Here is a 72,089-nt window from a genome sequence, read left to right on the forward strand (position 1 = left end):
AGACTGAAGTTTCGGATAAAACTTATGACAAAATTGTAGACTGCATGATAAAATTTCAGCATGTTTTGATTTGAAATTTTAGCAAATGAACTAAATAATTTCAGCATGCATTAGCAAAAACTCATTAGAAAATTACGTACTGCAAGACAAAAACTTAAGCATGTTTAGTCTGAAGTTTTAGCAAATAAACGAAAAAATTTCAGCATGTTTAGACTGAAGTTTCGGATAAAACTCATGACAAAACTGTAGACTGCAGGATAAATAACTTCAGCATGCATTAGCATGAAGTTTTAGCTTCAATGTAAAACAACTCCATGCTATATTAGCATGAAGTTTTAGCTTCAACATGAAACAACTTCATGCTACAATAAACATGAAACAACTTCATGCTACATTAGCATGAAGTTTTAGCTTCAAGGTGAAACAATTTCATGCAAGTGTGATTCTGAAGATGAATCTGCACAAGTTTCTGGTTTTTTGATAAAGCTGCTGAGAGGAGAGGGGGAGATCTTTTTTCACGAATAAGGTTGCCGATCACGCGATTAATGTGTGATGCAGGTTTTATATCTTTTGTTAGGGGTGTAATTGTCATATTATTACCGATTTTTTGTCAGCTGGCTACCAAATCAATAATTTTTAAAAATAGGGTACACGTTAAATGGTGGCACAAATATAGGGTACGACTGCAAATCCTCCTTCCCAACTAGTAGTATTATCTGTATAGATCTTATTCTTCCATTGTGTCCTACTTCAGCTAAGCCCGTACTGATTCAAGAAAGTATAGGTCTTTTGACACAATTGTGATTTTAGGTCTACCTCGTCTCCTTCTAACACAGTAATTCACCATAATTTCAAACCTAAACTGGTGCATCGGGAAATCGATGCAAGACATGACCAAACATTTCAAGCCAGTATTTAACAATGTATAAATTCAAATGACGAAAGCAATAAAGCAAGCACTCAAAAATGAGCAGAGTAACAAAGTTTCGATTCCTATGACGAGCTTATCAAGACCCAAGAACAAATACACAAATGTATTTAAGTAAAACATAGAGAATTACCAGAAACGGTGGTATTAGTAGTAATAAATTTTGATGGGAATAGCCATTCTTATTCTGGTACGATAAAAGGGACCCAGTTGCCTGAGTTAGTCGCTTCAGGGGTCCCATGTGTTGGAGAAGAGAAAAAGAGGTTTTAAAGTTTGTCATCTTCAGAAATAGGCCGTATTAAGAACCAGTTTAGTCCCAATTTTGTAGGTAAATAAACTAGTCTTTTCCTGCATAGTGTAGGTAAAAGCTGGATATTTCACAACTTTTGGAGAGATTATTTTGCTCGTGAAGCTGATGAAGCCCTTCAAAATTATACACTTTAATGTCAAAGTCTCGTTGATATAAAATTTTTGGTATCAATTACAATTTGAAGAATGAGGCAATTGCTGCAGCTATGAATTAGCAAGTCAAGTTGCAATGACCTACATCAGCTTGTATCTCTTCTCCTGCACTCCTGTAACCCCCATTTGTATCTCTATGATTGTGTGAAGTGGCGTCTGGAAGTAAAGAAGGAAAATGGTAAGACAAAATGACAGTTCCATTTTTATACCAGATCAGCAAAGCAAATAGCATAGGTTTCTACTTTAAGTTCGCTAAAATGAAGCATAAATGAACAAACTTCCTCGATAGCCACTACATACTTTAACCTTGTCTTCCAGCCACTAGAATAAAATCAGTAGACCAGTCCAAGTTCAAGCCATTTTCCCTATTAAATCATGAGTTGATAAAACCTCAACTATCATTTAGCACCAACTGTTTCTACACCCAAGGATAACACCCCTAACACGTTTTTTTTTATGTTCAACATCTTTTAGAATCATGTCAGCAGAGGCGGACCCAAGATTTGAGCATCACGGGGGCACCACTTTTTAAAAAAAATTATGCATTGTAGGAACCCGGATTCGAACCTGGGTCATCAAGAGAGTGAAGGTACTTAAGCACTTCTACAAACCAGCTTCTCTGTCTAGATATTGGGATTTTAGGGGGTCGCATAAAATATTCTCTCTCTCTCTGATTTTAAGGGGCCGCATAAAATATTTAAGGGGTCCTCAGTGTATATAAAGAAATATATATATCTAGAGTCTTTTTTGCCGAAGCTAACGAATTCCGGTGACCCTCATCCCCCAACGTAGGTCCGCCCCTGGTAATAACCTGTGAATATTACCATTAACAACAAAACTTCTAGACCTCAAACTGGCAAAGAACAATCAAACTAATTACATAATCTTTGAATCAAACATTGGCATATAGGCTCTTTTTGAATAGTGCAGCACCTTACTCTTGGGGTGACTCGAACTCACAACCTCTTGGTGCATACCCTTACTAAAACCTGGGTGCATATTTTCATACGAGATGCCTTAATGAACTTCTTGCAGCATCTCAAATATATCATGTATGTAAACAATAAACTTCAAATGTACCAATAAGCAAGAATGGATATGCATTTCTGCTCATGATATAACGCTCCTCATCAAATTCTTCACATGCAAGTGCTGCCTTAAAAATAAATAAGTTACCAGTATTTCAAGTAATTACCTCAATGTGTGGGACTTCTTTCAAAGGCCTATCGGCAAAATAAGCATACAAAGCCCTCAATACTGCCTACAAGAGAAATCAGAAAGAAAATATTCAAAGTCAAGCACATTTCTATTGGCATGGCAGCAAGTTAATCTTCATGTATCACAGTATCAGCACATTTACCAACCTGGTGAGATACCACCACCACTGGTGCTCTCTGTCTTTCAAGCTCAATAATCACCGGCTCCAACCTGCGTGTTGAATGTTCATTAGAATGACATCAGAATTTTGCAGATACCTAGACTTAATTATTGAAGGAACAAATCTTACATTATAAACGCTTAAATAACAAACCTTTGTATGACGTCAAGATAAGATTCACCTCTAGGGTATCTATACCTCAGCTTGTCCTTTTTGCGTGACCTGTATGCATAAACAAGTAACAAGCAATATTTGACAACTAACAAGTAATTGTGGTTTAAGATGAAAAAGACAATATTGTTCATTAATGCATCAGTACAAGAGAATGGTGCAGACCAGCTTCATTCTTCTGACAAGTCAACGATACACTATTTATAAAAGCATACGAAGAGGAAGAGTAAATCACAGGCAGTTAGAAGATAATGAAGCAGATGAGTCTGTTGATTCCATGGAGATATTCTTACTCCAGACATGAGTCTTTAAGATCAGTTATTTCACAAATTACTCACAAACTAGGAAGGTGAGGTTCGTGTTAATTGCTTAATATTTGAATTTCTAGTCCTGCCATCATGGAAGACCTTAGCTTACTACATATCGAAGCAGTTTAATCCAGTTGCATTGCCTATACAGATAGATTCTGGAAAAATAAAAAACAAAGCCATGGGACCAATCAATATCATATTAAACTCGTTAGGTAGACACCAAACTAACTCTATGGTCAATTCCTTGTCATAGCAATATCACCTTTTGATAACTGGTGAGGCTTATTTCCCCTTCAGCATGTGTAAATAGTTTGCTGAATGTTTCTATAAACATTATATAAAATTCTACATGGATAAAATCCTACTGTGTCGCAGACAAATGGATAAGTGTGCATCACGAAAGGTAAAAGAAGAGTTATAGCATACTCATATTCTTCAGGCATATTTTTCTTTATTTCTTCATATGTCATTCCGTCACATACGCCAGCATTTATTTCATCAAGGGCTCGCCATTGTATCTGTAAAAGGAGTAAGGAAAGAGGAAGAACCATACTTCACCAAAGTCAAGATTAACAAAAGAAAACAAACAGTTCAACAAGCTAACCTTGGGAAACCCAGCAATTGGACTAGCTGTCAGAATTGTTCTTTGCAATGTGCTGGTCCATATCTAAGCCAAAGAAAATATAGGGTATTTTATACAACATTCTCTAGCATATATCTAACAATTTGTGCAGAATAAGCACTACCAGCTATCTTTAACTACTAATGCTTTATGCAGGGTCAGCACCACCTACTAAAGTCTTAACAAACAATTAAGGAACTAAAAAATGCATTTTTCAAGGTTTATGGAGAAATGAAAAAAAAATTGAAACTTTTGAGCTTTTATGCTGATTTTTCTTCATGTGCATTATGTTCTTCAGAAAAAGCAAGCTTTTAACCTTGAAACCAAGAAAATTAAGATACTATAACATGGCACAATCCCAAAGATCAGTCACAAGACTGCAACCATACAAAAAATCAAAAGAAGATAGCACCTGAATCTATTTTATTATTTCTTTGATTTCTTTTTTGAGGAGAAAGCGGGTCCTCTTTTGCGCAAACAGGAGTATCAAGCTGCTACGAGATCACATTTTCCACAGAGGGATTCCTTATATCTTAAGATCGGTATAAAAGTTTGGCAGCTGCCCCGCTAATTAAGAGTAACGTAGTTAAGGCTAATACTAATTATTTAAATTTTGGAAACAACATAAAATGGTACTCCCCATACGTTCCAAAATAGTTGGCAGCTAATGTTTTCAACTTTTCATACACGCCTTTGTAATTTTCAGCTACCCTTAATTCTGCTTCAAGTTTGTGTAAGCAATGATAGAAGTATAAATACTGCTTTGGATTCTTTTAGTTCAAAACTACATCTGACATTTGCAACTGTTAGAATAGCTATGTGAATATATATGTAATTAGTCCTAGTCCCATAGGTAATAGGAGTATGTTATATATTATGTGTACTTATAAATAGGGTTCATTGTATTACAATTAATATCAATAATAGATTTTTCTCCCGTGCATTCTCACATGGTATCAGATATTAGTGAGAAACTTATCGTTGTGAATCATTCCAGCGACTTCCAGGAAGAAAGACCTCGTCGCCGTGCAATTTTCCGGCGACTTAGAAGGTTGTCCGTAAGCAAATCACTTTTCGTTGGTGTTATACAAAAACCAACACCACCACAAGACTCCTCAGGCTCAGGCGACCAAACCCCAGTCAACCCCACCGGAAAACACACATCCACGCGCCCTCACGCGCCGGAAAAGGAAGAAAATTTCCGGCGAGATTTGACCCACGCGCGGCGCGCGAGCCCTTTCCGGCCAGATTTTGAAAAAGTTCCTATTGAACAATCGGATCGACTAGTAATTTCGAGCCTACCCATACATTTTTCTTTTTATTCTGATCGCTTTGAGATTTTTCAGTAACTACACCGACTTTCCAGCGGCTACAGTGATTTTTCCGACGAAACTTCTTTTGGACAGATTACTCAAGACGTTATTCCGAGTTTTTTCATTCAAGTTTCATTAAATTCCGACAATATTTTCCGGCGAGTGAACAGTGTTTTCTCAAATAAAAAAAAGGAAAAGGTGTTCTGATTTGGCATTCCAAAGTTAACGATACAACTTTTAATCAAGAATTTGAGAAATTGATTGTAGAAAAATGGGATCCAATACTATGAATAGTTGGATGGTTTCTCTACCGGATTATATTGAGTTCCTTCAGTACAAAGCATGTAAACAGACATCTTCAGAGATAGCTTCCGTTGTTCAAACAGGTACTAGTGTGACTTATGTCTCCCAATCTTCAACCTCCGAGTCTTGGGTCATTGATTCGAGTGCATCTGATCACATTTCTAATAATAAATCTCTTTTTACTACTATTTTATATTTTCAATCTCTTCCAACAGTCACAATGGCCAACGGATCTCAAACCATGGCAACTGGAATAGGTCAAGCAAGTTCACTTCCTTCTTTACCTTTAGATTCAGTTCTTTATGTTTCTTGTAGTCCTTTTAATCTCGTAGTCGTTAGTCGCTTAGCTAAATCACTTAAATGCTCTGTTTTATTTCTTGATGACCTTGTTTTTATACATGAACGTAGTACAGGACGGATCATTGGTACCGGGCATAAATCAAACTTTATTACCTTATCCTTGCAAAATCATATGGACTCACATGTTGTCTTCCTTCAAAAACTTGTCATGTTACTGATTCACCAATTTATTACATAAACGGTTGGGACACCCCAATTTGTCAAAACTTCATAAAATGGTACCTGGTTTATCTCACTTGTCCACTCTAGAATGTGAGTCATGTCAGCTCGGTAAGCATACTTGCTCCCATTTCCCTCGACGTCTTGATAATCAAGCAGAGTCACCTTTTACTTTAGTCCATTCAGATGTTTGGGGTCCTAGTAGGGTCAGTTATACCTTGGGATTCCGCTACTTTGTCAGTTTCATTGATGATTATTCCAGGTGCACTTGGATATTTTTTATGAAAAATCAGTCTGAGTTGTTTTCTATTTTCCAGATCTTCCACGCTGAAATTCAAAATCAATTTGGGGTTTCTGTCCGCAGATTTCGTAGTGATAATGCCCTAAAGTATTTGTCTTCTCCATTTCAGCAGTTTATGAACTCTCATGGGATTATTCATCAAACATCTTGTCCGTACACTATAACAACAACAACCCAGTGAAATCCCACAAGTGGAGTCTGGGGAGGGTAGAGTGTACGCAGACCTTACCCCTACCCCACATCTCAACAAAATGGGGTAGCTGAAAGAAAGAATAGGCATCTTATCGAAACTGCTCGTACCCTACTCATACAATCTCATATTCTGTTGCGTTTTTGGGGGATGCAGTTCTTACATCTTGTTATCTTATTAATCGTATGCTATCTGCAGCTATCCAGAATCAAGTTCCATTCTCTGTCTTGTTTCCCCACTTACCTTTGTTCTCTCTTCCACCCCGCTACGTCTGGATATTGTGTTTTCGTAGGAGGTAACTTGGTGTCTTGGAAGAGCAAGAAACAGAATGTCGTTGCTCAATCTAGTGCAGAAGCAGAATATCGAGCAATGGCTATGGCAACATGTGAGCTAGTTTAGATCAAACGGTTGCTCAAGGAGAAAACGTTGAGAAAAAGAAGAAAACAAAACATGCATACTCGCCTTGGGGGAAAAGGTCAAAGGTTCCTGTTCCTGGCACAGTTTACTATCCATAGCAGGAAGTTTAAACTTTTTTTTTTTTAACTATTGAGATGCTTGGAACTGAGGCGTAGTCGTCGTGGTTTTTTTTATTATTGAGATCTAGTTACTCAGACAGACCCTGGAATCTAAAGTTTCATGTTGAGCAGGACTAAAACAGAATACTTGGAGTGCAAGTTCAGTGACATTACTCAGGAGCCAGACATAAAAGTAAGGTTGGATTCACAAGTCATCCCTAATAGAGGTAGTTTCAAGTACCTTGGGTCAGTAATCCAAGGCAATGAGGAGATCGACGATGATGTCACACATCGTATTGGAGCGGGGTGGATGAAATGTAGACTAGCATCCGGTGTCTAGTGGGTTAAGAACGTGCCACCAAAACTTAAAGGTAATTACAAAGTGGTGGCTAGACCGACTATGTTATATGGGACTAGGGTTGTGCATGGATCGGATCAGATCGGATTTAGCACATTTCGGATTCAGATTTCGGATTCTACAAAATGCAATCTGAATCCGATCCGATTTCGGATTTCGGATCGGATTATTATGCCTCAAAGTTGCAAACTCGTATGTATATTTTCTTTGTAAAAGAGGCAATACAGTAAGAAAAATTTATGTTTCTGCAATTATGAGAGTACTATGGTGCCAATATAGCTAAATACAGCAATTGTAAAGGTAATAACTTGAAGGAAGATGTAAAGGAAGTACTGACTATCCGAAATTAAAGTTTAATATTTATACACGCCCTAATAATTTTGGATTTCGGATCGGGTTACAATTATACCAATTCGAATCCGATCTGAATATCCGAAATTTTAATAAACACAATGCGAAATCCGATCCAAATATCCGAAATCCGAAAGTGAGCGGATCAGTTCGGATTTCGGATATCCGATCCAAATGAACAGCCCTATATGGGACGGAGTGTTAGCTAGTCAAGAACTTTCCTGTCCAAAAGATGAAAGTAGTGGAGATGAGGATGTCGCGATGGATGTGTGGGCATACCAGGACAGACATGGTCAGAAATAAAGATATTCATGGACAAAATGCGGGAAGCGAGGTTGAGATGGTTCGGGCAGGTGAAGAGGAGATGTCTGCATGCCCCATTGAGTAGGTATGAAAAATTGACGATGGTGGGTTTGAGGCGAGGTATAGGTAGGCCGAAGAAATATTAGGAAGAGGTAATTAGGCAGGACATGGCGCATTTCAACTTACGAGGACATGACCCTTGATATGAGCATATAGAGGGTGGGGATTAGGGTAGAAGGCTAGTAGGCAGTTGAGCATTTTCCTTTCCAATAGTAGTAGTAGCATTATTCTAGTATTCCCATATTCTTAGAATTCTATTACTACCTGATGTTGCTTGTATTTTGGTTTTTCTACTATCTTGTGGTTGTTACTACTTCCCTGACTTTTACAGTACTGTATTTTTGGATGCTTGCTTTGAGCGGAGGGTTTATCGGAAACAACCTCTTTACTTGCACAAGGCAGGGGTAAGGCTGCATACTCGTTACTCTGCATACTCATTACTCTCCCCAGACCCCACTTGTGGGATTATACTGGATTTTTTGTTATTGTTGTAGCAGTTACTCAGAAAAAGTTTTCATCGGCAATTAGAGGAAGCTTTCTTCTTTAGCCAGAGAACAAAATAATACAGAACAGGTTTCAAAATGAAGAACTAGTTTTTCTGAATATGTTAACAGTAACACAGCAAAAGGTCAAAAAAAGCAGAAAGCTAGGCTCTCAAGGTTGTACCCATCTGATTCAGTGGCTTCTAATGCCTTTCCAATCCTAATGCTTTCTCCTAAGTGTATGAGTCACTCCTATTGCTTTCTCAATTGCTTTAAGCCCTATCTTTTTCCCAGCCCTCCCTCAACTTACCTGTGATACCCCATACAGAAGCTGTAGGTCAATCCCTATTTTTCAATTAATAAAAGCACAACTCAAAGTCAAAAACGAAAAGGAAAAAAAAAAGTAGACAATTGAATCATCAATAATGGAACTCACAGAAGCGGCCTTCTCATTTTTCAGTCGTTTTTCAACAAAATTGGCAAGCTTCTTCGCATAGAGCTCCCCAGCTTCACTGTCAGAGAAAATTTTCAATGTGTTATTCCTCAAAAACATAAAGCTTCTTCAAGGTGTTCAGAGGATAAAAACCTTATGGCAGTGTCACCCCCAATTCTGCCTCTAACATTGTATAGACTCTCTCCATGCCTTGTTAGAAAAATTGGACGGGGTGTCAAATGTGTATTGACCTGCATATCATGTCAATCTGTTGGGCACTTCCAACAAAATTTAAGAGCAAATGAGAGAAGCAAATTAAACAAAAAGGTGTCTAGATCAAGCCAATTGCCATCTTGCAATGACTGCTAGTGTGTGGCCAAATCTCTATCTTTCCTTCCTTATTTTTCTGGGATAAGTAGAGAGCCCATGACATATATGAAGTTCACTCTTCGGGAAAATGTGAAGCCCCACCCTTCCCCACAGGATGTTCCAGATCTTAGTTATACATTCAAATGATGAAAAGAACACCACTAAAGAGGACACGTTCTGTACAGCATGGAAATTTTCCATTTACCAGTCTGTACCAGTAGTGACATCAGAAAATAGCAAGAATACTGGCACTGCTGCCAAACTCTGAATTGTTAATCTCTCCTTTTCTTGAAACCACAAGAACAGATGCTGAGTCTTGAAGACTAAACTAAGGCAGTAACCATCTGTGGATGCGTCTTATCGCAGTCTTTGCTTCTTTTTCTTTTTTCCTTTTGTCTGTATTCCATGGAGAGGAAGGATACCAAAGAGGTTACAGGCGTTAAGAGAAATAAAAGCAATTCCTTCATGGCTAACAATTTTATTCAACCGGATTCAGGAGATGCCTCAAAGACACAGTAGTCTGTTGGAAGAAAAAAGAGACCACTTAGTAGGAGAGCAGTAACTTACCAAGAAGAAGACAATCCTCCCAGGAAGATAGCCACTAATATTATTCACCTGCACAAATCAAACACTCTTTAAGGAGTGTGAGGCTGTATATATAATTTCTAGAGACTGATTTGGTAGGATTCTATTTCCTCCTTTAGAATGTAAATTGAGTTGCACAGAAACTTAGTCTATAGTTGCAGGAAGTCTAGCTGCAACAACAACATACCCAGTATTATTCCACACCGTGGGGGAAGTCTAGCTGCAATCGACTTAAAAGAAAGTAGAATTTTATTTAAGGGCATGCATGTCTCTGGCAAAAAAGTAAAGCAGAGTAACTCAGATAAAACTAGAAGAATCTTGACAGAGGCACAAACTTCCATCAATTTTGGAAAGTAAGTCATTTACTTATATAAGCCTATCTCCATACTCTACTGGAAATGCTACTGACTATGAACTCAAAACAAGGCTAGCTAAAAAGATGGACAAAGTTGCAAACTGCTGCACAGGCATATTAAGAAAGAATGAGAAAGTCCTACAGCCAGTTCTGAATTGCTCCGACCTCTCTTTTCTCTTTAATTAACTGGATATTCCACTGTCAATAGCTTTTGAATTTCTTACTGAAGCCAATCTAAATATCGTCTGCTCCACAGATTACACCTTTTCTCCAACTCCTAAAATTCAACCCATATGAAATGAAATTGGCATTCAAAATTCTATGTCAGCCTGTGAAAGCAGCTAGAATAACTTTAGACAGTCCTTCTGCTCGTTATCAAAATATTTACCATCTCTGGACCATCAAAAGATATATAGCTACCACAGAAGTTAAATGTGATGAAGACCTGAAGAAGCCAGGGGACTTCATATTCCTTCACAAGATAGAGCATATAGAAAATATCAAGGTGATAACCCCTAGTGGAAGAGTTAAGAGGTACAAGGTATTAAAAATCAAATCGCCAATCACAAAGTTAGCCAGATATGGTGAAAGAAGTAAACCCCCATAGTTAAAAGAATCAAACCTAAGACCTAAAACCCTTCAGAGGCACAGTCTACCACTTGAGCCAGCCTCACATGTGACCTGCTGTCACTGGAATTACTCAAAATCATCATGAAGAAATCAAGACAAATTTGTTTGAATAAAGTCTGCCTTGGAATTAATTCCTTGGATGGAAAATGCAGTGTTTGCTACAAATGCTTGCATCACAGACTTTTTGAAGTGTCCTCCAATAAACGATGCATGAAATGTATAAGTGTGAACTTTGTAAACAAATGAACTACAGTCACTTACTTGTATTTGTCCTCCATTACCACTGACCATATCAATCATTTTGATATAAGAACCCTCCTCTACTGGCTCATAAACCTTTAAAAAATGATAACCATTACATAACATGATGTTAAGCATTCATAGCTGAATATAACAATAACAACCATGATAAAGAATCACCTTTTCATAATTATCAAGGCGATTTTTGAAGTCTCTGTATCCAGCTTCAAAATCTGGCCTGTACAACAATGCCAACAATGTAAGTTTTCCTAACTAATAAGAGAAACACCAAAAGACACAGCAAGTTATCATACTCTTCAGCATAGTCCGGGCTTTGTTGAACTTTCAGACGTATGTTTCTTTCAATTATTTTACGATCATTACAGATTGTTTCCAAGAAAATAATCTGCAAGTAAAGCATTACAGACATCAAGACAGAGTACTAAGAGCAGATAAACTCAAGCTTCTGCATGTGGATCCATCAAATCCACCAACAAGTATCACCATACGAATTACATTTAATAAAAGGAATCTATTAAAAGAAAGTACTTAGATGCATTAAAGCGCTGAGATACATAAGCAACCCAGCCAACAAGTCGGGGTGATTTCACGATGCTGCACTTTTTGAAGTAATAAGAAACTAAAAACACAGCCTTGATGATCCATATGTAATAGTCCTTTGTGAATTTTAATATTCTTTCGACAGACAAAGAATTGATAGTTTCAACCTAGAAATTCATAAACATGCAACTGCCCAAAGAGAAATAAGGGCATGTTGACTTCATCACTTTGAGGACTTACTATGTTATCTCCACCTCCCCCCTCCCAACCATGGAAACAAGATAAGGTATAGGATTAGCTGACAAATACTATTTGTTAGTAATCCAGCACTTGCACTTGCATAGGCATGAATTAAACACATCTTACAGTTCTTTCTTTTTTTTTAAGTTGATAACCAAGAAATCACCGAGGGACGTGGAGCACGGTTCGAAACTTGGTGGATAATGGGCCCGCCCCTCTACTCCTCTCCAGGCTTTTGTAGCCTGCACCAGGAATCGAACCCATGACTTGCGCCTGACTCACTCATCACATGTTGCATTCTTACCACTAGACCAAAGCCTGAGAAACACATCTTACAGTTCTATTAAAGGAAACTAAGCCTGAGAAACACATCTTACAGTTCTATTAAAGGAAACTAAGAGCAGTAATACTACATGTCCGTTAATAAGACTTCACCTTGCATTTTCCCTCAGCCATTTTCATAAGCATATTCCTTCTTTGCCTCGAGCTATTTGTGGCGTCGAAAATTCCTACCTGCATTCAGTAATGGATATTGTTATTGGAAACTCAGAAACAGGTATTGTTCATTAAAAATAACACAAGACTCACCTGACCACCCTCTTGCATCCAAGCGATCATATCTTCCATTGCAAGGGCTGCTACCTAGTAGCATGTGATGTATTAAAACTATGTGAAAAGAAGAAAGTTAATCCGACGAATAAATTAAGTGCAATGTAACTATATGAGAGATTAATGATACACTAGAACTCAAATTTTTCTGCACATTAGCCCTAGGGACGATGTAACAATGAACTCTTATCATGGCTACAACAAGAAGAAGATTAGAAATTTCCTCAAATATTAACAGACAGACTGTAAATATATGGGCCTATGGCCATCCATATCTAAACCACAAATTCTAGAAAGTAGCTTTTACAGCAAGATATGAAAGCAATCTGTCCCTATCTACAACTCCTTGAAAGTAGATATAACACAAGTCAAATGTTCCCCTAAAAATGAATGGTCCAATGACCAATTAATGGGTGCTGGATTGGCAATAGAGAATATTGATGCAAATTGAAAATTTCCCATGCATGGTATATGAAAAATCCCTATCCATATGTTCTATTCTCTGGGACGCCAGGAGATTAGGGATGTTGGGGCAGGGCAATCAAGAACCTGTCCATAATTGGATAGAGATTATAGATTACATGGGAAATGGGGCACTGTCAGGGAATTTTTTTCAATGCACTGTGCGGGGGTCTGAGATAGGAGTTCAAAAGTTTATACGTAATTGGTCATAACTTATCTGGGGTTTTGATTCAAGTTAGCTAGTGCACACCCTTACCTCTCCAAACCAGACCCTACTCTTTCTTCATTCCTCATTTCACAAAACAGATCATACCAGAGGACACCCCTCCACCCTCTTTCATTGATCTCTCCTGTCTTTCAAGACACATAAGAACACGTCTGACACTCCTTATGGTTCTTTTGGGACACAGAACAAATAACAGAGAGAACATAGGAGAACCTTAATTTCCCAACAGAACACAAAACACGAAAGGGGAGAAAGCCAACGTTATTGCTACTAGTTATGACTGAACCTCTCGGATTTCACTTTTTCTCTCTATCTTCCTCTTCTCCCATCCCTCTCTTTCCCAATCTCAAACCGATATTTAACCCCAGTTTTAAAACATGCTGAACAACGGACAAGGAAAGGGCAGATGGTGACCTCCTCTGACCACATTAGGGGGCGCCTACATCTTCATTTCAACAGCTCTATCTATCATGTTTGACATGCAATCTTCCTCGTCAACTTCCAATTAAAAATCCCAAATCCACCTGTTTGCATATTAGCAAAATACACAAGCACAGAGCTGAATGTACTGCCCTTTTAATGCTCAGCCTCTCATCTTCCTGGTCTCGCCTCTTTCCTCTAAATCTCCCATTGCTTCAAGTGGTGTCATACGACACTACTTCACCGAAAAACACAACTAAATGTATATGTGTACATAGTACACACATACACACACGATAGACTAACACTGTTTGAAAAATAATGTAAAGTAAACATCAGTTCGAGATAGAAGTAAAGCCTTATTGAAACCCACCACCTCAACCCCAAACATGGTACTAGCTGAGTTCTAACAATAGGTAGGTGTCAAAATCCTATGTATGCCATTGTCAACTTAATAAATGTGGAAAGGACAGAAAAGAGGCCAAAATGGGGTCGTTACAGGGATAGCATTTGGTATGCCTGCCCGATCACTGCCTCATTGCCACTCCTAATTAAGATGATTTCAGGCTTCTAGCAAACAGACAATAAACGACACCTATTCTTTTTCTTTATGCTGACAGACGTTACCTCATTACGAGCCTCCAAGCCTTCTGGATTGTCACCTCGGAAGAAATCAGCAGACTGCATCAACAAGATACACAAGAAAATGAAGTTTCACAGTTTCTATTTCAATTAATATGAACTTAAAGCTCCAAGAGGGAAAAGATCCAATAAGTCATCACCAAGACATATGTAGTTGCTTCATCACTATGTGTAGAAAGGGAGAAAGTAATAGCACCAAAAAGAAGAAAATGTCAAGGATGACAACAACTGGTAAAATTCATTCAAGAGTTGAGTTTTCAAGGATAACTACAAGTGAATCATCTAGCAGTCTGACGAACAACGAAATCAAGAACAGAAACAGTTTTGACAAACAACATATGACAAATTCCTCTAAAAGGAAGATTGTTAAATTGTTTCATTTCCAGAAATTGTCATGACAAAAAAAATGAATTGGGACATCTAGATGAAGACCGGTTTTATCCACAAGGTCCACTTGTACGAGCATGTTTCAATTGTTTTACTTTTAGAATTAGAGTTTTCTCACTTCTATAAGCATTTGTCAATTTTAAGATATTTTGTTATTATTCCGGAAATGAGGCATATAGGTAATTTTGTGTTCTCCATGAATCATGGAGGAAGTTGTTTAATGTTCTCTAACAGGCCCCTCATCCACCTTGAATCACCGTAGTTCACTTACCCTTATAATCTAACTCTTCATATAAATTGTAACAACTAGAGTGCTCATGGAAGCCTCTAAGCGCATATGCTCTCCAAATACTATCTGGCAGGAGCTACATAAAGACCAATAATTACATTTAGGATATTAACCAAATATTAGTAAGCATTTAGGATACAACAACAACAACAACAACAACTCAGTAATAATCCCACTAGTGGGGTCTGGTGGTAAGCATTTAGGATATTAACCAAATATTGGTAAGGCCCAGCAGGAGTTAAACAAACTTACTAACGATGCATTTTTCAAGTCCGGGCTTCTCTCATAATTTTTACATGGTAGTACAGGTCCATACAGTTGATAATTTCTGATTACAACACATTCATTTCATCTCCCAAGAATTTTCCTTCCTCGGAGGAAATTGTTCCTAGGAGTTTTGGATTAGATTCCAACACCTTCCTCCATGGTTCCTCTTAGTCTCTGCTGTTATGTCGTAATAATGCCAAGCAGTCCGAAAATCTTCTCTGGGACTCTTCCCTATGATACCATGAAAGCTCAATACTTTTTCTGTTCTTTACACCACATAACAAACCCTAGAATACTATTTTCCTGCCCACAACTAGGCATGACATACTTCAAATTTGTTCTATATCAGCACACTACTAACAAATGTAAGGAATATAAGCGGCCACTTTATCTAATCTCGGTGGCTTAAAAATATAAGCCAACAACAACAACCCAGTATAATCCCACTAGTGGGGTCTAGGGAGGGTAGTGTGTACACAGACCTTACTTCTACCCTGGGATAGAGAGGTTGTTTCCGATAGACCCTCGGCTCCCTCCCTCCAAGAACTCCCTACCTTGCTCTTGGGGTGACTCGAACTCACAACCTCTTGGTTGGAAGTGGAGGGTGCTTACCACTAGAGCAACCCAATCTTGTCAAGAAAAGTTATAAGCCCAGTAGTGAAATTAGAAAACAGTGCAACACAAGCAGCATGCCCAGCATCTGGACTGTAATGCATCCGTGAGGTTGAATTCTTTAATATCTTATTGGGGGAAATGATTTTTCAACTCTATAAATCAGAGTAAAGTAAATCAGCAGGCAGAACCTAATATAAGGAATAATTTAGAATTTCTGCATTTTGTGCATGGATGTCTGCACATGTTGTATATTTTCTACAAAAAGAATGTCCAAGTCCAAGGACTACTACGTTTTGTCTCTACTCTTCAGAACATAAAGCTTTTAGCTCAATTGATACAATAGCTAATTGTAGTACCAGTTCTTTTTTTTTCTTCTTTTTTTTTTGGGGGGGGGGGGGGAGGGGGGAGGGGGGTATTATATGAGACGGCAGTTCTTTTTGACTGGAGCAATTAAGAAAAACAGTTCAATTCAGGCAATTAAATTACCTGGTTACTTCCGTGCTTGAGTCGGCGGTACTGTCACAGAAAAAGAGTGGTTAGTTTCCTTACTTTTGCAAATTTAGAAAGACATTGAAGAACAACTGCTATAATTTACCTTCCCAACATTGAAGTGCTTGGTATCATGACCTAACCATCGAAGATACCTAGTTAGCTTAGCAGCAGTAAAAGTTTTTCCACGAGCTGGTAAGCCAACCTGCAGGCAGCATATGTAAATCCTAAGATCATTTGTTGCATAAGATACTACTCCAAGAATAAGGAAAGTCAATTCAAAGCTAATTAGTGCTTATCAGTTCTTCATCAGAAAATGAAAATACCAAAACGATTGCTAGATGCCTGTCTTCCTTTGGCCCAAGCATCTGATCTGCTACAGCTCCAGCCGCAACGGCTCCTGCAGCAGCTGGCATCATATTCTAAAAAATTAAAAAGAAAGATATATCAGATGTGTAAACCACTCCACAGCAGAGATTTTGTTACAGTATTCATCACAATGAACACATTAGATTTCTACACACCTTGGCATCTGAATCAGGCTTGAGATCAAGAGTAAAACTGGTTGTACTGGGTGATTTGACTAGTCTAGGAGATCCCACACCCCTATCTACAAGGAGTCCTCTGTAACTATCTTGTTTTTGCAAAGACGAGAACGTTCCCACGGACTTGGATTCAGCCATGGCAGACCCTGAGGGCATTCTACTTAGATCTGGGACAATCACTTCTATCTCCTGAATGATAAAAAGACGGCACAATGTGAATCAAGTGCAGCTCCTAACCTACGAGGTACAATTTTAAAGCAAATGGTAATACACTTAGAACGATAAGAGCATAAGGTTGGTAAAGTAAGTAGGGAGAACATCAATAACATAATACGCATGTCACCATCAAATGTGATACCTGTCATACATAACATGGGATATAATTTTAAATAGCATCTACGATTGGTCATATGATCAGCACATACAGATGCCTATTACACAAGAATTTTAGTTGGGGGATGAAAAAGATTAAGTGCCAGAGTTGAATAGCTTTGTCATTTTACTGAGTATGATAATGATCATTATCATGTACAAATGCTATGCTAATGTTGAATTCGCTTAAATTATGGGAATGCATTACAGTTAAGCACTCAATCAATAAAACAAAATAAAGGAAGAATTAGCAAAACTCTGAATCTCAGTGCATTTTGGGGTTTTATTCTGTTTGATAAGAATGAAACAAAAACAGAAACAAAAGGCACCAAGAGAACCTTTATTGTAGCAGGACGATCATTTGAAGTGTGACCATCCTTTGAGGAAGGCCTGGGAATGGTAGTGCCATCTGTCCCAGAAAATACCCCTGTACGTTTTAGTGACCTAGGAGTTTCTGTCAAGTTAGCTGCGTAAACCATTGCAGATGTTGTTGGAGCAGGGACAACATAATGTTCAAGATCAAGCTCTAGACTTGCTGAAGAGCCATTCTGCCGAGAAAAATTGTTTAAAATGTAATTAATAGCATTAAGGCATACATGACAAACATATACAACTACAAGAATTTATAGAAGACAAGCCCTAGTAAGCAATATTCATCCACAAACATCTGCAGAAGCTAAGAACATGATCAATTTGACCAATAGACAAGAGCAGAACAAAGAGGAGCACGGATTAAAAACACAAAGACCAAAAGCTTCCTCAAAATTACACCTATACTAACAAACACGCATAGGCTAAGCATCTATATTCAAATTTAAACCTCTTGAATATCAAAATCTGCAACCCCATAATGCTCCTAACAAAAAGGAAGTTTTCTGCCTTTAGTTGTACAACATTTATTGATCCAATAGCATGTACGTAGATCAGTTTATCGCATTTGCTCCAAATGAAAATGCACAAGGCACCTGGCTCCAAAAATGCTAGACAAACACTAATTGACACGGAGAAACCACCAACAAGATAGTAAGGACAGGCTTCTAGTATGAAGGTTTATAAAGCAGCACTTATGATTAGCAGTCAAACTGACAATGGCAACATCTTACCTCTGCGCCCATCGCTGGTGTTGAGTTTATGCTAACATCCGGTATTCCTCGAACAGTGGAAGGCTTGCGATTTTCCTGAAAGGCTCTCCAACTAGCCGCAAGGTCAAATGGTGAAACTCTATCTGCTTTAACAAACACTCTATATTCAATAATCTCTTCGTTGTCCAGCCTAAACGAAGCTGAATGGCCGTCCCCTTGTAATGTTCCAGCAATTAGGACACGGTTTTGACCTTCTTCCACTATATAAGGCTCATGGTTGTATTTTGGCTTCAACAGGAACTTAAAGTCCAACGTCTCTTCATAAAGAAAAGTCAATTGATCAATAACTCCTCAATCTCAATCTAGTTGAGGTCGGCTATATTAATCCTCCTATATCAATAGAATTTACGTTATATGCACTAAAAGTGTAACGACTCTTTAAACTATCAGGTTAACTTACCTATGGTAGCAGGTGCCTTATTTTCAATATTACAACTCTCACTTTTTATGGAGTTTTATCTATGGATATCTTTTGATTGACTTAATAGTGTAAAGAAAATTTACACCATCGGTGCAAAGTATTTAACAAGTTAAATGCACTGACACTGTGTAAAGATTCTTCTACACTATTAGGTCACCTTGCTTGTAGTAGGTAACTTGACTTACTCTCACTATTAGAATCTCATTTTTTTACGATTACCTATACATATGTATCTTTTGATTGATCCTGATAGTGTAAAAGTTTTTTTTATACTGTTGAGTAGGGGAAAGGGCAATTCTATGAAATCAAAGAGTTGAAGAAAATAACAACAGTAAGAAAAAGGAGCAAACCGTGATTAGGAGGAACGACGAAACTGAGTTCCCACATAGAGGTAGATTCGCGTTCCATAGGAAGCTGATGATGAAAAATGAAATTCGCATTAGAATTAGTAAATACTAGTAGTTCAGATTGGGGGAGTAAAAAATGAGAGTTGGTTAATTAAATTTACAGCTTTAGAAGAATCCCAGGAACCAATGAGGGGGACAGAGCCATAGACATGAGGAATGAGTTCGCCTTTGAGTTTGTAATTTTCCATTTTGAGAGAGACGTAGAGTTGTCCTCCTCCATGATCTTCGGTGCCGTGAGAAGTACAGTCTGGGTTCTTTGATGAACCAGTGCCCATTTTGCTCAAGCTACAAAAACTTGTAAAAAATAAATGTTGCTTATGTTATGTCAAACTGAAATATTATAATAATAATAAATAAAAAATAATGGTCAGTTTGTGGATAGGTTAAGAGAGACGGAGATTGCAAGATGTGGAAACTTGGGAAAGAAACAAAAAGAATGGTTGGTTGACTTTTTTCCTGTTTCGATAAGAATGGAGGGGGGCGGAAAAAAGGTAATGTTACTCGGATAAATTAGACTTGTAGGTTATGGGAAATGCAGGTTTAAATATATCAAGGGCTTCATCTAATTTAGTCATTTAACAATGAAACTAACGTATTTTTTGTTAATAGATTGGAGCTGCAGCCTGCAAGGTTAATAATTGCAACTCCAATCTGGATTAATTCAGCTTCAAATCTATGGAGGTTTTTTCCTCCTCTTGTTGTTTTCACAGTTATATATATGCCTCTCCGTAAGAATTACTCTGTGTAAAAGAGAATGACGGTATTCCGAGTCTAAGGGCCAAGCAAAATTTTAGGGGGCATTAAAAATTTCTTAATTGCTTAAATAAAATTTATATATATATATATATATATATATATATATATATATATATATATATATATATATATTAAAGGAATAAAGTTGTCATATATAATTGACATTGTGGTTAAGCCAAGTGGCATATTCTATATTCTATATATATATTAAAGAAATAAAGTTGTCATATATAATTGGCATTGTGGGTGGTTAAGCTAAGTGGCATACTGAGAAAAAGCCACTTGACATTTTAGGATAAAAATTAAAAACTTAATGACAATCTATATAAATAATTCGAATTGATAATCTAAATCTAATCAATGAAATTTCCAAATGGTAACTTTGTACCATAAAAAAGAAAGGAGCTTATATTGTGGAATCTGTTTGCAAGTATATTTATTAATTGGATTTTCATTCAATTAAAATTAAGTACTTAAAAATCAAATTAATAGCATTGCTTTAGTATAATCAAATTAATTGAATTTTACATGTATACAAATTGAAAGCCAAATCTCTTAGCATCGATTTATATTTTTGAAGAAAAAAATAAAAAAAATTGAGTAGTGTAAAGTTATCCCCAAACTACATTTTATATTTATACCGTTTTCAAATTACACAAAGATCATAATTACACAAATAAATTTGAGCTAAATTACACAATTGGAGGTGAGCATATAATCTAAGACAGGTGATTTTATGGATGATTTTGAGTTGAGTTTTATTTTCTGTATGTTTAGGAACTAGAAATCATGGAAGGACCTTTTCAGTTAGTAGCACTAACTGAATAGAGGGTATCAATAGTTTTATAGTAAATTAACATAACTATGTATATTTTGAAAAAATTTAAATTATAATTTAATTTTAAACGTGATAGTTAGTGATAATTTAAAGATAAAAATATTTGAATATAAATATAAATATAAATATAAAAATAAAAATATTACCCGAGGGTGTGGGATTGTTATTGTTGTAAATATAAAAAGAATTTGCTTATGGCACGTAATACAAAGTAATAGTTATTAACAAAATCAGTAGTTTTATGATAAAAATCATAAAAAAGAGGATAGTCGAGCTTAATATTAAGTTAAGTGGCGTACTAAAAAAATCACTTGGTACTTTTAGGGCAAAATCCAAAAATATTTAGAGACAAAATCTAATAAGAATTAAGGCAAATTAGATTTGATCAAATTTAATTTAAAGGTATAAATCAATTAAGATTGAATTTTTGTTGCAAATAGATTCCAAAACTTTCCAAAAATAAGAATTTCTACTTTAGTAATTATTTACTAACCACATAATTCATTTTCTTTCATTTCATAACTTTTTTTAGAAACATCATGTAAAAAAACCATAGTGGAACTATTGTTGTAAAAATTTGAGATAAAATTTTCTTCTAAAAAACTATGATATACACAGAGTTTGAAATATGAGTAGTAGAGTCAAAGTTACTATTGAATAACTTTTATATTTATTTGTATTTGTACTAGAATGTGTATGGTAAAAATGAATAGTAAATGTAAACATCTATATATATATAGAGAGAGAGAGAGAGGCGGGCCCAGGATTTGAACGCGGCAGTGGCATCACTAACCTTAAATATGCCAATAATTAACGATAAAATTATGTGTGCAGTTCTTTAAGAAATTAACAAGTATGACAACTTATCTGCAATCTATAAACAACCATCAATTTTTAAAGAAAATGTTAATAGAAGCGATATCGCCCAACACTGCTTCGTTAATTTTTCTTATTATATATATATATGTATAGGTAAGTAATATGCAAAAATAAACATTGTTATCAATTCTTTGATATAAATCCTTTTCACAAAACTGGTTTTCAAAAAGTAAAAGAAAACAAAAGAAGAAAGAACAAAATGCTAATTTTGTTGGAATTGCATCTCAAACACAAAATCGAATTAAGGGTAGCATGTGGGCCGGTTAGGACCGAAACCGGCCCAGGATCGCAATCCCACATGGGCGGTGGGCCTAAATGGTCCTAACCGGATAGGATCGGGACCGTGGGGTGGTGGGCCGGTCTCATAGGCGAGGCCCGCGAGACCGGTACCGTTTGGGACCGGGACTGACTGAGAAGTGATCCCGGTCCCGGACCGATTTCAACAAGAAGCCCGCGAAGTCCGGGACCGGAAAGCCCACTTAGGACCGGGACCGCGAAGCCCACTTAAGACCGGGACCGGCCCACATGCCACCCCTAGATCGAATGGTGAGAAAAGCTCGGAAGGTGGTGAAACTAGCAACTCAACCACTGCTGCCGTCCAACTTTTATTTTCCAGGGGGACAAGTAAATTATTTAAGGGGTCCTATCTGGATATACATTACAAACAAGATATGTATATATATGGTTTTTACCGAGACTAACGGGTTCCGATGACCCCGCACACTCCATCAGTAAGCTCTCTCTCTATCTATCTATCTATCTCTCTCTCTCTCTCTCTCTCTCTCTCTCTCTCTCTCTCTCTATATATATATATATATATATATATATATATATATATATATATATATATATATATATATATATATATATAAATAAAGTTTGCAATTTTAATTAAGCAAAGTGGCAAGATTAACAAGACAAGTGAAAATTTATTAAGAAACCACTTGGGAACCTTATTAAATAAACGGCAAATGGCCAAATATACCCATTATTTTCGAAAATGGTCTAAGAATATCTCTCGTTATACTATTGGGTTATCTATACCCAGACACTCATACTTTGGGTTCAAATATAACCCTCATTTAAACGGAGGGACACGTGTCATAGTCCTGTTAGCCAATTCTAAATATCTCTTAATTAATTAAAAAAATAATTTTATAAAGCAATTTGTTTTTTGTAAAAACTGGAAAAATGAAATGTTATTTTACTAAAAACTGAAAAAACGAAAAATATTTTTTTTCCAGATTTTACAAAAAAAACTGCTTTAAACAAAATTGAAAAATATTTTCTAAAACAATGTTTTTGTAAAAAGTGGAAAAGAAAACTGTTAAATAATTTTCTACAGAAACGTTTTTGTAAAAACTGGAAAAAACTATGTTCTTATATTATTTTCTACAATGTTCTTATATTATTTTCTTAAACCAAATCAACTAATTTCTTTTCCAAGATTTTGAATTGAAAAACAAGCAAACCAAATATTATCCAATCTTTTGAATAGGAAAGGAAAACTATAAGGACGAAAAAAACACCTCAAGTTTTTGGTGAAGTATAAGAAAATATAAACGAATGCTCCTTTTTAATCTATTATTGAATTAAACACTTAATAAAATATACAAAAATTTTATAGTAAGAAAAATAATATAAGAAGATAGGGTATAGATAGTGCGAGAGAACATAGTTTCACATAAATAAATAAATAAAATAAAATGATAAATAAATAATACTGCATATTATTATTAGTAAATTTAAATATTAATATGAGCAGTAGAATAAAAGAATGAAAGTAAATAAAAAAATCTATATCTATAGTTATATCTATATTAAAGGAATACATCTACTATATATATTGGCATTATGGTTAAGCCAAGTGACAAGGTATTAAAAAGCTACTTGGCAATATTAAGGAGAGGGGTATTGTCAAATAAGGAAAATCAGTTAAGAACTATATATGCAATCCCATTTAATAAATTAATTTTTTTATTATTTAATTTTGGTTTGAGTCTTATATGGTAATAATAAAATAATAATAATCTATATATCTTATATATATTTATTTTGTTAAATCAAATCATATTCAAAACTTATCCAAACTTTTGAATTGAAAATTAAAATAAATCAAATCTTATCCAAGCTTTTGGATTGGAAAATAAAACTCCAAGGATGGAAAAAATACCTTGAGATTTTGATAAAGTATAAAGTATGGGCATATGCACTTTTATTTATGTTATCTATTATTGGATTAAACACTAAATAAAATAAATATATAAAATTTATAATAGGGGAAACTAATACAGAAAGAGGGGAAGAGGGGAAATAGAGATAGTGTGAGAGAATTTATACTTTGAATTAATTTAAAAATAAAATAAAAACAATAAATAAACATACTCAAAAAGTATTATTGATAAGGAAATTTTTTGTATAGCGTGTGTGTATATATATATATATATATATATATATTAGTTAATAAATAGAATTCATAATTCCATATTGAATAATACAAAAATATAAAAATATTATTAGGATATTTATACATAAGATAAGGATATTATATATATATAACATAAAATAAAAATTATTTAAAATATTGGTAGATTTTTTGCAAAAATAATAAAAGGCTTATCTCTTTTTAGTTTTGATGAATTAAAAGTTATAATGTCACGACCCGAAATTCCCACCTTCGGACCGTGATGGCGCCTAACATTTTACTTGCTAGGCAAGCCAACGTTAGAATGATATTAACCAATTTTTAAATAATTTTTAAATTTATTAATAACAAATAAATGAACGCGGAAGTAAGGTCTGAAATATAGTGATTAATCCATAAAGACAATAGTGTCAAAATACCATCCCATAATTAGTGTCACAAGTGCACGAGCTTCTAGAATAAATACAAATAAAGGTCTGAATAAAATAAAGCTGTCTGGAAACAAACACACAGCTAAAGTAAAGTAGACGGGGACTTCAGAACTACGAACGCCGTGGAGTTATACCTCAAGTCTCCTCTGAGTAGCTAAAATCCGAGCAAGTCTAAGGCACGCCGCTGGGACCAACTCCGAAATATGCACAAGAAGTGCAGAATGTAGTATCAGTATAACCGACCCCATGTATTGGTAAGTGCTGAGCCTAACCTCGACGAAGTAGTGACGAGGCTAAGGCGGGTCACTTACATTACCTTTACGCAATATTAGTAACAACAACAATAATAGAAATAAATCATGTAACTCATTTATAATAATTGAAGCCAACTCAGTAGTCATAATCAGTTATCATTTTCATCAATTCTATTGCAGCGTGCAACCCGCTCTCACAATATATTCACATTCAATTCTGTTGCATCATGCAACCCACTCCTCCAATATATTCATTTTAATCAAGTCTGTTGCGCGCGTGAAACCCGATCCTCCAATATATTTATATGTATGTCGACTTTTAAATAAGTATGTTGCGGCGTGTAACCCGATCATCTAATATATTCATTATAATTAATTATGTTGTGGCGTGCAACCCGATCCTCCAATATATTCATTATAATCAATCATGTTGCGGCGTACAACCCGCTCCTCCAAAATATTCATTTACCAATTCTTATAGAAGAAATTTCCTCAATAAATGCAACAATTAATATAAAATTATAAGACAACAAGCATACAATAATTATGATTTAATTATGAAACAAACAAAGGCAAATAGCAAATTATTATGGAAATCAGAGAGAAAATATGCAGTTTAATATTTAATGTGCTAAATGTCAAATAACAATTAAGGCACCTAATTCAAATAGCATGTAACAATTAATGCAAGAATTCAAGAATTAATATTTGACAAAGAATAGGAGAGAAATAATTATTATAATAATTAATTCATGATTTAAAATAATTTATGATTTTTCAAGTAAGCAGACAAACAATTAATTTGACGGCGTATAGACACTTGTCATCTTGCCTATACGTCATTCACATGCAATTCACATAACAAATAATTTGAGGGTTCTATTCCCTCAAGTCAAGATTAACCACGACACTTACCCCAATTTCGCAGGCCACTCACTGCTCAAGTACTGCTTTCCCTTTAGAATTCACCTCAACCCCACGCGATATTAACCAATTTTTAAATAATTTTTAAATTTATTAATAACAAATAAATGAACGCGGAAGTAAGGTCTGAAATATAGTGATTAATCCATAAAGACAATAGTGTCAAAATACCATCCCATAATTAGTGTCACAAGTGCACGAGCTTCTAGAATAAATACAAATAAAGGTCTGAATAAAATAAAGCTGTCTGGAAACAAACACACAGCTAAAGTAAAGTAGACGGGGACTTCAGAACTACGAACGCCGTGGAGTTATACCTCAAGTCTCCTCTGAGTAGCTAAAATCCGAGCAAGTCTAAGGCACGCCGCTGGGACCAACTCCGAAATATGCACAAGAAGTGCAGAATGTAGTATCAGTATAACCGACCCCATGTATTGGTAAGTGCTGAGCCTAACCTCGACGAAGTAGTGACGAGGCTAAGGCGGGTCACTTACATTACCTTTACGCAATATTAGTAACAACAACAATAATAGAAATAAATCATGTAACTCATTTATAATAATTGAAGCCAACTCAGTAGTCATAATCAGTTATCATTTTCATCAATTCTATTGCAGCGTGCAACCCGCTCTCACAATATATTCACATTCAATTCTGTTGCATCGTGCAACCCACTCCTCCAATATATTCATTTTAATCAAGTCTGTTGCGCGCGTGAAACCCGATCCTCCAATATATTCATATGTATGTCGACTTTTAAATAAGTATGTTGCGGCGTGTAACCCGATCATCTAATATATTCATTATAATTAATTATGTTGTGGCGTGCAACCCGATCCTCCAATATATTCATTATAATCAATCATGTTGCGGCGTACAACCCGCTCCTCCAAAATATTCATTTACCAATTCTTATAGAAGAAATTTCCTCAATAAATGCAACAATTAATATAAAATTATAAGACAACAAGCATACAATAATTATGATTTAATTATGAAACAAACAAAGGCAAATAGCAAATTATTATGAAAATCAGAGAGAAAATATGCAGTTTAATATTTAATATGCTAAATGTCAAATAACAATTAAGACACATAATTCAAATAGCATGTAACAATTAATGCAAGAATTCAAGAATTAATATTTGACAAAGAATATGAGAGAAATAATTATTATAATAATTAATTCATGATTTAAAATAATTTATGATTTTTCAAGTAAGCAGACAAACAATTAATTTGACGGCGTATAGACACTTGTCATCTCGCCTATACGTCATTCACATGCAATTCACATAACAAATAATTTGAGGGTTCTATTCCCTCAAGTCAAGATTAACCACGACACTTACCCCAATTTCGCAGGCCACTCACTGCTCAAGTACTGCTTTCCCTTTAGAATTCACCTCAAACCCACGCGATATTAACCAATTTTTAAATAATTTTTAAATTTATTAATAACAAATAAATGAACGCGGAAGTAAGGTCTGAAATATAGTGATTAATCCATAAAGACAATAGTGTCAAAATACCATCCCATAATTAGTGTCACAAGTGCACGAGCTTCTAGAATAAATACAAATAAAGGTCTGAATAAAATAAAGCTGTCTGGAAACAAACACACAGCTAAAGTAAAGTAGACGGGGACTTCAGAACTACGAACGCCGTGGAGTTATACCTCAAGTCTCCTCTGAGTAGCTAAAATCCGAGCAAGTCTAAGGCACGCCGCTGGGACCAACTCCGAAATATGCACAAGAAGTGCAGAATGTAGTATCAGTATAACCGACCCCATGTATTGGTAAGTGCTGAGCCTAACCTCGACGAAGTAGTGACGAGGCTAAGGCGGGTCACTTACATTACCTTTACGCAATATTAGTAACAACAACAATAATAGAAATAAATCATGTAACTCATTTATAATAATTGAAGCCAACTCAGTAGTCATAATCAGTTATCATTTTCATCAATTCTATTGCAGCGTGCAACCCGCTCTCACAATATATTCACATTCAATTCTGTTGCATCGTGCAATCCACTCCTCCAATATATTCATTTTAATCAAGTCTGTTGCGCGCGTGAAACCCGATCCTCCAATATATTCATATGTATGTCGACTTTTAAATAAGTATGTTGCGGCGTGTAACCCGATCATCTAATATATTCATTATAATTAATTATGTTGTGGCGTGCAACCCGATCCTCCAATATATTCATTATAATCAATCATGTTGCGGCGTACAACCCGCTCCTCCAAAATATTCATTTACCAATTCTTATAGAAGAAATTTCCTCAATAAATGCAACAATTAATATAAAATTATAAGACAACAAGCATACAATAATTATGATTTAATTATGAAACAAACAAAGGCAAATAGCAAATTATTATGGAAATCAGAGAGAAAATATGCAGTTTAATATTTAATGTGCTAAATGTCAAATAACAATTAAGGCACCTAATTCAAATAGCATGTAACAATTAATGCAAGAATTCAAGAATTAATATTTGACAAAGAATAGGAGAGAAATAATTATTATAATAATTAATTCATGATTTAAAATAATTTATGATTTTTCAAGTAAGCAGACAAACAATTAATTTGACGGCGTATAGACACTTGTCATCTTGCCTATACGTCATTCACATGCAATTCACATAACAAATAATTTGAGGGTTCTATTCCCTCAAGTCAAGATTAACCACGACACTTACCCCAATTTCGCAGGCCACTCACTGCTCAAGTACTGCTTTCCCTTTAGAATTCACCTCAAACCCACGCGTATCTAATCATAATTAGCTTAATATCATCAATTATCGCTAAAGGAGTCAACTTTAATGCATAATTACAGTTTTCTTAAGTTTTCCCAACAAAAGTAAAAAATCGACCCCGGGCCCGCTTGGTCCAAACTCGAGGTTCGGACCAAAATCCGTTTACCCATTCTCCCCCTAGCCCAGATATACAATTGGTTTTGGAATCCGACCTCAATTCGAGGTCTAAATCCCCAAATTTCGAAATTCCTAAGTTCTACCCAAAAATCCTAATTTCACCATAAAAATTATAGATTTTAGGTTGAAATCTTGTTATAAGATGTAAAAGACTGAAAGAAAAGAGTTATGAATCACTTACCTATGATTTGGGGAAGATTTGGTCTTTGGAAAATCGCCTCTTGAGGTTTAGGGTTCGAGAAATTGAAGAATGAATGAAAAATCTCGTCTAAGTCCAAAGTTATCAGTTGCGGACGTCGCATTTGCGACATGAGCCTCGCAAATGCGAGATCCTTCACATTTTCACTGCCTTCGCATTTGCGAATAATATGTCGCATTTGCAACAATTGGCTCATTGCATTTGCGGGCAGAAATTCGCATTTGCGAACATACCTTTCCCGAGGCCCCCATCGCAATTGCAAAGAAATTTTGCAATTGCGAGAACATGCTGGCCCAGGCCTTCTTCGCAATTGCGATAGATACCTCGCAATTGCCAGACCCGCTTAGTTCGCATTTGCGAAGCCTGATCTTGCAATTGCGATATCAGAGGCCCGCTACAGACACCAGTTACACCATCAAATCTCTAAGTTCTAAAATCACTCTGTAGCGTATTCGAAACTCAACCGAGTCTTCGGGGTTCCAAACCAAACATGCACGCAAGTCTAAAAATATCATACGAACTTGTTCGTGCGATCAAATCACAAAAATAACACCTAAAATTATGGATCTAGCACCAAAACTCATGAATTCCTCAAGAACATTTCAAAGCTGCTATCTTCTCAACCAGACGTTCGAATCACGTCAAATCAATTTCGATTTCTACCAAATTTCACAAACATGACTTATATATTATATTAAATATGTATCGGGCTCCGTAACTAAAATACGGGCCCGATACCAACGAGATCAAACATTAATCATTTTCTTTAAATCCATAGAATTTCAATCTTACAATTTCCATCAAAAAATTATTTCTCGAGTTAGGGATCTCGAAATTCGATTTCGGGCATACGCCCAAGTCCCTATTTTACTACGGACCTTTCGGAAATGTCGGAACACGGATCTGAGTCCGTTTACTCAAAACGTTGACCAAAGTCAACTAAATATCAATTTTAAATCCAAAAAATTATTACTTCATAAGTTTTCACATAAAAGGCTTTCCGGATTTACGCCCGGACTGTGCACGCAAATTGAGGAGAGTAAAAATAAGGTTTTTAAGGCTTACGAGTCCGGAATAGAGTCTTAATTCACAAGATGACCCTTTGGGTCATCACATATAATTTAGTAAAAAAATATTAAATTATTTAATAAAAAACTAATCAACTATTATAGTAGAAAAGAATGCATGAAAAGAGGGAATAAAGATAATATGAGAGTATTTATACTTTATATCAATTAAATATAACAAAAGGTACGTAAATAGTAGTCAACAAATTTATTGACAAAATTAGACAATTAAAGATTTAAACAGTATAACATAAGTTTTAAAAAGTAAAAATATTTATATCTATTTTATATTAAAATAGAAATAATGACAAAATATTAGAACAATTGACAAGTTAATAAAAAGTCACATTAGTAAAAATAAATAATACTAGTACTTGTTAATTTATTAAATAATTAAATAAGGATCAAATAATTTATTTGATTACCATATGATGTGTACCCTTTAAATTATATAGATTTTGTTATATTTATGCACATTACATTACAAAATAAAATAGCAACTAAATTTTATTAAAATAATATTATATATCATATTATAATTTCATAAGACTAATACTCTATCAAAATATCCACGCATCGCGCAGGTTTTAACACTAGTATATATTAAAGGAATAAAGTTATCATATATAATTGCATTGTAGTTAAACCAAGTGGCAAGTTATTATAAAGCCACCTGGCATTCTTAAAGTGAGTTTAAGGGGGAGATTTTCAAAGAAGGAAATATAACTTATATGTAATCCCATTTAATGAAAATCTTAATTTTTTTAATTTAGTTTTGACTCTTATATGGCAATCTTCAATTCAATTTTATTATGAATCTTTAACTATTTCATCTCCGACTAAGAAGTTTCTTTTGTCCATACAAAAATAAAAAAAAGTGAGGATTTATTAAGGTAGTTAAAAGCTGTATTAATTTCCTATAAAGATGCAGATGTCATATAGAATATCATAATTATGGCAACAAAAAAAGAGAAGACAAATCCATCGAAAAATTCATGGATATAAAAAGCTATAGGAATTACTTTAACAAAAAAAAAACGAAATAAACACACACACACACACACACACACACACACACACACACACACACACACACACACACACACACACACACACACACACACACACACATATATATATATATATATATATATATATATATATATATATATATATATATATATATATATATATAACTGTTTATGTGTTTGAAATATAGTAACTAAGAGAGTTTTATTTGTTTTTATGTTGTTTCTTTTATTCATAAAAAAATGAAGTAAATTTACTATAAAAGCAAAAGGACAAACAACAAATATATAGAAAGGAAAATCGATTATATTAGAAGAAGAATAAAGGAATATTGAAAGTAATGATTTTAAAATATTGATAAATATATTTATATTGATAGTAGGTCAAATCTTCAATCTACAACTATATATATAAAATAAGAGGATAATTTAAAATGTGATGAAACCAAAGTAGGGGTGGCAAATGGGCGGGTTGAGCTGAATTTGGGCGGGTCAAGATGGGTTAGGTCAATAAATGGGTCACTGTCCAACCCAGCCCAAAGTTTACTTGGGCGAAGATAGGCTGGGTCAAGATGGGCTAAACAACGGGTCATAGCCCAACCCGCCCAACTTGACTCATGTTTTAGAACCATGCTCATTTTGAATAAAAAAAATCTTTTACCTTTTATACCCCTATGTATAAAAGGTAAATAAATACTATTAGTATTTTGAGAATCAAACTATATTTTCTTAAATAACAAAATAGTATTTAAAATATGTAAGTTGAAATTGTTTTGTGGGTATGGTGGGGGTTTGGGGTGGGTGGGTGGTGCAGAAAAACGAAAAAATAGAAAATAAAAAATTAAAAATACAAAAAAAGTAATTTTTTTGCGGGGTTGGGGTGGGTGGGTGGTGCAAAAAAATAAAATAAAATAAAATAAAAAATTAAAAATACAAAAAAAAGTAATTTTTTTGCGGGGGTTGGGGGGGGGGGTTGGGGTGGTGCAGGAAAACGAAAAAATAGAAAATTAAAAATGCAAAAAAAAAACTTTGCGAAGGGTGGGGGTAGGTGGGTGGTAACTAAGTAAATTTGTAGATAAGTTGGTTTAAGATCCCTTTGTTTTGGGGTGAGCTTCATGAGTTGTATTTGAGCTACTTAATGGGTGAGAATGAAATACAAAAAATAATGGGTTAATTTGGGCTCAGCCCAACCCAAATTGACCCATGAGCTAAAATATTATAGCCCAATCCATTAATCTATGGGCGGGGTTGGACAGATTGAATGAGTTTGGGCTCAAATTGCCACCCCTAGTGGCAAGCTAATAAAAAGCCACTCGACAATTATAAGACAAAACTAATAATTAAAACTTTGAAAAGGAAACATGATTAATGGGAAGTAACTGAATGGTGTTATTTAAAGTATAATTAATAAAAGTAATTACATGAAGTTATCTAAATCATTAAATAGCTTAAGTAATCTAAATAATGTATTTTATATATATATATATATATATATATATATATATATATATATGAGAGAGAGAGAGAGAGAGAGAGAGAGAGAGAGAGAGAGAGAGAGATAAGAATATTTGAATTGAGAATTTGTTTTTTGGAAGATAAAAGTATATTACTTTTGTAACTTGTAATCAGTGGCGGATCGAGAATTTTAAAGTTATGGGCGTTCGCCGTCCAAAAGAAGAGGAAAAATGAATTTACTTGTGGGTGCTAACTCAATATTTATCTAAATATTTTTACAATTGTCTATGTAATTTACTAAATATGGTAAAAGTTAATGGGTGCTTAAGCACCCACAAGTGCCCATGTGCATTCGCCATTGCTTGTAATCCTAATTTCTAATGATAACAACATTGTGGCAGTATCTATTAACGAGCCCAGCGGGACTCTAGCTTTATGTAATTGCATTATCTAATGATGCCATTATTTCGTATTCCTACCGCACATACACAAAAAAATAAATCAAGTGAGCGGTCCAACCTATGCGAAAACGATGTATTTTGCAACTCAACCTCTATTTGTTGAACCCCATTATTTTGAAATGGAACACATTTTGTTAGACTTGTAATGTTTGTATTGAGTTGGCTGAATTTTGCAATCAAAATGCCCTAAGTTTAATAAAGACCAACTTTAGTATTAGTTCTATTAACCAACTTTAGGTATTAGCATATAAATATTTCATTTCCTTAAAAAAGAAAAGAAAAAGTACAATCTAATCTAATCTAATCGTCGCAGGGTTGGACTTTTAGACCGCGGGTTGGGCCCATTACTCGTACCGGAATCAAAGACCCAAAGCCCATGATCACACTACTCTAGGGTTTCCTTTATATTCCCCCAGCCCTCCATTCCCTTTATTTAGTGCCGTATCCTCTTCATCAATCGACAGGTTCGTTCTGGTCAGGAAGTAAAGAGCAGTCCCTTAAGTCGTAGCTGATTCACCATGAGAGCTAAGGTGCGTAGACATGGACATCTCTTCTTCTGTTTTTTGTTTTGTTTGTTTTTTTCGCATTTGTATACCGATGAATCTAGAATTTTAAGTCGGAGTGCGCCAAATTAGTGTGTGTGTCTGTACATTTCTAGTTAATGTTGTTCAGTAATGTTTTAATACTCACTTTATTTTTTTCGCACTTTTTATTAGTTATTTCTCGTATTTATAGAGGTGAATCTAGATTTAAGTCGATCAATGCGAACTACTTACTGATTGATGAAAGTGTGTGCGAAATTAGTGTGTGTACGTTTCTAGTTAGTTTCAGTAATGTTTTAATACTTACTTTATGAGCGGGCGCATTTTTTGATTTTCAGTGGAAGAAGAAGCGTATGAGGAGGTTGAAGAGGAAGCGCCGAAAGATGAGGCAGAGATCTAAGTAAAAAGCCTATTCCGCACGCCTCAGCATTCTTAGCTTTTGGCGTATTTACTTTGCCTTGGATTATTGCGTCTTTTTGTTTCCCTTTTCAGAACTTTGCAGTTAATTTCTCTAGTGTTTTTGTGCTAATGTCACCTAATGTACTTCGCTTTTGAGGTATATTGAAACTTTGATAGCCATTTTCGCTTATAATTTTATGATATTTACTCCTTAATTTAGTAATCTTCACCTGGTTCATTTTATTTTGTTCTTCGTAATCCCTTTTTATTTTTAAGACATCAATGTGGTGTCCGTTGGACCTGCTTATTTTGTGTTGTGAATGTGGTAATTTTCACAACAGTGTGAATTACGACGGCTGGATTGTTAAATTCAAGTTTTTTGCTGCATCTCTAGTTAAGGTTCTCGGCGTCCATGTAATATTTTGAAAATCCGCTCATAGTTCTATGTGCAAGTAGATAATAAGTTAAATAAAATTGAAGTAGATAATGTTATCTATTTAGCGTTTCTATTACACGTTCGTTATTCAAGTAAAGAGAAGCTATATCTAATTGAATGCGAAAGTGGTTGGATTCTTGGCTTTTTTATTTAAGCTATGCATGAGAGATTGTCCAAGCAAAAAAGTAGTGTAGTTGTGCGTGATCGTATGGTGGATAAATGGGGATTTGGATTCTAAAATTTGGATTACTTTCTCCTCCAGTCCATTTTTTCAGCAATGAAAAGTCTGGAATGGTTCTGACTTGATCTATTTTATGCATTGCTTGGTCAATTCCAGGACCTAATATCATGCCTTAATTTCATGTCATAGTTTAATCAGTTGAACATTTTTGTAAGCAAATGTCAAACACTCTTAAAGCCCTTTCTTTCTAGTGGTTGGTTTTGTATCTGCACTGCGTTAAACCCATAATTTAGGCTTCAAAATCTTATATGCTGAAAGAGTAAATATTATAGAAATTTTCTGTCGTTTTCCTTGATGGTTCTACTCTACTCATCTTTTATTCCATTAGGCATAAGGTCTGCAAGGTGAAAGAGATCTTGAACAAGGATATACTTGAGGATGGACACTTGATCTAAACGGAAATTTAATAAGATGCTTCCTAATTGACATATATAGTGGTCTGCTATTTATAATACAACGCTAATTTCAAATGGTTGTTTATAGCCATAGTGATTCAGAGAGAAATAGAGATTCGACCTCCACAGGCAATTTGCCAATTTTGTAGTTTCATCGCAGCTAGTTAACTGTTTAAAATGTCAATCTTATATTTAATGTAACTATGAAAAGCCTCGTTTGTTAACTTCGTCAAGTCCAATTTCCAAAGCTCTCATCCGGTGTTCAGGGTCTTGTTAGTCGTTATTGTTTGTTAGCTAGACTACATCTTTTAGCATGGCCTGAGTAGAATGTTTAATCAACCGAGTGAAACTGTAGCAAATAGAGCTATGTAATAATTCCAAAAATCCATTTTATTAAATGGTAAACAGCTTTCTAATTACCCGAAGAAATATAGTACTCGAGGTGTGGGTAAGCACGGCCTGGACACCACTGTTGTCGAAAAAGAAAAAAAGAAGTGCTACCTCATTTTTAGATAAGGTAAAACCAGACTCTCACATTGCTAAAATGAGACGAATGAAGCCAGACTCATTGAGGGTTTGGTGGACGGCCATTAGCAGAACAGACCCTGGAACCCCATTCGAGCAGCTCTTTGCTAGTATCATCCTTGTGAACAATAACTTCAATGAAGCATAAACAATCCTTCTTCTCTCCAGTTGCAGTTGCTATTGCTTCAGTGAGCTCCTCTTCAGTCCTTACCTGCAATCCAGTCGGAAACAATTTGAAAAAAATGGCGTTTTTGTCCGAGTATCAAACCAGTACTTTTATACAGTAACACTCACCTTCATGGTCCAGCAATTGCCTTCACCATTATGAATAGCATCCACTAAGCCAGTGTAGTTCCAGTTCTTGATCACATTGTATGGCCCGTCATGGATTTCAACCTCAATCGTGTAACCACCATTATTAATCAAGAAAATTATGTTCTTTTGCTCACAACGGATCATTGTTGACACATCTTGTGCAGTAACCTGTGATCCAAATACCATTTAGTTCTACACAGTAATATTGTTGTACTAACATATTGGGTGTTTTTGGTATGACGGAAGTCATTTTCCAGGAAAGTGTTTTTCGTTTAGTACCTGAAAACTTCCATCACCGATGCAAGATATGACACGTTTTTTAGGTACAGATTGCGCATAGCCCAAGGTAGCACCAACAGACCAACCAATGGAGCCATATTGCATCTGGAATTCATACCTGCAACACGAACTTTTTTCTTCTAATGTCTGTAAATAAAATGGATACCAGGCTGATAAGCTGTTATTAGTCACATACCCACATCCTTCTGGTAACTTAAGCTTCTGGCAATTGAACCAAGAATCCCCTGTCTCAGCAATCACTGCTGTTTCATCTGAAAGCATCTTCTGTATATGCTGGAACAGAACATTTACTCTTAGTGGTTCATTAGGCTCTGATTTTAGAGGTGTTCCTTCAGGCACAAATATCCGACGATAGTTTTCATATGCAGTTTCGTTTTTCTTTATTTTCTTTGCTAGTTCAGATAGGAAATCTTTCATTAGGACACAACCAAAAGCTGGTCCATTGCCAATTACAACTCTATCAGGCTGCACGATGATCGATTTCTCTTTCTTGATCAGAAGTGAATATCCAACAGAGCTGTAGTCGTTAAAGATTGGGCCAGCAAACAAGTAAGCATCAGCTGATTCAACAATTTCCGCGCAATAGGACGTGCCTACTGCACCCCAGTAAGTTCCAATGAAGTGAGGATGTTGTTCTGCCACTAGCCCTTTTGCTGAAGGCATCACTGCCATTGCATAACCGGAAGAATCAGCCAATTCAACAAAAGCATCACAAGCTTTGGCTACTCTTAACTTTGGCCCTCCAATCATAACTGGTTTCACTGCCTTGCTTAGAAAGGTAACTGCTGCATCCACTGCAGCTTCCAATCCCCTCTTGTTACTTAGCCTGTATCAGTAAGTAAGAATTGTAAGTTACAGAACAATTTCTCATGCAACAGTAGCATCTCCTTGACTTATCAAGTTTTTCACACACATATATACTCGCTGCGTCTAGTCTAGATCTGACACTGTTGAGTTCTGATTATAAGTTGAAGAAGAGATCTCATGCAGCAGTGGCGAATCTAGGATTTAGAGTCAGCTGAGATCTGCTCGTTAATTTTTTTCACACACACATATATAGTCCGAGCTAAACACAATAAGTTATGTCGAACCTGTTGCTTCTAGTCTAGATCCGCCACTATCTTAATGAAGCTAAGAGTAGATAATAAGGTAATGATCATACCTAGGTGAAAGAGAAAATGGGATGGGATCCCTGCTGAAAGTTGGATGAGGAATGGCTGGCAAATTGCAACTTATACTGATGTATACTGGTTTGCTTTCTTTTAGAGCAGTGGAAATGGCTCTATCAATTTGTTCATGTGCATCATCCAAGTTATTTACAACCGCCTAACACAAAAGCAAACAAGAAAACATAAAAATTGTTGGATATGTAAGATATTGTATTTCTATTGGAAAAGAAATTCAAGTTTCATATATAGGACCTAAAAATCTTTAATAAGAACTAGAGGGGTCTCGTTCATGGCTAGATTTCTCCCATTATATACTGGTTATGAATAGTTTATGTATAAACATGCAATTCTACTTTTCACTACAAATTTCCAACATTGCAAGAGAATTAGATAAGTCATGAAAACACCCGATGTGATTAGATATCTGCATAATGATACTGTATCATGTTTCATACAAACTCATGCTAGGAAGCAATACCATTTACCAACTTCGACAGAAAAACAATACAAAACGATAGGAAAGACAATTAAAGAATGAAACAACTTAACTTATATATATACACTGACAGTTTAGACAAAATTCTACTAATAGTATATTTTAACCTATTTGCCTCATTTACCAAGTTAATAATCTCACTTATTAGGGACATCTATCTTTAGGTGACCGTAAGAGTACTTTTACACTATCTGTGTGTGTATAGGAAGCTAAGTATGAATTTTGTAAGATTTAAGCACGGGGGTTCAAATTAAAAGCTAGATCAGATACCTGATAACATGTAACAGTCTGAAAACATCTTAATTCTTGGCTGAAATCAGGCAATCCAATGGTATGATGCAGTATTCTATTAGTTCCATAATCATTTGTATTAGGACCTCCCACAATGCAAATAACAGGTAGGTTTTCACTGTAAGCACCAGCTATTGCATTAAGCACACTGAGCCCACCAACAGTAAACGTGACAACACACGCACCAACTCCGCGAGCTCGTGCATAGCCATCAGCAGCATATCCAGCATTAAGTTCATTGCAACAGCCAATATTCTTAAGCCTTGGTTCAGCAATGAGGTGATCAAGAAGTGTGAGATTGAAATCACCAGGCACTGAGAAAACATCTTGAATTCCAATTTCAACTAGCCTACGTGCCAAATGGCGCCCGAGGGTGGCGTCAGTGTTCGCGATAACAGAAGAAGATTGAGAATCTTGGATACAGGAAGTGCCTTTGGCTACTGAGCCGTCCATGTTATGAATTTCTTGATGTAAAAGGAAAGGTTAAAATGGTAGTGAGAGAAGTAATGCAGAGGGAATTGGTGATGGCTAATGGTTAAGACGAGGAATATATACGTAAGAATAAAAGTCGGTTTGTTCAGATTCGAAAAGGTAGGAATTGTTGATTGAAGAACAAGGTAGTGGTTTCTCGTATTGTTTTCTTGGAGAGGTGGTCAGTTTTTTTCTTTTCTTTTACTGCTTCAAATATCAGGGAACCCAACACAGGGCGAATGTCTTGGCTCAATGATCGGAGTTACGGTCTAGTTGTTGTACGATTTTAATTTGTACTCATTTAGGTGTAATATTTCAGTCGGTCATGTATATTTGTATTAAAACCAGTACTTTCCTTGGTACCTTTCTCTCACTATTTATTCACACCCCATCTATTGAGACTAGCTTAAATGGAACAATTAGTGAAAATTAATATAGTTAACTTGAATTTGCTTAGAATTGAGCGAAACTGTTGGTGTTGTTGCGGCAGCAAAGGTCTATTTCCCCCTTCTTCTAAAGAGGAAAAAGGATGAAATTACCTTCCCATCTGTCTTTGCACATTATGTAAGCTTTACAGTGGTCTTAAACAGTAGTACAGTACTCACTCCCATCCACTTTAATTGATTTTTTTGTCTTTTTTTTGTGGTTCACAATATTTGATATTTTCAAATATAAAAATAAAATTAATTTTTTTTTCCAAAGTTACCCTTGGAGTAAAGGGTTTATATGAATATTTGTTATATTTTCAATGAACAAATTAAGATTATTATGGTCAATTTAATTGTTAATTAATACTAAAACGTAAATTACTTAATATATGTGAAAATAATCAAAAAATTAATTAAAGTGAACCGGAGTGAGTAAATAACTAGATAGATATCCTCACCAACGTGTACGTACTCGTAGAACTCGGGCCTGTAGCTCATTTCATATTTGTAATGCCAATATAGCTTAACAAATCACAAATAACTACTGATATTCATAAAACCGTCAATATTCCGTTTACTATATGCGACTCTTTAAACACTTTATGTAACTAAAAGAATTGCAACCTACAGACCATAAGGTTATATATTCAGTAATGACTACGTAAATCGAGCAACAATCTAAACGACCAAAGAAAGAAGCTCACAACTTGTTTGATCGCCGATTCTGCCCAAAATCTAAGGAACTCTTTAAATCAATGTTCCAACAGACCTCTTCAAATCACAGTTCTAAGAGAAGCATCGTGTACATATATTGTGACAAATCAAGTTAAGTGTTTTCCTTCACGAGACAAATGATGACCAAGAGAGCCTGTTTCTTTTACCACACCATAAAAAGGCACTTTCATAAAAATAAAATAAATACATAAACATCAGATGCAGCAGCAAAACTAGCAGTAGCTTCGAATTTCCCCAATAAGGAATGAATTGGATTATATCAAACCACAGCCTTCGAAGAAAGAACAGCCTCGTAAAGAGGACTTGCATAAGCAAAGTACAGTTGGGCATATGAATAATGATAATACCAAGACCTTTAGTACACCAACACAATACCTCAACCAGAGAACACGACCTGACCTTAACGTGAGTATCTCCAAGACATTGAAACACCTCATAACCCAAACAAATACCCCCCCCCCCCCCCCCCAAAAAAAAAAACAAACCGACCCCACCCAAGACCACCACCGAATTAACCACCCTTGCACTCGACCAGACAATATAATCAAATTTGGTTGGCAAATGTGGCGGTATTATGAACCTCACCAACTACATCTGGCGTACATGACATACATCTCTCAGGCTGAAGCAGTCTCATCCTTTCTCTCTGCATTATCAGAAGGCTTCTCTTCTTTGACGACGTCTTCCTTCGTTTTCTCTTCAGCTTTTTCCACGCTCTTCTCTTCTGACTTCTTATCTTCAACACTCAACTTCTCAAGTAGGCCAGCAGCATTAGATGCATCCTCATTTTCCCCTTTCTTCTTTTGTGATTCAGCAACCTCTTGAAACGTCTCCATGAAGGCTTTGCAATCTAGAAGAAACACATCACCGTAAGACATCATTTTTGCTGAAAGTAGAAAAGAAAAAATACAGAGGCAGGCAACATAAAAGAATCAGGAACATGATCATGTATACTATTTTTTTGAGAAGGATGATCATGTATACTACTAATCTACAACTTCCTCAGAATCACTTCTACTAGCCCCCTCTTTCCATCCAGTGTTTGACAAACCTCCAATCATGGGCAATTTTCTAATCCTTTAAAAGTAATTAACTCCAATATTTGAGTGGAACTGTAATGATGATCAAGTTGAGGGATCTAAAAGACCTGGTAAAATAAAAGGTTACCTCACACCCGGGTAGGTTCACTCCACCCCTTATAATCCAGTAGTCCTTTTCGACAATTTATAATGCACCAGTCCTCAAGTCACTAAAGAGCAATCTCTCTCAAGTAGATAAGCATGTTGCAGTATTAACCATGATCTTTTAGCAAAACTCAATGAGGTCATTGGGATTCTAGAGAGAAGTCCAAGATCAGTTCACTCTCAACACTAACACATACCTCAATCAAGACGATAAGATGCAAAGGTTCTCAACAACCTCATTAAGCAACAAAGATAAATTGCTTTGGTCAGGTTCCGGTAGTTTAGAGAATCATAAATGATGGCTCTTTAATGAGTTCCCATACACAAGACGTTATTTCCTTCTGCTGCATCCAATTTGCAGTATAATGTTTTAGGTTCAAAATTAATGAAGGCCTGCAATGATATCGTTTCAGGAATTTGGGAATTTCGGGACAATAGCAGAGGGCAGAAGCAAGGGGATCTACTAATACATACAGTTGTTACTTGTTCCCATCATTCCCCTCTTCCCTTATGCCAACCTAGCTTACACATTAGGACCTTAAAAATCTTAATATGTGGAGTAAAAGCAGGAGCACACAATTTGAAAAGAATTCAATTCAGACCATGAGAAAATTTTGAGATAAAGTAATACTATACAGAGAATAAAAACACAACAGAACAATTGAGCACAAAACAAAGGCATAAGATAATATGTATAATGCCACTTCACAAAATAAGGCACAAAACCAGTTCAAGGTCTTCCCTTGCAGAGAGAAGTCTAATTTATCCCTTTTCAGTTTAAGGTCTGGTTTGCTTTTTCTTCTTACATCAGCAAAGCTGTGGATCTACTGTTTAGGAGGGCATAAGGCATGGGAGTGACCAGACTGGTAATGTAACCTAAGTCACAAGAGAGACAAACTATCACGCACACAATGTCGAGCAGTAAAATTTGGACATCTAAAATTTTGGGTCAGCACTTGAGTTTAGAATTGGAAAAGAATGTAGGTACTCATCAATCCCTAGTATCTGCATTCAAACTTCATACAACATTTTACTCTTCCAAGTTTTATTCAGGCTTGATCTTTGTTTCAAAGGGCAAGGACACAGGGTGATACTTTTCACCTATCATATAGTGAGGCATAGTCCATGACATCACACTTACAGCAAAGAAAAATATATCAGGCACAATCCATAGTAGATTGACAGACACTCCACTTCATGTGTAAATTATTTGATTCTACATCTTGACATTACAATTAACAAGGCGTTATTATATATGTATCCTTCTATACTTTTTTTGAGACGTTATCCCCTCGGAGAACGGTGCTACACGCCCGGGCCTGCCTTTTTTAAATTAAAAACAAAATCCTCCTATACTTTTTTTTACGAAGATGTGGAAACCTTCTAAACTCGATTGATCTCAATACCATTAACTGCAACTATCGCTTAATTTAAGTCTACAACCAGAATAGGCACACATTACAACATTCCATATAGAAAATGAAATTTTCTCCAAACAAAATAACAATAGTGACAGGGAAGCTAGTATAATGACTAGCAATCAAGAGATAAAGGCAATCATGAAGAAAAGAAATTTCAAATTTTGGCAAATTGAAAGCTTCACCAAACAAACAAGACCCTAAAATCTAGCAGAAACTGACAGTAATTCAGAGTTCGAAATTCTTACTCTCGATCGACGCAAATCTAATACAAAAAAATTCATCTTTCAATTCACCATCAGCAAAATCTGCTGCATGCCACACACAGGACTTCTCACTTCCAGCATGTTCCTGAACCGTCATCGTCGGAACAACTGAACCACATAATACAGCAAAACTCATAAGATCAGAGTCTATGTTACAGATCTCAACCAAACAAAACACATAAATGAATAAATCGATATTAATAATGCACAAAAAAAGTCATAAAGTGAATATGAATAAACAAACCTAGATGATTAGCACAGATCTTAAGAGTCTTAGATTGGCGCATAATAAGGCGAACTTTTCCAGTCTCCTTATGTTTCAAAAACTTAACAGTACCAGCACCTCTCTCTTTCCACTGATTTCCATCTTTATCGAATCGATAAAGCTTAGCTTTCCTGTATAACGATAAATTTACTTTATTATTAACCCTAGAAATTGAAGCAGATCGATGTAGGACAAATAATAAATACGATATGAGAGAAATTGAATAATTACAAATCGAGGATAGCATCTTCGTCCTCTTCCCCATTTATTACGGCTATTTCCTCCAGTCTGACGATCGGCGCGACCTGAGCTCCGGTATCTTCGTCATCGGCTCCGGCAGCCGCTTCTTCCTCTTCTCTGTGCTCGTGGTCGGGCTCTATGCTTGCCATTGTTTTTGTACGGATGTTGTGTTTCTTCACAGAGAGGTTTTGTAAAGAGAGAGAGAGTGAAGGATATTGGGGAATAGGAAGAAAGGTTTATATAAGATTTGAATAGGGGCACAGCGCAGCGTGAACTAAGAGTGGCAAATGGGGACGGGGACCGGCCGGAAGCGCGGATCAAACGGGGCCTGAATCGGTTAGAATTGGCTAAGTGGGCTTGGTCAGTCTCTTCATTTTAGGATCGCTAAGCCCGGGATTATTTAAGACCGGGATTGTACTTGTCTTGACGGGCCCAAACAATCCTAAACGGTCCCAACGGTTAAATTTTTTTAAAAAAAAATTCTTTCCATTTGAGCATTTAAAAAATAATCGTTGGGTCTGCCAAAATAGTTGTTGGCTATTTATAAAATAGCCATTTAACCCCCAACTTTATTTTAACCCCAAACTTTTTATAATTATACTTTTTCCCTATTTTCAACTATAAATACCCACATTCTTTCATTTTTCTCACAAAATCATCAATCTCTAATTTTCTTCTATAATTGCTACTATTGCTTACTTTATTGTTACAATTTGTGAAAAAATTATGAAGTTGGTGAACTGAAGTCTTCAAGTCTTCAACGATAATTAATTTTCAACAAGTTGTTCGTCAATTCGGTAAACTCGTTCCAACTCTTAATTTTTACTATTATAGTTTTGTTTGTTTTATTTATTTTCTATTATTTGATTAATTAAGATGGCTTCCTTAAAAAAACTTTTTGGTAAAAGTAAGGGAAAATCCAAGAGTGACGAATCTAGTGGTCAATCTGTTCCTCCTCCACTGCCCCGGCTCCCCGACCCAAATCCCATATCCCTCCTACACCGGCTATTCTTGATAGTGATAATAGTTTATTACAATTTACTGAGAGTCAATTTTTTCATAATGTTGGAGCTGGTGAACAATTAATCCTTGAATTAATGAATGCTCTTTATTGTAATCCAACTATTGATGAAAATGATGATGAGGAAATATATTTTGATGAAACTCAACCGGATGACGATACACCCACTAGTCATGCTCCTGAAGTTAACCCAACTAGTGATAATCCAAATGATGCTCCGTCTGATACTCATGTTACTGCCCCTACTTTTTTAGACAACGTACCAAACGGACAGAAACATTTATTGTTTGGCCATTTTTTACTCAACTAATTCTACAAAATAAGGCTAAATGTAAAACTTGTGGCAATGAGTTAGCTTTTAAATATTTTGAAGGTCGGGGGACGGGAACTTTGGCTAGACACATATTGATACACCCTTTAGGGAACTTTGGCTAGACAACAAAACTTGAGTCGGCAAGCCCATGATTTATTTATTTATTTTCATTTACCTTTTAGGGATTATTAGATGACTATCCAAGGGGCATAAAACATTATTCACTTACATCTTTTACAAAATTGTTTATTAAAGAATTATATAATACAATTTTGTACGATGAAGAATAGTTAGATCACATTATTCTATATTATTATCAAGGTACACAACGTATGTCTTGAGTATTTTAAAAACACTAATCTGTCACGACCCAAAATCTGACATGTCGTGATGGCGTCTATCTCAAAACTAGGCAAACCGATAACATCAATAACCCCCAATTTCCTTTAAGTTTGAAAAAAAAGACATAATATTTAAATACAATACAAAGTTCCACAAATACTGATACGAACACTCCCCAAAACTTGGAGTCACTGAGTACATGAGCATCTAATATGAATACAAGTCTGAAAAATATGATCTATGATAGTCTGAGACCAAATACAGTAACAAGGAGATAGGGAAATAGAGATAAGGTCTGCGAAACACGGCAGCTACCTCTAAATCTCTGGAAAATTAACTGTGTGAGAGAATCAACACCCGCTATGTCCGGGAATACCTGAATCTGCACACGAAGTGCAGGGTGTAGTATGAGTACAACCAACTCAGCAAGTAACAATAATAAATAAGGAACTGGAGATAATGATGAGCTACTCAATTATAGTTCATTTTCAGTAATTCCAGCAGAGAGTAGACATGCTTTAAATTCCAAAAGTTTAAGTCAAATCAGTTTTATACAGTTCAAGTTCATGTAATCCGGATATAAGATCTTTTAGAGAATTTCACATCAATGACATATAGCAACTAAGTGCAACAATAAATAAAAAGCAAGTACAACCTCTCAGGGCAACATATACTCAACTCGTCACAACCGCTCAACCACTCGACTCTCAGCCCCCAGCACTCACACTCAATGGGCACCCGCGCTCATTGGGGGTGTACAGACTCCGGAGGGGCTCCTACAGCCCAAGTGCTATAATCCACACGGACAACTCACGTGCTACACGGATAACTCACGTACTATAGTATTAATATCTGGATCCGCACAGACAACTCACATGCTGCACAAATAACTCATGTGCTGCACGGACAACTCACATGCTATGGTATAATATAAGGATCCGCATGGACAACTCACGTGCTGCACGGACAACTCACGTGCTATAGTATAATATCTCACAATCAGGCCCTCGACCTCGCTCAATCATAAATCTCTCCAGTCTCTCGGGCTCTCAACAATCATAAAATCAACCCAAACAACAATGATACGATGCATCAATAATGAACAATAGAGACTGGGATAAAATAATCAAGTAAACTGTAACTGAGTACAAAGCAACAATTAAGCAGATAGTTCAACATGTATACGACCTTTGTGGGTCCCAATATATAGCCTAAATATGGTTTCTAACATGACTTATAGTCAAATTTACACAACACATAGAGAGCACATAGTTATCAACAAGTTATTCAACTTTACAGTTTCTACGGGACGGACCAAGTCACAATCCCCTCGGTGCACGCCCACACGCCCCTCACCTATAATGTGCGTCATCTCTAAAATAATCACATGACACAAAATTCGGGGTTTCATACCCTCAGGACCAGATTTAAAACTGTTACTTACCTCAAACCATGAAATTCTTTATTCTGCAATGTATTTTCCTCGTGAATTGGCCTCCAAACGCCTCGAATCTAGCCACAAATAATTCTATTCAGTCAATAAAATTTATTAGAATTAATTCCATAAGAAAATGCTAATTTTTCATAAAAATCCAAAATTTAGCTCAAAAATTGCTAGTGGGGCCCACATCTCGGAACTCGACAAAAGTTATAAAATATGAACGCCCATTCAATCACAAATCTAACCATACCAAAATTACTAAATTCCAATAGCAATTCGGCCCTCAAATCCTCAAATTTATCCAAGAGGGTTTTCAAACTTTTCCAACTTAATTCACCAATTAAATGATAAAAACAACCATGGATTCGGGTAATTTAACCAATATTGGGTTAGAATACTTACCCCGTTATTTTTTCTGAAAATCTCCCAAATATTGCCTCAATCCGAGCTCCAAAATGCTGAGCTTAAACTTTCTGTCCAGACCTCTCTTCTTCGCGAACGCGACATGTCCCTCTCGTTCGTGAAGCACAAAATCGTACTGCCCAACATTTTCTCTTTGCGAACGCGAAGGCAAAAACCCATGCCCACTATTTTTTCCTTCGCGAACGCGATGAACAACTCAGCTCCTCTTCGCGAACGCAAAGAGAAAATCTTGCGTCCCTCAAATTCCCCTTCGCGAATGCGAAGAAGGAAACCAGAAAAACACACCAGCAGTCTTCAGCCAACATGCCAAGTCCAAAAATGATCCGTTAACCTCCCGGAACTCACCCGAGCCCCCTGGACCTCACCCAAACATACCATCAAGTCCTAAAATATCATACGAACTTAGTCGAACCCCCAAATCACCACAATGCTAAATCCACGAATTACACCCCAATTCAAGCCTAGTGAACTTTGAAATTTCTAATTTCTACAAATGACTCCGAAACCTATCAAATAATATCCGATTAATCTCAAATTTTTCACACAAGTCATAAATGACATAATGGAGGTATTTCAATTTTTAAAACCGAATTTTGACCCCGATATCAAAAAGTTAACCCCTCGGTCAAACTCCCCAAAAATTTAACTTTTGACATTTCAAGCTAAATTCCACTACGAACCTCCAAATAATTTTTCGAACATGTTTCTAAGTCCAAAATTACCATACAGAGCTATTGGAATCATCAAAATTTAAATCCGAGATCGTTTACATATAAATCCACACTCGGTCAACTTTTATAATTAAGTTTTTTAATTATGAGACTAAATGTCTCATTTCACTCTGAATTCCTTTCGGACCTGAACCTACTAATCCGATAAGTCATAAATCAATTGTAAGGCATAAATTGAGCAGTAAATGAGGGAATGGGGTTATAATATTCAAAAAGCCCGACCGGGTCATTATGAATCAATCATTCTAAATATGTCAGAAATTTGAGAATCAATATATACAAATATATATATATATATATATATATATATATATATATATATATATATATATATATATATATATATATCATTAAACCTCTATTGAAGTTAGAAAATAATTTTTTAAAAAATATAAACTCTTGAAAATATGAATAATGGTCTTATTTAATCAAGCATGAAAATGACAAAATAGTTTTGGAAGCTTAGTGATCTATTATGTAACGACCCGACCGGCTGTTTTGAGCCCCGGTGCATCATTCAGTGGTTCGAAGCCTTGAGTAGCTTCACTTCAGGTATTATGACTTATACGCGTGGTCGGAATTGAAATTTCGGAAGTTCAGAGTTGATTTGAAAAGAAAATTCTCATTTCAGAAGCTTTAAGTTGGAAGAATTGACTAAGGTTGGATTTTTGATTAAACGATCTCGGAATCGGGATTTGAAGGTTCCAACAGGTTCGTATAATGAATTCGGACTTGGGCGTATGTCCGGATCGGGTTTTGGATGACCCGGGAGTATTTCGGCGCCTATTGTGGAAGTTGGCATTTTTGGAAGAATTTCATAAATTTGGGTTGAAGTGCATTTCAGTGTTATTAATGTTCGTTTGGGATTCCGAGTCTGGGAATAGCTCAGTATGGTGATTCTAGTATTGGGAGCATGCCCGGAAGTGGACTTTTTGATATCGGGATCGGAATCTGATTCTAGAAGTTGGAGTAGGTCTGTAATGTCAATTATGACTTGTGTGCAAAATTTGAGGACAATCGGACGCGATTTGATAGGTTTCAGCATCGATTGTAAAAGTTGAAGTTTCAAAGTTCATTAAGTTTGAATTGGGATACGAATCATAATTTTGATGTTGTTTGATACGATTTGAGGTCTCGAGCAAGTTTGTGTTATATTATGGGACTAGTTGGTATGATTGGACGGGGTCCCGGGGGCCTCGGGTGTGCTTCGGGATGGTTTCAGACCAAATTCCCCTTATTTTATGATTGCTGGTTTCTGGTGTTTGGGTTGTTCATCGTGATCGCGTAGATAGGCACACGATCGCATAGTGCTGACTATCGCAGGGGCAAGTACACGATCACAGAAGGCATTGGTCTGAGGTATGAAGGTTTTTCCTTCGCGTTCGCGGAGCTGGGCTCGCGTTCGCGTAGGTTGATCAGGCAGAGGTTCGCGATTGCATCACCGTTGTCGCGTTCGCGTAGAAGAGAAGTTGGGGCAGCTGAATTTGGTCTTCGCGATCGCGAAGGTGTTCCCACGATCGCGAAGAAGGTCGCCTGGGCAGTGGAGGTTTTAAAAACAGGATTTTGGCTATTTTTACTTCATTTCCTCCATGGGAGCCGGTCTTGGAGCGATTTTGGAGCTCCATCTTCTTTATCTATGTCAAGGTAAGTGATTCCCACCTATTACAAGTTAAATACTTGGATTATCTATGGATTTAGACATGAACAATTTGTAGAAATTTGGAATTTTGAAGAAAAATCTAGAAATTAGTATTTTTAGAATTTGACCACGAATTTGGGTAAGGAATTGAGAACAAATTATATATTTGAGTTCGTAATGCTATGGGTAATGTTTATCTTCAAAAATTTTCAGAATCCGGGCACGTGGGCACGAGGGTGATTTTACCGATTTTTCGAGCGGAAAAGGAAATTGTAGTAAATTGAATTGTTATGAGTATTAGAGTATATTTTCATTGGTTTGCACACTGTTTGGCTAGTTTTGAAGCGTTGGGCATCAGTTTGAGGTATTAGAGTGGCGTTGGAGCCAGTTATGGAATTTCGGAGCGAGGTAAGTCTCCTTTCTAACCTTCTAAGAGGGAATTAACCCCATAGGCGAACTAAATTATTGTGTCCTGCTATTTGTGGGGGATACGTACGCACAAGGTGACGAGAGTCCGTGCGTAGCTACTAGCTATGCCTGTGTTCGGGTAATTTTAGGCCCACATCATGACTTGTTGATATTGTTATTGATTTATGTTTATTATCTGCCTCGAGAGGGAGCGACATTGAGTTTGCTTATTAAATGTTTTGAAAAGAATTGAAATTTAAGAACTTAAGATTTAAAAGGTTTCATTTGAGCTTCGTAATTTCGAAAAGGATTGAGTAATGCTAAAATAGCTTAAGAAATCTATGTGTAACCGTGTCGCATGTATGTTTCACGAGCGGGGTAATTTTCTTAAAAGGCTACAAGCTGAATTTTCCCATATTTTGAAAAGATTCAAGAAATAGTTATCATTTTAGTGTTAAATTTATATTTGATCGCGTCGTACGTATGATTCGCGAGCGGGGTATTTCCTTCTACCACTCTTATGGGATCGGGCCGTTCGCCTCGATAGGATTTATGTACCACACTCTAATGGGAGCGGGCCGTTCGACTCGACAGGTTAATAGATGCATCTATGGTTCGCGCCGTTCGACCCTCAGCAGTGCACAATTTACTTTTATATTGGATCGGGCCGTACGCCTCGACATTTCCTATATATATATTATCCACATAGAATCGTGCGTAATATTTGGCAAAAAACCAGTGTATCTGAGGGGTTTTTCCTGATTTGGATTATGACAACCTCTTTGATGAAATACACTATATCTATACATATGCTCCGGTTACGGAGGGGACTTTCTAGTTGAGAGCTTGCGTAAATTGTAAAGAGGAAAATTGTACTACATATTTTATACTTGTTTGTTTCATATATTTACTCTATCTCATATTCATTCACTTCTTTACTGTCCCTGATATTATTGGACCACTAGTAAGTGTCGAAGTCGACTCCTCGTCACTACTTCTTCGGGATTAGGCGGGATACTTACTGGGTACGTGTTGATTTACGTACTCATGCTACACTTGCTGTACATTTTTGTGCAGGTACACATATGTTTAGCGGCCTTGTGGGCGCATAGGAGCGATTATTTTGGGGGCTTAGGTGAGCTGTATTCTATACGACGCACCGCAACCAGCAGAGTCTCCTTCAGAGTATTGTATTTTCTTTCCTGTCCAAGTTGTATTCCGGACAGTTATTGTGTTTTATTTTAAATTTCTAGAAAAGGCTCATGCATTTGTGACACCGGGTTCTGGGATGATTATGGGATGTTCACTATTGGAATTGAAAAATATTATTATTTATTCTGTAAATTCATCTTTTACTAAATAAATTGAAGTAAATTTACGATTTCAAAAATATTAAAATGAGGATTTAATTAAGTATTTATTGTTGGCTTGCCTGACAGTGGAGTTCGGCGCCATCACGACCTTTATGGATTTTGGGTCGTGATATATTATGTATCACTTTCTTTGGTTTTTATTTCGTATCAATACATATTAACAATGTATTCTAGACATGTCAACTACAAAAAGAAAAAATTTTAACAATAAGAAAATTATGTAGTTAAACAATAAAAATTTATCACAAATCCTATTTAGTGACAAATTAGCGACAATATTAACGATTGTTATTTTTTCCAACAATAATTACTATCTCAAAATATAATGGTAGATACTTTTTGTAGTAACATTCGTATTAAAGAATAGGAAAAAAACGGATTTAATAACCAAGCTTTCAGAGAAATACTTATCTATATCTATATATCTATCTATCTATACTATATTAAAAGCACGAAGGCCTCTAGCGAAATGTTGTTCGCATTTTTTACCCTTTTAAAATATAGTTCACATTAGACAAAATAGTCATTTAATTATTTTTCCTAAAATTGAGTTGTTTAAAATCAACTAAAAATATGGCTATTAAATCTTTCCTTATTTTAATAATGTAGGAACTCTTAATATATAGGAACTTAAAATTATCCTTATAAAAATAATTTCCTTAGCAATAATTTTGCAAAGTAAACTGTGATGACCTCAAAGGTCATCTTTAAATTTAATAATTATTTATGTATTTTGAGACCTCAAACAACACTATTTATTATTCCTCGACTTGCGTGCGCAATCCGTATAATTTTCTGGAAAGTTTTTATATGAAAAATTGATTAAAATGAGAAATAGAGCCTTAAAACTCAACTGAGTTGACTTTGGTCAACATTTTGAGCAAACAGACTGGGATCAATGTTTTGATAGTTCCGGCAGGTCCGTATCGTGATTTGCGACTTGGGCGTATGCCCGAAATTTAATTCGGAAGTCTCTATCTCGAGTTATCGCATGTTGTTGAAATTTTTAAGTTTAAAGGTTTAATGACTTAAGAGATTTGACTAATGTTTGACTTTGTTGATACCGGGTCCGTATTTTGGTTCCGGAACCCGGTATAGCTCCATTACTATATTTAGACTTGTCTGCCAAATTTGGTGAGAAACGGAGCTGGTTTGACGTGGTTCAGGCGTCCGGTTGTTAAAATAAAAATTCTACAACAACAACAACAACAACAACCGAGTATAATCCCACTAGTGAGGTCTGGGGAGGGTAGTGTGTATGCAGACCTTACCCCTGCCCTGGGGTAGCGAGACTGTTTCCGATAGATCCTCGGCTCCCTCCCTCTAAGAACTCCCCACCTTGCTCTTAGGGTGACTCGAACTCATAACCTCTTGTTTGGAAGTGGAGGGTGCTCACCACTAGAGCAACCCACTCTTGTCAAAGTTTTTTAAAAAAATTTCATTTGATTTGGTATCCAATTCGTAGTTCTAGGCATTATTTTAGTGTTTTGATCGTGCGAGCAAGTTCGTATGATATTTTTGGACTTGTGTGCATGTACGATTTAGATCCCCGAGGGCTCGGGTGAGTTTCGGATAGCCTACAGATCTTTTGAACTTTGGAAAAATCTGATTTTTTGATTTTCAGCTGTCATCTGGTGCCTGGTGCATCGCGATCGTGAAGCCATTCCCGCGATCGCGAAGAGGAAATTGTGAGCTGTGACTTTTACCCTTCGCGTTCGCGAAGATAGGCACGCGATCAGGGAAGATTAGCTCCCAGTGCACCGCGAACGCGTAGAGTTGATCGCGTCCGCGTCCACGTTGAAGGAATGAAGGCAGAAGCTGGGCATGCCATTTATGTTACGCGATCGCACAAGTCAGTACGCGATCGCGTAAGGCTGAGAATATGTTCTCCGCGATCGCATGACCATTTATGCGATCGCGAAGAGTAAAATAGAACTGGGCAAAGATGTGCTACGCGATCGCGAAGGAATTTCCGCGATTGCATAAGGTAAAAACCTGGACAAACAAAACTTACGTTCTGTAAATGGGATTTCGACCCATTTTCTAGCATTTTCAATTTTGAGCTTGGGTAAGATGAGTTTCGGGTGATTTTCACGGGAAAACATTGGGGTAAGTGTTCCTTATCCTATACTGATTATATTTCATGATTCCATACTCATTTACATCATGAATCCGTGAATTTATGGAAGAAAAATTAGATTTTTATAAAATCTTCCAACAATGTAAAATTAAGATTTGAAGGTCAATCTGGTGTCGAAATTCGATAATTTTTGTATGGTTGAACTCGTATCAGAACGGGTGTTCAGATTATGTGAGTTTTTCTGGGATTTGAGACTTGGGTCCCACTGTTAGTTTTTAGATGAATTTCGGATTTTAATCCGGAAAAATTAGTAAATTCATATGGAATTAATTCCTACGATTTGTATTGAATATATTGAATTGTTTATGACTAGATTTGAGGATTTCAGACACTAATTCGCGAGGCAAGGGTGTATTAGAAATTTGAATTTGGTTGCGAAGCGAGGTAAGTGTCGTGGTTAACCTTGACTTGAGGGAATAGAACCCTTGAATTATTTGCTATGTGAATTTCATCTGTAACGATGTATAGGCAAGGTGACGAGTGCCTATACTTTATCAATTTTATATTTTGCTTAATTATTTAAATATCTTAAATTATTTTAAGACACAAAATAATTGTTATAATAATTGTTTCTCTCTTATTCCTTGTCAAATATTAATTCTTGAATTCTTGCAATAAATAAATTATAATTATTGTATGCCTTGATGTTTAATAGTTTTTCATTGAACGTGGTATTTATTGGAGTATGTTTATTACCTTTACGAGTTGTTAAAATATGTGGGAGGATAGGGTTGTACGCCGCAACGAAAATAAAAATAAATATATTAAGGGATCGGGTTGCACGCTGCAACAGAGTTATTTAAAGTTTATATTGGGGGATCAGGTTGCATGCCATAACAGATTTATTTAAAGTTTATATTGTTGGAGCGGGTTGCACGTCGCAACGAAAATTTATTGATGAATTATATTGTTGGGGCGGGTTGCACGCCGCAACGGAAGTTGATTGAAATAATAATTGGTTATGACCGTCGAGTTGACTTCAACTGTTAAAATGAGTTACTTGATTTATTTTTGTTATTATTATTATTATTATTGCGTACATGTTAATATAAGTGACCTGCCTTAGCCTCGTCACTACTTTGTCGAGGTTAGACTCTACACTTACCAGTACATGGGGTCGGTTGTACTGATACTACACTCTGCACTTCTTGTGCAGATTTCGGAGTTAGTCCGAGCGGCGTACTGTAGATTTTCCCGGATACAGCTACCAGTGGAGACTTGAGGTATAACTGCACATCGTTCGTAGTTCTGAAGTCCCCTTCTATCTTATCTCAGCTGTGTATTATATTTCAAACAACTTGAACTTTATTCAGACCTTTATTTACATTATTCTAGAAGCTTGTGCACTTGTGACTCCAATTCTGGGATGGTATTTAGATGTCGCGTCTATTATGAATTATTCACTTTATTTCAGACTTTATTTCCGTATTTGTTTTCTTTGTTATTAATTAATTTAAAATTGTGTTAAAATGTGTAACGACCCGGCCAATCATTTTTAGAATGTAAGTCCCGTCCGATGGCATAAGGCTCTGAGCAACTTCGTATTATATGTATTGACTTGCGTGCGTGGTTGGTTTCAGTTACCGGATGATTCAGAGTGATTTGAGACACTTAGTCCCTAAAACGAAAGCTTAAGTTTTAGGATTTTGACCGTAGTTGGAACTATATGAAGACGACTCCAGAATGGAGTTTCGTCGTTTTCGTTAACTCCGTTGGGTGATTTTGGACTTAGGAGCGTGTCCGGACTGTGAAACTGAGGTCTGTAGCTGATATAGGCTTGAAATGGCGAAAGTCGAATTTTTGGAGATTTGGACCGGAAGTGGACTTTTTGATATCGGGGTCGGAATGCAATTTCGAGAGTTGGAACAACTCCGTTATGTTATTTGGGATTTGCGTGCAAAATTTGACGTCATTCCGGGTTGATTTGATAGTTTTCGGCGCGAGTTTTAGAAGTTGGAAGATTTGAAAGTTCTTAAGTTCGATTCATAGTTTTGCCGTTGTTTGATGTGATTTGAGACCTCGAGCAAGTCCGAATTAGGTTATGGAGCTTGGTTGTATGCTTGGACAGGGTCCCGAGGTGTGTTTCAGATGGCTTTTCGTGGTTGTGAAGAGGTATGCGTTCTAGTGTAATCGCACCTGCAGACCTTGGGCACAGGTGTGAAGATGGAGGCGCAGGTGCGAGAAGAGCTAGACTTGGAAGTCTCCGCAGGTGCGGAGAATTTATGCGTATCAGCGCCTACGCAGAAGTGGATTATGGGACGCAAAGCGAGAGGAAGCGCAAGTGCGGTTGGACATGCGCACCTGCAGTTGCGCACCTGCCACTAATTATGTCGCAGTTGCGATTACGCTTGGGCAGAAAAGAGAAATTCGAGGGTTTGATTTCATTCTTCGTTTTTGGACTTGAGAGCTCGGAATTTGGCAATTTTTCGAGGGATTTTCAGAGGAAGCTTTGGGGTAATGGTTCCTAACTCGATTTTGATTGTATTCCATTAATATATAGTTGTTTTCTCCATTTAATTTCGAATTTGGGTTGAAAAGTTGGGAAAATGGGGGAAAAGTTCTTCAATCGAATTTCTGAGTTTTGATTGGGATTTAGGCTTAAGATTTGGATAATTTTGGTACGAGTGAACTCGTGAGTGAATGGGTGTTCGTATTTTGTGTGTTTTACCTGATTTCGAGACATGGGCCCGGGTCAAAATTTTAGGATGGATTTCGGAATTTTTATTAAAGTCTTGATTTTATTAATTAGATTAACCTATTATAATTGTATTTATGATATGTAATTATTTTGGCTAGATTTGGGCCATTCGGAGTCGGATATTCATGGGAAAGGCATTGTGACCGATTGATTGATCTTTCCTAACCTTGTGTGGGGGGATTTTCCTTTAGGATTTAAGTCTTCTATGTTGACTGTAGTCTGTGTACGCGAGGTGACGAGTGCGTGCTCGGACTTATTTATGGAAAGTTGACCTTTTAGGGTTCTTAGGTTCTTATATTCACTGAGTATGAAGTTGTTCTTGATATGATTAAGTTCTTATTTACTAGTTTCACCTCTACATGCTTTAATTAGAATTAATTGCTTTCAGGATTCACTCTTATTGCCTATTTGACTCTTATTTGACTTAACTGAAGATTTTACCTCCTCTATTATCATGCTATCTTTTCATAACTGCTTATATTTATTTGAAATTATTATTGTATCACCTTATAATTTGTTCAGTCTTAAATTGAGGTTATATCTTGTGAAAGTTGTGAGAAAATATTCTACGTGCTGTCCGTTCGTTTTTTCCTTATGCTTATTTGCTGATATGGACTATGGTAGGACACTTACAAGCATACACGTAGTTAAGCACTCTTATCGGATAAGAGTTGTTCTTGATATTGTTGAGCATAGATGCTCACCCTTGTTTACTTGCCTTCTATGTGAGAATGGCTCTATTGGCATGTGATTTGTCAGTGCGGTTATGAGGTGTTATGAGGGCACATGATGCCAAGTGTTAGGGTTCATGTATTGAGACCAGTGAGTTGTGATTTGTCCGAGGTTCGATACCTCGTGGACTTGTTGACTAAAACCTGATGTAAAAGCGGTTGTAGTCGCTGAGTTATTCCTTATCCTTGCTGTATTTGTGATTGCGGATTTATGTTGTGCTCCATTCACTTTGTCTGTGTCATTTTCATGATATTCCGCTGATACTTGTTGTTTTCTTCCTGGTTGCCATTACTGTATTGTGAGCCATATTGCATAGTCTTTATGTAGACATCATACTTTTGTTATTTATATACTTATACCTATTCAGTTTATTAGACCAATGGGTGTCTTGATTGTTCCTCGTCACTACTCCACAGAGGTTAGTCTTGATACTTACCGGGCACTGCTGTGGTGAGCTCATTCTACACTTCTGCACATTTGTGTGCAGATTCAAGTACTTGTTCGTTAGCTAGCTGTGTGGACTGTTGTTGTGGAGACTCAAGGTAAACCCACTGCTGCGTTCGCAGGCTTTGGAGTCACCTTCAAGTTTTCATTTTGCACTGTTTATTCCTATTTCTGGACAGTTGTATTTAGAGGTTTTCTAGCAAATACTCTGTAGAGCTTATGACTTGTACTACCAGTTTTGGGAATTATAAGAGATTTTTATGAAAATTGTTAGATGCTATTTAAATAATGTTGTTGCTTCAAATAAATGTTAGGCTTACCTAGTCCCTAAGACTAGGTGCCATCACGATACCAAACGGAGGAAAAATTGGGTCGTGACAAGTTAGTATTAGAGCAGCAGTTGAGGAGTCGCTAGTAGCTCTAGTTGGGGGTAGGTACCGGAGGCCCCTGTTGTTACCCCCGGACTTCAGGATACCTTAGCATAGTTCCTGAGCATGTTTGGTACATTGGCTCAAGCGGGGTTGATTTCGGTTGCACCAACTACTTCACAGACCGGGGGAGGAACCCAAACTCCCGCTGCCCATACTCCAGAGCAGCGAGTTCATGTTGGTCAGGTTCCAGGTGTCATGGCGACACAGCCTGTGGTTCCAGTTCAGCCCGTGGTTAGGGCAGCAGCTTCTGAGGAAGAGCATCTTAGACTTGCAAGGTTCAAGAAATATGACCCTCCTACATTCAGTGGTTTGGCTTCAGAGAGTGCACAAGGTTTTCTGGAGGAGTGCCATCGCATTCTCTGCACTATAGGTATTATTGAGACGAGTGGGGTTGCTTTTACTACGTTCCATCTTAAGGGAGCGACTTATTAGTGGTGGCGGGCATCTGAGTTAGGCAGCCCGACCGATGCAGTTCCACTTACGTGGGTGTAGTTTTCAGAGATATTCTTGAGAGAGTTTATACCTCAGTCCCTTCAAGAAGCATGGCATGCAGAGTTTGAGCAGCTGCGCCAGGGCACTATGTCAGTGTCAGAGTATGCCGTGAGATTAAGTGATTTGGCCAGGCATGCACCTGCTTTGGTCGATATCGTTAGAGAGCGTATTCGTAGATTCATTGAGGAAGTCAGGCATGATATTCGATTCAGCATGGCTTTGGAGTTAGAGTCAGATGTTTCGTTTCATCAGGTGGTAGGGATTGCTCGCCGCGTAGAGGGCATGTGGGATCAGGAGAGAGAGGACAGGCGGGGCCATGAGGGAGAGTACAAGCGAGGTCCAGAGAGAGAGAGAGGACAAGGAGGCGAGGAGGCCTCGTAGACCAGAGAGATCCACTGGTCCTTATTTTGGAGGCAGGGTACGACATGGTAAAGGTTTTGTAGGTCACCCAATTAAGTTTGCACTTCAAGCTTCACACAATGTTTCAGGTGCTCATGGGTCTCATAGTACCCGTACCGCACAGTTCCCACATCCACGTCAGCAGAAAGGTTGCTTCGAGTGTGGAGATACCAGCCATAGGGTGAGAGATTGTCATAAACTCCGGACAGGTGTGTCACAACGGAGTATTCAGGCGGATAGAGGGCGCCCAATAGGGGAAAGCCCAGTCCGTTGAGGTGTCTCATATAGTAGGCTGGGGGCCGCTGTGCCAGATGATGTTATACAAGTATGCTTTTGATTTTTACAGAGGGGCACCATTCATATTTTGATTCGGTTATGCTTATCGGGGCGAGTTCCCCTATTTGTTGTTCCACCTATGGGTGAGTTCATGACTCAGTATTCTGTATATATGTTTGACCTGTTAGGAGATTCTATGAGTGATAACCGTGTCTATCATTGTTTTAAATTCATTATTGAAAGTTACGAGACTAGAAGTGAATTCATGTGGTCCATTATTGTAGGTTTGATGTGATTCCTGAGTAATTAGTTACGATTTGTGATTTGATGCTCTACCGGGGTGAGAGTTCAGTAAGTGTTGTGAATTTATTGGCAGAACTGAGTAATTGGAAGATTTCAATTTGTATGATGTGTATTCGGCTTGTTTTTTAGAGTTGAGGGTGAGACCCTCGCGATTTCATATGATTTGATATGTTTGAGCAGGGTTGCGTGCCGCGATGGAAGTTATATCAGGATGAGATTCTAGTGATTTGTTCATATACCTTGATTTTTACTATTTAAACTGATTCGTAGTATGGTATTGTTAGAGAGTTATGCCTGTCGGGCTTGTTTGATATTTCTCTTATGTGTTTCTCTTTACGTATTCAATCATTTTTGTTATGTGCTTCTTGAGTTTTAGCTTGCAGGGTGTGTGCCTGGTGGTGTCAGTTGTGACTTGTTGATCTGGGTGTATAGTTATGAGGTCTTCGTGTTTCTTGCATCATTGGCAGCATTGTGGAGGTTTGAAACGGGTTTTAACGAATATGAGGCTAATTGCTAGTGCTGGTTTTGATTACGTGCGGCTATTGTGATCAGAAATGTTATTATGGGCCTATGTGTGGTGTGTCTTGTTGTGTGGTCGTACCTTGTGGGTGTAGGCATGAGTTGTTACAATTGTTTGAGACTGATACCGGTTATAGATTTAGAATCAGGTCTTTTGTAGATAAATGAAAGGTGCGAATTTTGACTCTAAGGCTTATCAATATTGATAGAAAGGATAAATTACAGCTGGGATGGTGTCGTCAGGCTTATCTGGATTGGGGTGACGTGGGGTCCCCCGCGGGTGTATGTTGGATATGTACTTTTAGTGATTTGAAGACTTCGAGGCGATTCCTAGCACGTTCGAGGACGAACGTTTGTTTAAGAGGGGAAAGATGGGCCCGACCGGTCATTTTTAGAATGTAAGTCCCGTCTGGCGGCATAAGGCTCTGAGCAACTTTGTATTATGTGTATCGACTTGCGTGCGTGGTTGGTTTTGGTTACCGGATGATTCAGAGTGATTTGGGACACTTAGTCCCTAAAACGGAAGCTTAAGTCTTAGGATTTTGACCGTAGTTGGAACTATGTGAAGACAACTCCGGAATAGAGTTTCTTCGGTTCTGTTAGCTCCGTTGGGTGATTTTGGATTTAGAAGCGTGTCCGGACTGTGAATCTGAGGTATGTAGCTGATTTAGGATTGAAATGGCGAAAGTCGAATTTTTGGAGATTTGGACCGGAAGTAAACTTTTTTGATATCGGGGTCGAAATGCGATTTCGAGAGTTGGAACAACTCTATGTTATTTGGGACTTGCCTGCAAAATTTGACATCATTCCGGGTTGATTTGATATGTTTCAGCGCGAGTTTTAGAAGTTGGAAGATTTGAAAGTTCTTAAGTTCGATTCTTGGTTCGATTTGTAGTTTCGCCATTGTTTGATGTGATTTGAAACCTCGAGCGAGTCCGTATTAGGCTATGGAACTTGGTTGTATGCTTGGACGGGGTACCGAGGGCCCGAGGTGTGTTTCAGACGAGTTTCAGTCGGTTTTTTCGTGGTTGCGAAGAGGTCTGCGTTCTGGTGTAATCGCACCTGCGGACCTTAGGCACAGGTGTGATGGTCACATGTGCAAAGATGGAGGCGCAGGTGCGAGAAGAGGTGGACTTGGCAGTCTCTGCAGGTGCGGAGAATTTGTGCGCATCAGCGACTTCGCAGAAGCGGATTATGGGACGCAGAAGCGAGAGGAAGCGCAAGTGCAGTTGGACATGTGCACCTGCGGTTGCGCAGATGCGGCTAATTATGTCATAGGTGCGGTCACGCCTGGGCAGAAAAGAGAAATTCGAGGGTTTGATTTTATTCTTCGTTTTTGGACTTGAGAGCTCGGAATTTGCCGATTTTTCGAGGGATTTTCAGAGGAAACTTTGGGGTAATGATTCCTAACTCGTTTTTGGTTGTATTTCATTAATCTATAGTTGTTTTCTCCATTTAATTTCGAATTTGGGTTGAAAAGTTGGGAAAATGGGAGAAAAGTTATTCAATCGAATTTCTGAGTTTTGATTAGGATTTAGGTATCGGATTTGGATAATTTTGGTACGAGTGAACTCGTGAGTGAATGGGTGTTCGTATTTTGTAATTTTTACCTAATTCCGAGACGTGGGCCCGGGTCGAATTTTTAGGATGGATTTTAGAATTTTTATTAAAGTCTTGATTTCATTAATTAGATTAGCCTATTATAGTTGTATTTATGATATGTAATTGTTTTGACGAGATTTGGGCCATTCAAAGTCGGATATTCATGGGAAAGGCATTGTGACCGATTGATTGATCTTGGTTCGAGGTAAGTATCTTACCTAACCTTGTGTGGGGAATTTTTCCTTAGGATTTGAGTCTTCTATGTTGACTGTAGTCTGTGTACGCGAGGTGACGAGTGCGTGCTCAGACTTATTTGTGGAAAGTTGGCCTTTTAGGGTTTTTAGGTCCTTATATTCACTGAGTATGAAGTGTTTCTTGATATGATTAAGTTCCTATTTACTAGTTTCACCTCTACATGCTTTAATTAGAATTAATTGCTTTCAGGATTCACTCTTATTGCCTATTTGACTCTTATTTGACTTAACTGAAGATTTTACCTCCTCTATTGTCATGCTATCTTTTCATAACTGTTTGAATTGTGATGATTTGTGGCATGGGGGCATTCTTGTTGTTGATATTTGTGTAGTGGTACACGTACCTGTGTGAGTTTTATCTTGTGAAAGCTGTAAGAAAATATTCTACGTGCTATCCGTTTGTTTTTTCCTTATGCTTATTTGCTGATATGGACTATGGTAGGACACTTGCACAAGCATACACGTAGTTAAGCACTCTTATCGGATAAGAGGTGTTCTTGATATTGTTGAGCATAGATGCTCACCCTTGTTTACTTGTCTTCTATGTGAGAATGACTCTATTGACACGTGAGTCGTCAGTGTGGTTATGAGATGTTATGAGGGCACATGATGCCAAGTGTTAGGGTTCAGGTATTGAGACCCGTGAGTTGTGATTTGTCCGAGGAACGGTACCTCGTAGAGTTGTTGACTAAAACCTGATGTAAAAGCGGTTGTAGTCGTTGAGTTATTTTTTGTCCTTGCTGTATTTGTGATTGCGGATTTAGGTTGTGCTCCATTCACTTTGTCTGTGTCATTTTCATGATATTCCGCTGATACTTGTTGTTTCCTTCCTGGCTTCCATTACTGTATTGTGAGCCATATTGCATAGTCTTTATATAGACATCATACTTCTGTTGTTCATATACTTATACCTGTTCAGTTTATTAGACTAGTGGGTGTCTTGACTGTTCCTCGTTACTACTCCACCGAGGTTAGTCTTGATACATACCGGGCACCACTGTGGTGTGCTCATTCTAAACTTCTGCACATTTTTGTGGATATCCATGTACTTGTTCGTTAGCTTGCTGTGTGGACTATTGTTGTGGAGACTCAAGGTAAACCTGCTGCTGCGCTCGCAGGCTTTGGAGTCACCTTCAAGTTTTCATTCTGCACTGTTCATTCCTATTTCTGGATAGTTGTATTTAGAGGTTTTCTAGCAAACAGTCTGTAGAGCTTATGACTTGTACTACCGGTTTTGGGAATTGTAAGAGATTTCTATGAAAATTGTTAGATGTTATTTAAATAATGTTGTTGTTTCAAATAAATGTTAGGCTTACCTAGTCCCTAAGACTAGGTGCCATCACGATGCCAAACGGAGGGAAAATTTGGCCGTGACAAAATGGCTAATTATATTCTAACACTGGCTTGCCTAGCAAGTGAAATGTTATGCGCTATCACAGTCCCGAAGGTGGGAATTTCGGGTCGTGACATAAACTATGTTAAAAGTCAAACTTTTAAGTTAACGATTAAAAACACATAATATTAACCATGTTAAAAGTAATATTAGATGTTAAACTCTTTTGCATTATACGAGACATCTTAGATCAACTAATATTGTTATTAGTGAATTTTTAAACGTGAGTATTTTTTTAATGAAGAGTTAACACAAATAGTCGCCTACCTAATCTCTTCAAGTAAAAATAGCCCGCGGATGTATAATATATGTATAATTAATGTATAACATGTGTATAACTATATATAATAAATGTATAATTTATGTATCGGCTAGAAAAAGTAAACAATGAATTTGGTTGGCTATTTGTGTAACAATACCTTTTTTTAATTGTAAAGCCAAATAATATTTTAATCATTACTTGGATATGTTTAAAGTTCTCATCAACTATTTAATTGAATTTTTTATTAGATGTGTCGAATATCAAATTATTTGGTATAATATTGATTCATAATAAAAAAAAATTAGCTTTTTTTTCAAGGAGGTGTAGGACCAACCTTCACTTTCAAATTTCTATAATACCAAAATTATCGATTTTTTTATTCATATTATTTGACAAATCTTTGAATATTTGCAATAAAAGTATGTCACACAAAATATTTAACTAAATGTAGTTTTCAAAAAACAAGTTCAAACAAAATGCAGTAGTTTTGAATTCAGAATTAGATTACTTAAACAACAATAATTTTTATGAGATATTTCAAATAATATGATGTTCATGCTGAAACTAAAAGGGAAGCATCATTACTTGTGAAGTTGAGCAGATGAAATTATAGAAGTGAAACTTAGTTTAAATTGAATATAAGGAATGATGATTGAGGACTTCTATAGGGTAGAGTTTCATAATTTATTGAGTTATCTATATAGGATCAATGTTCAGCAATTTCAGAAGCTTAATTTTTTATTTTATGAGTCAATCATAGTTTTTAATATAATATTTATGAAACAATTTTAAAAACATTATTCATCGAGATAGGGTACACGAGCAACGTGCGTGCTTTAGATTTAAGAGTCTCTTCTACTAATAAAATAATAATTATTTCACAAGTTTATTATCGTGTCTTTGCTGTAATACTATGCAAGTTCTAAGTCTTCTCTATTCATGGTGTTGATACCCAATTTTGCCTTCATATTTTATTAAAATATATATAATTTTTCAAAATAGCATTTTTGCATGAATATTTAGTTTACAAATCTATACAAGCACTTTCTATAATTTTTCATAATTTTTAGAGCTTTAAATTAATTTTCCTGTATTTAAATTATATAGATATTTAGTAATTATCCCTTTAAATTATTTTGTGATGACTTATTTACCTAAAATTATTATCTTTGCACCTATAATATATGTTTCAAATATTTTATTTCATTTCATATAATCATATTAGCATTGTTTTTAGCTATTTATCTAATTTTGCAATAATGACCTATACTCATACATAAAGGTTCTTCATTTTATATTATTTGTGTCAAAATAGTATTTTTTGTATTTTTATAATACAAAGTTATTTATTTAAGTATTTTAGTGTATAAATAATAGTTTATTTTTATTTATTAAGCATTTTTATAAGTTATTTTTGATAAATTTTGGGTATTTAAATAACAACCCAATGTTTAACCAATTTTCGGACCAGAATCAGCCCAATACCTTCCCAATAATCCCAGCCCAAACCAAACAACCCCTTAACCCAAAACCCGGTCGGTACCTGTTATAATTGACCCGCCCTATTCATTTTTTTTTAATTCTGGCCATTGATCTCTCAAGATCAACGGCCCTTGTTCATTCTCTTCTTTTAATTAACCCCAACCATAAACCCTAACCCCATTTCCCCTGAGATGCCGCCTATATTCTCTCTGCCACTCCTCTCATCTCTCAAACCTAAACCCTAGCCGTAATCTCAGTCCCAATCCGACATTACATGGAAACCATCCATGATTCCTTTCCTTTCTTGCATACGCGATGTTACTTACCATCTTTTGAATGCTACAAGTACTGGTTACTTGATTATTTATGGAAGCTGAGTTGTTGTGTTCGTTTGATCCCGATTCTGTATCATCTTCATGTTTCTGACTTGATACATTAACTATCAGACGCCTTGGCTTCGATTCAGCGAAATTTTGGCCATATTTTGTTCCTCGTCTAAATTAGGGTTTACCAGATTTTCTCTCTTAAATTGATTTCAAATTGATTTACATGTTTTTTTCCTTGTTTATTGTTTACTTTACTTTGTTTCCTTATATGTTTCTCGATTTTTGACTACTATATAACTCCCTCATTTTCCCTTATGGGACAGACTTTGAAATCGATTCTTACTAAAATTTGGGGTTTTGCTACTCTCTTGCTTGGTATTCTGTTCTGGCCGGCTGAAAGCCAAGGCCATTAGCATCTTGTTACATGTTCTTGGTGTGAGCATTGCCCTGAGTTTGTCGAAGCTCTTGGGAACTTTGACGCATCGAGGTTTCTGGGTTCTTGTGGATCTTTTGTTCTTTATTATTGCCCGTTAACTGGTAGGCTACTTGACTCTTGCAATTTCATCCCTATGTACTTTTGATTTGCACGTGTTCTCATCTCTGAAATTCCCGGCTTGATATATTTTTCTGGGTTACTTTTGGGCACGATTTTGTTAATTCTACTTTGTTCTAAGTCTTTTAGCATCTAGCTTTTTCCTAATGCTGCTAGTTCTGAGTATGCCTAAGTCCGACTTGGATAATCTGATCATCTTAAGTGTTTGGGTGTCTGAATGTTCCCTAATACATGCTTACTTGCTTTGTACTTAATCTCTATGGTGAATGCTTCATACTCGTACTAGAACTTCCTGTGTTAATTGTGACATGTGCACCTGCTCTTTTGTCACTTAGCATGACTCTCCTACCCCATTAGTGATTGACTAAGATCTTGACAGTTATCTCAACTTGATCTCTCTGCCCTGTTTGAACCATTTTGCTTTATGAAATAACTTAGATCTTCTCTAGTAGATTAGTCTATTATATCAATCCCAGAATACTCACATGTGTTTTCTATCATACACTGTCCTGAATCTCTGCAATGTCTGTCTTGCATGTACAATGTGTTGCAATTTGTATTAAAAACTATTTCTATCGACTATGATTTTGCTTCCATGCTAATATGTTTTCCAGTTTGTCTCTTGATAATTTGATACCTTATCTCTTCCAGTGTTTATCACAATGTCTAAATACTGATTAGTATGACCCTAGGATGCATGCTTAACTTAATTTGGATCTTTAGGTCTCGACTAGTTTAACTTCATGCATCTGTACATGATAATCTATGTATGTCTCTAGACCTGTTCTTCTCCTAATTCTTTCAATATGAGGTTGTCTATGTAATACTTCGCTATGTGTAAAATCCTGCTGAACCTACTAGCTTGCTTGATTAGTTGCTCTGTATGCTCTACTTGGTATAGTACTTAATTTCTGTCCCTCTATCACTATCCACTCTCCTTACTTGCTACTCATGCTATTCTGAATTCTCATTCTTAGCCGGCTGAAAGCCAAGACTATCTAGGTTCTACTGTTGGCCTCCCTAGTGTGAGCACTGCTCGGGGTTCAATTGAGGCCCTTGTGAACTCTGACATACTAGGGCTTGGTCCTTACTCACTCCCTCAATCTCAAAATTGTTCCTATTCACTCTACTTCTCCTGTTATGTGCTGTGTACTTGAATTTGCTGATTCAAATGGTGCAACACTTGGTGCCATGGTTGAGTAAACTGGTTCTGGACTCCTCTATTGATCCCTGAGTCATGTATTGAACGTGGTTTTTTGTTGAAAGCCTGGGTATGCTAAGTAAGAGATATGGAAGGCCCAACAATGCTGGGTGTTTATTTGTTTTATTTGGGCCTATTGTGGGCCTGTTCACTGTTATGTAACACTGTTACTTTTACTCATTATTGGGCCTATAATCACCTTTGTATAAACAATTGGGGTGTTAGTGAAAATGGAGTGGGTAGAATTCAATATCTATGTGCAAAGTGGGTAGATGACATGCCTATAGGACTTGATAATGTGTTTACTATATGTTGTTCAATTACATGAGCACTGTAGAGATCATAACATTAGGAGAAATGCACACACACTGCCTGTTTACCATTAAACATGAGTTCAAATGCTATGTCTACTGCTACGTGTTTATAGACAACATGCTTATAGGAAGTGAGCACTCTTTCAATTTGCATGACTGCCTTCAACCGCATTATAAACCTGCCTATTGGAACAAATGAATTTTCCTTCAATTCACTTCAGTTATTCACTAGAAATCATGCCTATAGGATTTTGACCACTTCATTTGCTATTGTACCACATTGATCATTAGAAATCTTGTTTATAGGACTAAGTATAAATAAAACAAGCTCTAAAGTACTATGCATTAGAGATCCTGCCTATAGGAAATAACTGCTCGTTATAATTGGTTAATGCTAGACCATTCAAACACTGCTTCATGCACGTCGTATGAATAATTCTGGGACTCTTTCCCTAGCAGATTTTGTTGTACCTAATTGCGTAGATCACTTAGGCATCACACATATAGGATTGGTAACTTAAAACTCTCACCAATTAACTTATGATACCCGCGTGATTCTGTCTATAAGTTGTATCCTGCATCTGAAATTACTCGCATACTTTGATAGCCTAGAAAGCATGTCTATAGGATTCTACATATTCCCGATTGGCATATGTGTTTGCGTGCATTTACTGCTTAAGTGCGGAGGCAAACTTGAGCCCCCTTTATTTCCATATTTGAAGTCCAATATGTTTTTTATGTCGCCTAGTTTTATTATTTTGAGTAGCCTAAGTTTAAGTCAAGAACCACCCTAAATAGAGGTCTAATACCTCCTGGACCATAGGTATGGGACGGGTAATGCACGCATAGGGTACGACCTATAATTGAATTAGAATACTTTTAGGTAACAACTTTAACATAGTAATAGGGTAGCATGAGATGATAGTCTGTGCCCGCTGAATAACATGAGTAACACCCCATTTTGAGGGAGTTACGAAGTATTATTTATGTTGCACGGGATGATCCTTTAGGATAAAAAACATAGGATCCCTCTCCTCTCTATATGTTACTATTAGATCTAAATAGTTGTATCCCTATATTCGCACTAAGATCTGTATTAATCATGTTGTAATAAAGTTCTTTGACTTATGAATTTCTTTTATTTATTTGATCACCTAGCTTAATCGTAATCCACATAATCTTAAGTTTGGCCGAGACTCACAGTTGTGGACCTCGAGGAGTGCCTAACACCTTCTCTTTGAGGTAACTTGAGTCCTTACCCGATCTTTGGTGGCATTGACTAGTTAAAATAGAGTTATCTGCATAATAAGTGCTCTAACGCACCTTAAAAACCATTAGGTGATGACTCTTCTCCTTTAGCACTCTATCTCCCATTCTAAAAAGGAGTTGTCACAACGTCGAAGCCCGCTTTTTGCGAGGAAAACGGGGCGCGACATCATGGTGACTCTGCTGGGGATATACTTAGGCTCTTACCATAACGAATTTTGCTTGTGTGGATTAGTTTTCTTTGTTATAAAACGCACATTCTTTTTCCATCTTTATTTGTTAGATTTGCTATAACACGCACATCCCTTTCCCGTTCATCTTTGCTTGTTTAAAATCGTTATAACATGTACATCCCTTTCTTTCTCCACCTTTATTTGCTTAAATTTTTTATAACATGCACATCCCTTTCCCTATTCGCCCTTAGTTGCTCTAACTGCTATTTATTAGCTATATCATGTGTCACACCTCTTTTTTTCCGGCAACCCTATTATGAGGTTGAGTTTGAAGAGTTTTTCCAATTAAAATGATGTTTTGAAAATGGGTTATTTATTATTTAGAGTCGCCACTTGGAATTGAGTTTTGGTGTTCCAAATCACATTTTATTTTATTCCCTTATGAAACTGAAGGTTTGACTCCTTATTTATGGTCAATGAAAACAGAAGAGTGAGTAAGGAATTCTGTTGACTGAGGGGAAGGTGTGAGGCACCCCTCGAGTCCCGTGGTTCTAGCACGGTCACTTTATTGACTCATGTCCGACTTAAATCTATTCTTGTATTTTATTGGTTATGGTTTACCTATTACCACTTAATTAATCATTGTATTTTATTAATTGTGTTTGCCAAGATGCGGTACACACACAAGGTAGTCTTCTTTGAAGTTGGATGTTAAACCAATGTACGAGAATATACACATGGTTAAAACATAATTATTTTAAATTGAAAGGTATCACGACGCGGGAATGCGCACATGATCCTTTTATTATTTAAGCATATTAATCCAAGGTTCGGGTATGAACACATGGGCTAATATTTAAAGCGTGTGTAAAGCTCTTCTAGCTATTTTAGAGTTATTTTTTGCTACATTTGAGATAATTATGAAGGCCATAGATTATGGATATGAAGTTGTGGAAGATGTGTATTATTTAAACAATTATTCACAACTCAATCAACCTTAGAACTATTTACATCTTAATAAATTACCAACATTCTATATCTCGAATTATTTTGATATCTATTATTAATATGTATAAGAGATGAGCTAGCTAGAAATTACCATTTTTTGGTGGCCTGACAGAACTCTTTGGCCTAAATAGTGAAAAAGGCCTCATGTACGATCTAAAAAACGATCTAAAGAGAATTGGAATAAAACTCAACTATTCACAACTCACTTCTTGACAAAGATCCAAGACAAATAAGAAACAGTAGTAACACAATCTGGAAAAACAATTCAAATGATCATATGCCCTTACTTTTTAAGTGATATTCCTCCGTCATGCGATATCCCAAAGTTTACTTTATGTAACAATTCACCATGGACAATCAATTACTCATATCAAACATAGACGACAAACTCAAAACATTTAAACAAATTCGAGTCATGCCTTTTAATCATGGAATAAAACTGGAAATATCGAGATGAGATAAAAATGGACCTTTGTATTAACGAAGCAAATACAGAGTTAGAATTTCGTCCGGAACAACTGGACAACGACTGAGACCTTTAAACAATGACCTTGCTGGAGCCTCGAACGGAATCGATAACCTTGAACGGACTCGCCCGGATAACAACTTTAATTCAACCTCTCGCTTCCCTTTTAATGTTGCTGCTTTATGTCAAAGAAGAAGGGTTGTTTCGCTGGAGTTTTTAGCCAGTTTTCATGGCTGTTTTGGGCCGATTTTGAGGTGTTTTAGAACTGAGTTCAAGGTGATTAATGGCTGGTATTCATGGCTGCGTTTTCATGGAGTTTCAGCCTGTTTTAGGCCGTTTTTGGGTGGTTATGGACTATTTTTCAGCTTGGTTTTCTTTTTCTTACGAGCTGCTGCGCTGGACCTAAAACTCTAGGGTTGTTCGCCTTCTAAATTGTCCCCCTTTTATTTGTGAAGTGTGTGAGCTATATATAGAATGTGTGTGTTGATGGGAAAAGAAGAGTGGGGACGCGGGGGAATCGTGTGTGTGTGTATGTGAAGGAAATGGGGATATGGGGGTTGGGATGTGAGGAGTGGTGTGTGTGTAGGTAGTGATTAGTTAGATTAGATATGAGTTAATCTTTTGGTTTTATTTTAATTTTTTTTTCTCCTTCTTTTCCTTTTTGTTTTTCTTTAAAAGATAAAATATAAAGATAAGAAAAATTAACTACCTAATTTTTAGACTAAAATAATATAGGCAAACTAAATATTTACACTATAATTTAAATTACACCCAAAATATACTAAAGCTAAGCTAACTTATTTATTATAATTCTAATTTAAAGAAACCATATAATTTGTAAATTTTCTTTTTCTCTTTATAAATAGGAATAAGATTTATACTATAAGCACGTGAATATTTTTTTGTAATTTTTAACTTTTCTCAAATAATACCTATTAAAAATAAGATAAAAGTTTAAAATATCAGGATTAGACCTAGAAAAAATATTTACACTAAAATAGTATAGAATCCGGGTGTGGTAAAAAATTAGATGTTCACAACATGCCCCTTTTTGCTTGGAAACATGAAGAGTTTTCAGGCAAAGAAAATGAACAAGGTGACTGATTTTTGACCTCACTATTATTTAAAAAGAAAATTAAGATAAATAAAAAAGATGTGACCGAACCTTGGTTTTAGGCAACATACATATCCCGGGTTATAAGGGAATCAGGTCACGCGTAGTTCAAGTGGAAGAAGAGTGAAGGAGTATACTTAGAGGGAGGGTCGAGTAAAGTTCTGTCGAGTTTCTGATCCGCAGCTCCTACTATTACATCAAAAGAAAAAGAAAATTACATACTCTTGAAATCTAAGAGTTACAAAATTCCTATCTAAATGCCATCTCGAGTTTTGTCTAGATTATTGACTTGCTTCCCCTATTGACTTTAGACTGAAACTTGATGTTCTCGATGCAACAAACTAGGAAATATTCTCACAGGCCTGTTTCTTAATCAGATGATGAGAATATGGATCTTGAAATCATATGTCTCTGCATGCATTATGTCAAAGCTGGTTCGGCTGGTATTGAGATCAAACGTTCCACTTTTTCTAGCGAGACCTAGAATCTTATTTTTGCACATCCAATCCGTACTTTGCAGAAAAACCTGCAAGCCATCAGAAATAAACAAAACGAACAAACATTTTCTGCCCCATTTTGCACTAGAAAAGTTTTGTGAGTTATTGAAAATATAATAAACTATCTTTCTATTGCAAAATAAAGAATTAAAAAAGAAATGAGATTTTTTATATTTTTTATATTTTATAATAGGGATTGTCGAACCCTATATTAACAAGAAGGAAGGCAACCAGGGGATGTAGTACCCTGTGTTGACAATAAGATGAGGCTCGTGGTAGTCTAGGATGCTACTAGGGAATGTCATACCCTATGTTTACAATAAGAAATGCGACCAAGGGATGTAGTACCCTGTGTTGGTAATAAGGTGAGGCTCTTGGCACTCTAGGATGCTACTAGGAAATGTCGTACCCTATGTTTACAATAAGAAATACAACCAGGGGATGTAGTACCCTGTGTTGGCAATAAGATGAGGCTCGAGGCACTCTGAGGTGCTACTAGGGAATATTATACCCTATGTTTGCAACAAGAAATGCAACTTGAGAATGTAGTACCCTGTGTTGGCAATAAGGTGAGGCTCTTGGCACTCTGGGATGCTACTAGAGAATGTCGTACCCTATGTTTGCAACAAGAAATGTAACCAGGGGATGTAGTACCCTGTGTTGGCAATAAGATGAGGCTGGTGGCACTCTGGGATGCTGCTAGGGAATGCCGTACCCTATGTTTGCAACAAGAAATGCAACCAGGGGATGTAGTATCCTGTGTTGGCAATAAGGTGAGGCTCTTGGCACTCTGGAGATGCTACTAGGGAATGTCGTACCCTATGTTTGCAACAAGAAATGCAACCAGGGGATGTAGTACCCTGTGTTGGCAATAAGGTGAGGCTCTTGGCACTCTAAGATGCTACTAGGGAATGTTGTACCCTATGTTGGCAGAAAGGAATGCAACCAGGGGATGTAGTACCCTGAGCTGAAGATAGGGTATTGATTCCCTATAATAAAA

The 72,089-nt window shown here is 36.5% G+C and overlaps 3 protein-coding genes and 1 long non-coding RNA gene across 5 annotated transcripts; 1 reads left to right on the forward strand and 3 right to left on the reverse strand.

Annotated features, from left to right (window-relative positions):
- Positions 1 to 1,303: 1,303 nt before the first annotated feature.
- Positions 1,304 to 19,791, reverse strand: LOC107767398 (6-phosphofructo-2-kinase/fructose-2,6-bisphosphatase). Its single transcript, XM_016586398.2, has 23 exons — positions 19,375 to 19,791; positions 19,217 to 19,280; positions 18,407 to 18,702; positions 17,642 to 17,851; positions 16,911 to 17,120; positions 16,713 to 16,808; positions 16,493 to 16,591; positions 16,384 to 16,413; positions 14,325 to 14,378; positions 12,569 to 12,622; positions 12,416 to 12,493; positions 11,494 to 11,585; positions 11,360 to 11,417; positions 11,201 to 11,275; positions 9,937 to 9,984; positions 9,154 to 9,251; positions 9,004 to 9,079; positions 3,855 to 3,917; positions 3,677 to 3,768; positions 2,922 to 2,990; positions 2,755 to 2,818; positions 2,586 to 2,651; positions 1,304 to 1,546 (listed from the first exon to the last, which is right to left on the reverse strand). Exons 1-23 carry the CDS (start codon positions 19,546 to 19,548, stop codon positions 1,472 to 1,474), a joined length of 2,241 nt encoding a protein of 746 aa, XP_016441884.1. The 5' UTR covers positions 19,549 to 19,791; the 3' UTR covers positions 1,304 to 1,471.
- A 13,537-nt stretch (positions 19,792 to 33,328) lies between these two features.
- LOC107814774 (uncharacterized) lies at positions 33,329 to 34,113 on the forward strand. Its single transcript, XR_001654635.2, has 2 exons — positions 33,329 to 33,467; positions 33,818 to 34,113. It is a non-coding gene; the product is annotated as an uncharacterized LOC107814774 (long non-coding RNA).
- Positions 34,114 to 35,280: 1,167 nt separating this feature from the next.
- LOC107814772 (pyruvate decarboxylase 2) lies at positions 35,281 to 38,866 on the reverse strand. Of its 2 annotated transcripts, NM_001325932.1 has the most exon segments (7): positions 35,326 to 35,686; positions 35,770 to 35,958; positions 36,070 to 36,742; positions 36,745 to 36,748; positions 36,750 to 36,916; positions 37,253 to 37,416; positions 38,026 to 38,545. In NM_001325932.1, coding segments are annotated over 7 exon segments (1,842 nt in total). In that variant the 5' UTR covers positions 38,500 to 38,545; the 3' UTR covers positions 35,326 to 35,515.
- A 1,302-nt stretch (positions 38,867 to 40,168) lies between these two features.
- LOC107814775 (ran-binding protein 1 homolog b-like) lies at positions 40,169 to 43,331 on the reverse strand. Its single transcript, XM_016640238.2, has 4 exons — positions 43,045 to 43,331; positions 42,793 to 42,944; positions 42,531 to 42,656; positions 40,169 to 40,530 (listed from the first exon to the last, which is right to left on the reverse strand). Exons 1-4 carry the CDS (start codon positions 43,200 to 43,202, stop codon positions 40,298 to 40,300), a joined length of 669 nt encoding a protein of 222 aa, XP_016495724.1. The 5' UTR covers positions 43,203 to 43,331; the 3' UTR covers positions 40,169 to 40,297.
- Positions 43,332 to 72,089: the final 28,758 nt, after the last annotated feature.

Source organism: Nicotiana tabacum, chromosome 22 (genome assembly GCF_000715075.1).
Source record: "Nicotiana tabacum cultivar K326 chromosome 22, ASM71507v2, whole genome shotgun sequence".
NCBI classification, from domain to species: Eukaryota; Viridiplantae; Streptophyta; class Magnoliopsida; order Solanales; family Solanaceae; genus Nicotiana; species Nicotiana tabacum.

Excerpts from the sequence above, each read along its gene's own strand:
- LOC107767398 (XM_016586398.2), bottom strand. The coding sequence starts at position 19,548 with ATGGGCACTGGTTCATCAAAGAACCCAGACTGTACTTCTCACGGCACC. Across the intron at positions 9,985-11,200 it reads GTAATGGAGGACAAATACAA|GTGAATAATATTAGTGGCTA; the intron begins GTAAGTGACTGT and ends TGATTTGTGCAG. Across the intron at positions 9,252-9,936 it reads GGAGGATTGTCTTCTTCTTG|GTCAATACACATTTGACACC; the intron begins GTAAGTTACTGC and ends CATGATATGCAG.
- LOC107814772 (XM_016640237.2), bottom strand. The coding sequence starts at position 38,499 with ATGGACGGCTCAGTAGCCAAAGGCACTTCCTGTATCCAAGATTCTCAA. Across the intron at positions 37,417-38,025 it reads AGACTGTTACATGTTATCAG|GCGGTTGTAAATAACTTGGA; the intron begins GTATCTGATCTA and ends CTTTTGTGTTAG. Across the intron at positions 36,917-37,252 it reads CCATTTTCTCTTTCACCTAG|GCTAAGTAACAAGAGGGGAT; the intron begins GTATGATCATTA and ends TTACTGATACAG.
- LOC107814775 (XM_016640238.2), bottom strand. The coding sequence starts at position 43,202 with ATGGCAAGCATAGAGCCCGACCACGAGCACAGAGAAGAGGAAGAAGCG. Across the intron at positions 42,945-43,044 it reads GAAGATGCTATCCTCGATTT|GAAAGCTAAGCTTTATCGAT; the intron begins GTAATTATTCAA and ends ATCGTTATACAG. Across the intron at positions 40,531-42,530 it reads TAGATTTGCGTCGATCGAGA|ATTGCAAAGCCTTCATGGAG; the intron begins GTAAGAATTTCG and ends TGTTTCTTCTAG.